Source organism: Ursus americanus, chromosome 6, assembly GCF_024610735.1.
Source record: "Ursus americanus isolate L20-20 chromosome 6, mUrsAme1.1.p, whole genome shotgun sequence".
NCBI classification, from domain to species: domain Eukaryota; kingdom Metazoa; phylum Chordata; class Mammalia; order Carnivora; family Ursidae; genus Ursus; species Ursus americanus.
This window is the reverse complement of record NC_142132.1, coordinates 7,711,536-7,782,548: the sequence shown is the minus strand read 5'-3', so window position 1 is coordinate 7,782,548 and position 71,013 is coordinate 7,711,536. Positions and strand designations below refer to the sequence as shown.

Genomic DNA, 71,013 nt, shown 5'->3' with positions numbered 1-71,013 from the left:
TATTCACTCTGACTGCTCTTACCTCTGCCACGGTGCCATGAGCCTCGTCTCTTCGCTCTACCCTCCCGTGAGCCTCACCTGCAAAAAGCTAGTGCTTCGCATGCCTTGAAGCGGCACCCAGGTGTGCTAGGCGTGCATCACCCCATGGGTTCATTTCTCCAGCAAACAGCTCTTGAGCGCCCCCTCTGGGCACTGGGCGGGCTGCTGCAGGCCCCATGAAGAGAGTCCCACAGGCCCCTTCCCGCCTCCGGGGGCTTCCAGCCCTGTACCAGGCGCCATGTATGTCACAGGCACCATGATACACTCCCAGGTTCGCCAGCACAAGGCTGGGGGGGAGCTCCCAGTGGGAGGATGGGCCCCAGGGTCCCCTCTCCACACACGTCACCTCTGATTGCCAGGGGACAGCCATCTCCTGACTGGTGTAAACAACGACAGTGGCCATACCATTCGGGGGCGCCCAGGGCTGACACCGTGTCCACACTTCACACGTAACCTCGCTTTTAGCCTTGGGCCGACCTATCCGGTTCAATTATCACCCCATTCTTCAGATCAGTCCACTGAGGCTCCAAGACAGGAGCGAACTTGTCCAGTGGCTAGACTGAGATCTGACCCCAGGTCTGAGTCTAGACCCTCAGGAGCTTCACCCGTGGCCTCTGAAGCTGTCCCAGTCCTGGGTCATGGGGACTGCATGAGACACAGGGCCTACAAATGTCGTTTCTCCTTTCCCATCGTGAATCTTGGTTCCTCCATGACCACATGCCAGGTGGCTTTTGTGGGAGCTCAGGGTTGAAGCTGGGTCTGCAGAGCCGTGTTTACATCTCGCCCTATCCTCGCGGAGCTCCCTAACAGACATTTTTGTGCCGTGACCTGCTATTTCCCCATGACTTGATCAAGGATGCTTTCCGCATCAGATTGTTTACTTTCAAAACATACGTGTTTCTCTAGGCACACTCATGCAAATACCTTCGAGAAGCTGATGGGCTTCCAGAGAGAAGCAGGCTGCAGGCCTCAGCTGCTCTCCGGAGCCTCCCACTCCTCGGGCCACAGCAGCCAGCCCAGGGTGGTGACGCTCTGGTGCTGCCCCCTGGCTGGCAGGGCCACCAGGTTGCTAAAAACCCTCCAGAAGGGGTCTGGGCAAGCCCTGCAGTGACCGTGCTGGGTGTGGTCCGAGGCCACCCTGGAATGACTCCTGCTTCCTTCCCCAGTGTGGACAGTCCAGCCCCCTGCTGAGGCCATCGTGGCCACATGGATGGCCCTGGACCCAGAGCAGAAGGAAGGAGAACCCCCGCCTGCAGCCCCTGCGGGCTCCGAGACTCAGGAAGGCTCCAGGCACAGCCAGGTCCAGGGGAGGGGCTGTCCCCATCTCCAACCACCCTGCCCCGAGTGACAGCCTTTCCCGAGCGGGCAGCCAGGAAAGGGGGCAGGGAGCACGTGCTGGGACACATCATGAGCTCTCTGACCCTCCAGGTCATCATCCATGAAGTCAGGACAATGATAACAACGCCCCTCGCCGCGCTGCCATGAGGATCAAACACGACGAGAGTGAAACACTTTGCGCGGTGCATGCGGTCAGTGCCCCAAAACACAGATCAGAATCCTGACGGTCCAGTAGGGCTCACCCGCCTGCTTCACCAAACCCTGGAAGTCACGTAGCTCAGTGTGACGCTGTTCATTCCGTGTGTGCGTGGAGCTGGGATCAAGTAAGAGTACCCCAGCTCTGTGCGACAGATGTTCCCAGAGGCCACACTCAGCAGCCACAGGGACGCCCACACTCTCTTGCCCTGGGTCCCTGGGGCTTCGAGCTGACCTCAGAAGACAGCACGTGATTAAGCACATTAGCGTAAACTCGGGGGCGAGGGCAAATGCCCTTCACCACACTAAGCTCTGTCTCATTTCACCTCCCAAGGGCCCTATTCTAAAGCCCAGGAGGCAGAGGAGGAAACTGAGGCAGCCTCTTTGGCCTCCCCTGGGGTAATCAGAGGCCCAGGGTGTGGCCCAGGGAAGGTGGGGAAGCTCACCCTGAACCAGAGACGATGAAGCAGCCAAAATGCTCTCCAGCGGCAAAGCCTGGACTAGAAAGTCAGGAGCCCGGAGCAGGGACCCCGCCTGCAGGAGCGCTGGAGACCCCTCCCGAGAGGGGCACGAAGGCACTAGAGTCAGCACCAAGGGGCTACACAGAATCCCCCTGCCACTCCGCACCCTCCTTTTTCCACCACACACCCCCATCCAGCCCCAATCCCCCCAAAGGGACAGCATCTCTGGGAAGTCAGAAGGCACGGGCGCAAGGAGCTCGTGAGCACAGCACCCCAGGCGATGCCATGAGCAGCGGCTAATGTCAGCAGGTGACTGCTCTGCCTCCCAGAGGCCACCTGGGAGAATCAGGAGCCCCTCCCTCAAAGCCTGGGGAGGACCAGGCACCACCTCCCACCTCCCCGCCGAGAACCAGAAGACAAGGGATGTGAGGGACCCACGGAGATAAGCTCTACCTGGCCAGGTGGGCAAACAACCAGTGGGGAATGAGACAAATAGCAGGACTGGCCAGCAAGAAGGATTTCCTTCCAGGTCAAACCCACAGGCCTGCCCACCCCTGCTGGTCTGACTCAGGGGAGTCACGCCTCTCAGGTCACAGTGTCCCAGTACCACAGCATCATGACATCACCACGTCGCACTGTGACCATGTCACAGAGTCAGCCCTGGTGCCTCTTGAGTTTTCTGGGTGCCGGGAATGGCTGCTGCGCAAATGTTTTCAGGAAAGCCATCCACGCCCAGCTACGCCCCAGAACCCCGGCTGCTACAGAGACAGACGTCTCTAGACCCTTGAGGGGAGCACGTGCTTTCACTACAGCTACAGAGCCCCTGCGGGCTTGTCAGCGTGAAAGGTTCATGGGCCTCCCTTTGGGGTTCAACCTTAAACGGTGCCGGAAATGATTATAGATCTATTTATAGATCTTCCTGAGAATCAGCTCGGGAAGAAATTCCTCACCAACAGAGAAGTAAGCACAGCCAGACCCAGAAGCATGGCGACCTGCAGGGCCTCCGGGCCCTCTGCCTTCCTCCGAGCAATTGTCTCCACACTCACAGACCTCCGCTCCCAGGGATCCCTTCCTGAAAAAGCAGTGAACCCCTGCACCCTGAGCCACAGCCCCGGCCACAAGACAGGGCCACTGCTCACTGCACAGACGCTTCTCTAATGACCCGTCAGGAGCCAGCCTCAGGCAGAGTACTGGTCAGGGGTCCTCTGCTCTGACTTCCCAGCCTCCCCCTCCAGGACTCTTATCCCCACACACCACTCACCTGCAACTACCAGAACAGGCTCATTTCATGAACAGAGAGTGCCCCTGTGAAAGTAGGTGGCCCAGGGTTGCAAGACCCCAGGCCGTGACAGCCAACAGATAGACCGAAACCAAAACCTCCAGCTGGGGACTCAGCTTGGAGGAGCAAGAGGACTATCTTTAAAACAACTGTCTTTGAGGGGAGAAAAAACTTAAGGTTCAGACACCTCTGGGGCCACTTCAGCTTGTTCCCCAATGTCTGGCTGGACCACGCTGCCTGCGTCACTGAGAGCGACCTGATCGCAGCAGCAGTCGGGCCGGCCAGGCAGCCCCACTAGCCACGCACAGCATGATACTAACATCTACCGAGCAGGTTCGGCAGGCAGAGTAACGGGCTCTGCACGGTGAGCGCGCCAGGCACCTGATTTTGTGGTAGGAACCTAACCTTGATCATGGCCTCACCCTGACCCCCAGGCTCCCCTCGGCTACTTCCCAGCACCTGCTGCCTCCCTTTTGATCATTGCTCCTCCTCTGTTCATCTGGAACCCACAAAAGATGTAGCCTGGCTACTGGAGTCTCCCCATCATCTCCGAACATGCTTCCTCGTCTGAACCGGGATGAAAGTACCCATAGGGCTGTTCTCCAGGTTGAACAGCCAGGGGGCACCTGGGTGACTCAGTCGGTTAAGCATCCGACTCTTGACCTCAGCTCAGGTCTTGATCTTAGGGTCGTGAGTTCAAGCCCCACGCTGGGCTCCATACTGGGCGTGGAGCCTATTAAAAAAAAAAAAAAGAATTTACCACAGTCAATTATATCTCAAAAAAACTGGGGACAAAAAAAGATGAAATACAATAAATAAATAAATAAATAAAAATTTAAGAACTTTCCAAGAACTAGACACTCTTCCGAGGTATTTGGTGAAGTATTTCATTTACTCCCTCCAACGGCTCTATGCAGAAGGTACTATTTTAGCTCCATTTTCCACGTGAGGAAACTAGGGTTCAGCTAAATTCTGTGACTTCCCGAAAGCATACGCTGGGTCAGTACAGAACCCTTACATGACCGCTGGCCCCAGAACCATGCAAGAGGGATGCTCTCAAGACTACTTAATTAATCCTTAGAACTTAAAAGAGAGCACATGCACAGAGTCGTACCTCCTGGTCATGGCCAAGTGTAATTGAAACTTCCCCCAGAGCCAGCAGGACAGGCACAGCTTCCCCAGCCCCTGCCCCAAGAACTCCGGCCATCAGCATCCATGGACCAACACCTGGGGTTGGACTCAAGAACCCTCCTTTGCTGACACTCAGGCCCCGAAGGACCGGAACTGCCAGACTGGTGGCCCCAGACAAGATTGCTCCAAATGCCTGGGACGGGCGGGTCCTGGCAGTACGTGCTCCTGGAGTGAAGCAGAACAGAGCAATGGCCCCACGTGTGGTCTTGGGTCTGTAAGAGTGGGGCCTCATGGGGCATCGATCTGCTCAGAAAACAGACTAAACCCCTGCACCCTCCCTGCCCTGTACCCGGAGCACAGCAGCTCCTGGGACAGTTGAGGAAGGTGAGTCCGGGGAGGGGGGCACGCATGCTACCAGGAGTAGAGGGAAAGGGGTGGCCCCACGGCTGCTGGCAGACCAGTGAGTCCAGACACTGGACTTTTCCGGGACTTAAGAATAGTCCTAACAGCAGCGTTGCTCCAGGGTCCAGGGCAAGGCCTCCCCAGACTTTCCAGACTCACTCGATCCATAAAGGGTCATTTTGTCCGGAAGCTGAGGACTCTGCTGTGAGAGACACCAACAAGGTCCCTATTCTCTGAGCTTCTCGATAGACCACGACCAGGTAAAATGACCCACAACAGTTACCAGCTGTGGTTAGTGCTCTCAAGGAAACAGAGAGGGTGTTCTGGGAGAGAAATAGCAGGGAAAGTCCTCAGGAAAGACCTCCCTGAAAAGGCGCTGTGCCGGGGGCTGCAGAGGGGGGCCACCTGGCTGAGGCAGGACCACAGCCACTCCAGCCCCCGTACTGGGGGTGCCCAGGATCAAGGTGGGAGGACAGCTGAGACGGAGTGTGTTCATACCTACCCCAGGCTCCAGTCCCAGCCCTTCAGATGTATTTCTTTCTCTCTGCAACGCTACGAGGGAGCTACAGGTGGGGAAACTGAGGCACAGCACTTTAGTGACTTGCCCAAGGTCATGCAACTAGAAATGGTGAAGCAAAGTTTTGAACCCCAGTGATCTGGCTCCTCAAGGGGTACCCAGGTCTGATCCCCACGCAGGGACACTCCGCCCAGGAATGGTCTGGCCAGCCATTTATCTCCACAATGAAGCCAAGCTGGGCCTCCCAGAGCCGAGTCCAAGCTCTGGAGTCTGAGGACGGAGTTCAAATACTCCTGAAGATTGCTCCTGAGATCCAGGCATCGACCGGGAACAACACCGGACATTGGACACTCACTGCAGTGAGGAGCAGCTGTCCGGCCTGGGATGGGCCAGATCCTTCCTGGGGATCCCAACCTCTCGGGTTCATGCTCCAGCTCAGACTCTACCTGGCTGTGCAACCCAGGGTAAGTTCCTTTACCTCTCTCTGCCTCAGTTCCCTCATCTGTAAAGTGGGGGTGATAAACGCAGATCAATCTAAAAAGAGCTGTACAACTACTCTGTGGGGCAAGTTCTTGCCAGGTATTGGCAATATGTGCTAGGAAATTGTTGCTCTGTGCTCCTTGTCGTTGGCAGGGAAAGGCAAAACCTGGCCTTTTCCAGGGGCCCTAAGGACATTTGTGTCCCATCAGTCCCTCCCGGGCCTGCGGTGCTGCCTGTCCCTACCTGGGACACACTCAATGCACGCCACGGAAACAGAGACGAGCTGGGGGCCGGTCAGGCTGGGGCTTACTGGAGTGACCCCAGAAACAGTCATCAGCTCTCCCACGTCCTGCTTCTGCAAGGGAGCCCCCAGCCCACCCTGATGGCCAGGCTGGGTTTACCTCTGCCTCCCACACAGGCCCATGCTCGCAGCCTCATGACTGGCGCAGGCAGAGCTGGGGGCCACTGGCAGCCACGTGTAACCAGGCCTTTGCAGGATGCCCTCCATGTCAAAGTTCCTAATAGCCAGGGCAGGCAGGAGGTCCTGGGTAATGACAGCAGTCGTCCTCGTGGAAACCGCCACCCCGGGCAACGAGAGGTCAGGCCTAAAGCACAGCGGCTCCGTGCTCTTGGCAGCCGGCGGCATCCTGACAGCCTCCCACCGGCCTCCCGCTCTGTCATCACTGCCCCCAGGTGGGTCACCGTCCCTGCCCCCGGCTTGGCCCCCCTCTGGGCCCTGAGGACAGCCACGCTCCTACCCTCCCTCTGGCCTCAAGTGTCCCCTCAAGAAATGCCTAGAGAGCCCGGCCGATCCCGGGCTCCCTACGGGTGACGCATGCGTGCCAGAATAATGCATCTCTACCACCCCATCGGTCCTGACTCCCCCTGACTCCTCAGGGGAAGCTTCTGACCAAGAAAGTAATGGGCCTTCGTGCCTCTCCGGGCTGGGCAGAAACAAGGGTCTGAGCCACTGCAAAGCCCCAGAAACGAAGAGCATGCTGGTTGGTCCCAAGCACCTCTGTAGAGTGATCAGAGCAACTTCAGGGAGGCCTGGGTGGCTCCGTCAGGGAAGCATCTGCCTTCAGCTCAGGTCATGATCCCAGGGTCCCGGGATCGATCGCCATGCCGTGCTCTCTGCTCAGCCGGAAGCCTGCTTCTCCGTCTCTGCTGCTCCCCCTGCTTATGCTGTGTGTGTGTGTGTGTGTGTGTGTGTGTGTGTGTGTGTGTGTGTGTGTGTGTGTGTGATAAATAAATAAATCTTTATAAGGCTTCGGGAAGCCCGCCGTCTCTAGCTCCACCTCTGGACCTGAAACCCCACGTGCCCCGCAGCTCGCAGGTCCACTCCGGCCCTGGCTCGTGCAGAGGCTCCAGGCCTCCTCTGAAGGACACCGGAACCAGGGGCCTCAGACTCTCAGTTCTGACACCCACAGAGACTGGTCCATCCGACTCCTTGACCTCAATCCCCGAAAGCAGGCCAGCAAGGGGGGCAGTGCCTTGCCCGAGCCTGAGGCTCCGCAGCGAAGGAAGGCCTGAGAGCCCCCACCCCTGGGGACCTTGATCTTGACCTCGCCTCAGACCTGCTGTCTGACCCAGGGTGGCCGCAGAACCTCCAATGGGTCCTCACCATGAACCATCGTTATGCAGCAGTAAGTTCCCAGATGGACACATTCTTGTCCAAACACCCACACGCACCCGTGCCTAGGCCACAGACAGGCTAAGCCACGGGATTTCTCACCGCCGGCTCCCGTTGTGACGAGGCCCAACGCTCTAGGGGCAGGTCCGGTCTGGGGCCTCGCTGTGGCCTCCCAGCCTCCTGATACAGATGGAGACGATCTCTACGCTCACATCTTTCCCTGTTCAGACGTCCTCTCCGGCCCTCCCAGCGCCTCCCAGGCACCCGGGCTGTGAGCACAGGACCACAGCTTCTACGTTTACCTCACGCAAATTCTTTCTAGAATCAACTGATGCCTGAAGAAATAGAAAAATGCAAATAGGGGCGCCGGGGTGGCACAGCGGTTAAGCATCTGCCTTCGGCTCAGGGCGTGATCCCGGCGTTCTGGGATCGAGCCCCACGTCAGGCTCCTCCGCTGGGAGCCTGCTTCTTCCTCTCCCACTCCCCCTGCTTGTGTTCCCTCTCTCACTGGCTGTCTCTATCTCTGTCAAATAAATAAAATCTTTAAAAAAAAAAAAAAAAGAAAAATGTAAATAAGATTATTCAGGCCACTGCCCTCACCTTCCTTATACACTAAGATTCTGTTTCAAATCTGCATCCACATGTTTTACAGAGAGATGTTTGTAGATATCTAGGTGGCAGCAGGCTGGCTGGATGGGTGCATAGATGATGACAGATAGACAGAGCTCACTTAGCCCCTACATGTGTTCTGGAAAAGTCATCAGATTTTCTTCTAAATCAAACCACATTTTAAATTCACCAGGAAAGAAGACTTCCGTAAAGCAAGCACACACACACGCACGTCAAGGTTTCCCGGGGCTGGGTGGCCGTGGAGTCGCCCTGCGAGCCTTCACGTTGCAGACTGGCCTCCTTGAACACCATCCTCTTTGCTGCCCTAACTGAGCTCAAGACAAAATCCAAAGACTATGTCTTCAAATGAAGTTAGTTTCCCAGTGGCCGCTTACACACACACACACACACACACACACACACACACACCAGCAGCTGCTCTGATGGGCAGCTCTGCCCCCACACCCAGCTGTCAGGATCTCACGCCATCCTCCACCTGAGACTGACGGCACCACCCTGGCATCTCAGAGCCCGTCTTCCCCTGGTGGGCAGAACCCCCTCCAAGTTCATTTTCAGTGCGGACTTCGTAAGCTTGAACTTGTCTGACTTTCTTACAACTCCGCCCGCGGCTGTGCCAGCGCCCTCTAACCACACACGTGGGTTTAGGGGTGCAGGAGGGAGGCCTTCCCAACACCAACCAACACTGGGATGGTTTTTCTGGGCTTCAAACCGTGTGCCCACCCCAGAGGCCAGCTGAGGCCGGGGCAGGGAGGGGCAGGGAGGGGCAGGGGGTGCAGAGGAGGCCGGCAGGCCTCACTCAGCAGGGACTGGGGATCAGGGGTATCCCCCAAGCAGCAGGGCCTCACCCCCCACTGCATCCCCAGCTGTTCCCTGCAGCCTGGAGAAAGCAGGCGGGTGGCCAACCCACCCAGCTCCCACCCGCTGCTGCCAGCCCCGGGAAGGAAAATGAGATCCTTTTCCCTATGCTCCTGAGCTCTGCTGAAATGGGCAAATTATCAAAGAGGAGCTGAAGACGGTGGAAGGAATCTAACCCACCAGCTGAGAGACGCACGGAGAGAGAGGGCCTTGGATTGCAGGGTCTCCTCCCACCTAGCTCCTGGGGGCCCCTGCTGCTGTTCCAGGCTCTCCCTTCGCTGCACTGCTACACCGAACACTCGAGCCAGCCCTGAGCCAGTCAAGGGAACACCGAGACCCCCGCTCCCCCAACACTGCAGCAAGGGCTGCTGAGAGGGCCTGGGGCCACTGAATGTGTTCTGCCACATGCTGTGAGCCCAGAGCACTGTAGGAATTGGGGGTCCCTGGGGGCAGTGCTCCACCAGTTTCGGGTGGGCCTCAGCCACCTCACCCCTCAGGGAACCTCCCTCCCTGGCTCAGGTCTCCACTCGCAAATACACAATCCCCCAATCCTGGTCTCTGCCGGAAGGCAAGGCAGGAAGGAAGGGGGCGGGGGAGGTCAAATCAAGAGGGGGGGGGGCCAGGCTCGGAGGAAGCTCTCACAGGTGAGACGGAAAGGAGGCGGGAAGGAATTAGGATCTCAGGGCACCAGCATGTCATCTCATGCTCGCTGTGGTCCTTAGGGCAGCTGTAATTATGCCCATTTCTCAGATGCAGGAACTGAGCCTCAGACATGCCCCAGGTCCCAGCCCCTGGACCATGAATGATGCTTCCAGACAAAGGGAGCAGAGCTAGGAGAAATAGCATGTTCCTTGGGAGTGGAGCATTTCATCCGTTTTATGAAGGTAGTATGGCCCCATGAGGTCCACGAGGTTGACGGGCAGGTGGTCAGAGGGCAGGACGTGTTGTGTCCCTCTGGCCCCTCCCTGACACAGGCCCCCGGGTGCCTCAGTGGCCCGGGAACACGGACAGCCCAGCCCGTTCCCCACACCGAACAGCCTTCAAAAAGCCCAGCGCTCAGCTTTCTTTTTAAAAGCTCAGCTAATTAGAAGCATATTTTATTTTCTCAGGGGAGGCAGCTGTGGGATAAAAATCGGAAGTGTAAACTCTGGTGGTAGATGAATCATCGTGTTGCTTTTTATTAATTTTTTTACGGTGAAGTTTTTACGGTTTTCTAAGATCGCGCGGAAGAAGAATAAGGCTCATCTCTCTCGTCACTGCTCACAATTGCTTACAGCAGAGGCGAAAGGCCAAGGCTTTGCTGAAACAGTCTCTGGGGGGCTCGAAGCCGCTGCTGATAAGCAAGCTCCGCGTGCATCTCGGGGCAGCGCGGGCACCTGCCCGGGGCCCGGGCGGACGGAGGCCAGCGGTCAGCACCGGGGACGTCAGTCCTCCCATCTGCACGTTGTAGGTGTCCGATGAGTGCATACGGGATGAATGAGTGAATTGACAGATTCTACTAAAACCTTCTGTTTGACCGAGGTAATTAAAATAATTGACCTATCGTGGCCCATTAATAAGATGGAATATGATCTAGCCATGAACTTAATGATTGGGATAATGGGAAAGTAGTCCCCTTCTATTACTAAGAAAAAGCAAACGATAAAATAGTCTGTAGAGTTGGATGCAAGTTTTATCTTCAAAATCTGGCCTCTGCACATATAAACATATGGAAATATAATGGAAGGCGGGGCGCAAAAGCTGATGGCAGCTCTCTCTGAATGGTGGGTAATGAACAGTCGGTCGTTCCTTCTTTATCTTTCTCGGTATTTGCCAGTTTTCGGTAATGAGCCTGTGTTACTTCAGAAATCCGGGAGAAAAAATGTTCTAGTAACAACAGGACAAAACACATAAAGTAATTGACAGCTTGATTTCCTGGCCTGGAAGGTGGGCGTGACTTGTGGGCACCCTGCTTGGTGCTCCTGGGTGTCAGTCCCTGAGATTCCCCGAGGACCCCTGGGAGGGAAGGGGACAGGGGGTGGACAGACAGCACCTCATCCCCACATCCTGCTTCTACTAGGCAGTGCCTGCTCATTCAGCATGGACTTTATTCCACGGATGGAGACACCAAGAAATGACACTTCATATTTTTCAAAAGCAAATTAAATCTGACCCCATGCTCCCATTCCTCTGGGCTAATGGCAAATTCACTATGTCATTATCAGGGATCCCTCTCTGACCAGGGTTGCTAGATTTAGCAAATAAAAATATCAGATGCCCAGATAAATAACAAATAATTTTTAGTATAAGTATATCCCATGAAATACTTGAGATATACTAAAATATTCATGGTTTATCTGAAATTCATATTTAATTGGGTGTCCTTCGTTTTCTCTGGCAACCCTATCTCAATCTCCTAAGTGTCCTGCAAAGGCCCCACGAGGTTACTCAGAGCAGAACAGGTGGGGAACAGGCCACCAGTACCCACTGCACCCCCTGTGAGTTCTGAGTCTACCGTGGTTCCCTCAGGGGCAGGGAGCTCACCTATCCCCATGCTCAGTGGGGTGTTGGGGGGCATCTTTGCCAAAGCCAGGCACCTGATGACCAGAGGTACAAGTTGGTCACTGCCCAAGGCCCTGCCACCTCTCGAGACACTGCAGACCTGGGGCCTAGGCGTCCACTGCTGTCGGGACCCCTGTGCCATCCCTGAATCAGTCAGGGACCTGACAGGAGACTGTGGCCCATCAAATTGGGTGATTTGGGTAAGGCCCATAAAGAGGCCATTTGAGTGTAGAAAAACCAGTAGAGGACTCAAGCCTACCGAAGGGGTGAGGGGAGGGTGTGCTTTCCAGAACCTGCCACAGAGATTGTGAAGGGGCCTGCCAAACAGAAGCTAAGACCCTCAGAGGCCCCAGAGGGAGAGATCCTGGGAATAACCACTCACCTCCAACTCCTTTCTCCCCCATCTCCTGCCAGTGCCTCTCTCCCACAGCCCAAACCAACCAGAAGCCAGGGGCCAGAAGAGCCCTGAGGCCATCCCCAAGGGTCCCCTTCCAGGGGCCCAGAGCCGGCGGGAGGGACAGAGAGGGCAAACAGAGGACACACAGCAGCAAGGCACCCGACGGTGGAGAGGACTCTCCTTCCCAGCCCCTCCTCCCACGGCCGCTGCCCAGTGTCCCTCCGGGAGAGCCCCGCACAGCCCCTCAGTGAGCAGAACAAAAGGCCAGGGACGGCATGGTCTTCAGGCAAGAAGGGGCCCGAGGCAAGAGAACACAGCTGCCTGAGACGTCTTAGAGCAGGGGATGGAAGAAAATGCGAGAGAACGAACACTAACCTCTGCCTCATCTATCTCCATCACATCTGCTTTGTGTTGGACTCCCACCTAAATCCTGGCTCCGAACGGTTTTGCAGCTTAAAGAACAAAGAAGCAAAAACAAGGGCTGTAAGCAAACCAAAGAGACAACCGCGCCAACTCAAAATTAAAACTCCTAGGCTTGGAAGTGCGCACATAAGGGCAAGCACGCTGGCTCTGCCTCAGCACGGGCATGGCTAGTCATTAATTAGACCGCTCCACGAGGATGCCTTCCTGGTCTTCTCCTGAGCCAGGGATGGGGCTTATTTTCACAAGACATCAGCAAATCCCATTTTCCCTGGACTCAATAATTGGTTCAGGAATGATGAGTACCTAGGCCAACCAAAATTGGTGAGACCAATTCTTTCATGAGAAAGCAACTTAGAGGGCCGTCTGGGTGGCTCAGTCGGTTAAGCATCTGCCTTGGGCTCACATCATGATCCCAGAGTCCTGAGATCGAGTCCTACGGCCGGCTCTCTGCTTGCTGGCCACAAATAAGGATGGATGTAGCCTCAGGCAGCCATTCTGTGCCCATGAAAAATCTGCTTAAAAATATGCCAACACCAAGGAAGCAGAGCCATGAAGGGAAGAGAGAGAAACTAGGCCCTGGTTATATCATTTGAGCCCTGAATCAAACCATTCCTGACACCGGTGAGCCCCTTTGCAAGCAGCAGGACAGCACGGTGGTCATGAGCAGGAACCCAGGGCCAATTGGCTCTGACCTCTGGGTGTGACCCGAGCCCCATTCCTTGCTGGCTGATCATCTCGGGCAACGTTATAACCTCTCTGGTCCTCAGCCTCTGCCCCTGAAGATAATAGCACCTACCTGATGACTACATGTGGTAATAACCCATAAACCGCTTAGAACCGGGGTCGGTGCAGAACTAGCCTCGTTAAGGGATTTTTGCTGCTGTTGTGCTTATTAATACATATATCCGGGGTGCCCGGGTGGCTCAATCAGTTGAGCGTCCAACTCTTGATTTCAGCTCGGGTCATGATCTCAGGGTCATGAGATGGAGCCTTGCGTCGGGCTCTGCGCTCAGCACAGAGTCTGCTTGAGATTCTCTCTCTCCCTCTGCCCCTCCCCAACTTGCTTTCTTAATTAATTAGTTAGCTAATTTAATTAATTAATTAAATCTTTAAAAAATAAAACCACGCATATGTCCTCCTCAGATGGCCTTCACTCTGGAGATGGTGCTTCAGCCACCTGCCCCCACACGGGGTTCTCCTCCCGCCTGACCTGCCTGGGCCCCAGGACACACCCGCAGAGTGTCCTCCATCACCAGTCTGACCCTGACCCAGACTGGTGGGCTGCCCTGGGCCCCCACTGATGGTCCAGGCACTTACAGACTCATGATCTGCAGCCTTCCCCCCACCCCAGACTGTGATATTTTTCTGCTGCAAGTAACAGAAACCCTCCACGCCCTGGATTAATAGGGGGAGGTGACTTTACTGTCAGGATTCCGGGGCTCCCGAGATGCTGTCACCACTCTGCCCTCTGCCAACTCCCCTGGCCATGCTTACCTCTGGGTTGGTTATGATGTAGAAATTTGGGGGCCCCAAGCTCATGGCCAAGAAAGAATTCTTGAGACGTCCTTGGTGCAAAAAGGTGGTTTTATTAAAGCACGGGGATAGAACCCATGGGCAGAAAGAGCTGCACTGGGGTCATGAGGAGTGACCCATTATATATTTTCAAGTCGGGAGGGTGTTAGGGATAGTGTAAGTCCCTAAGGAATTTAGAAATCAAGGTTTTCAGGACCTTGAGGAGGCTAGCTGTTGTTAGGGAAAGGTTACTTATTACCATCTAATAAAACCTGAGCGAGACCCTTCAGATGCATAACGACGGGCCACATGCTTAGAGGGTGATTGCTAACATGTGTCTTGGGGGGTAGCGATAAAGGAATTTTCCAACGGAATTTTTATATGTTAAAGTAGACTTACAGGATCCTGGGGGTCAAGCTAAGATTACCTTTTGCCCTTAGCAAAGTATTAACATCAAGGTAGCTGAGTTCCTGGAGGAAGGTCATTCTGCCTGTTTCAAGGACTTTTCAACGGGCTGTAATTACCAAGGAAATTCAATTCTTTCTTTTCCTTTTGTTTCCCACATCAGGTTATACCTCCCACAGGTTGTTTTCAAGTCAAAGATAACTTTTTTTGAAGTCTGAAAGTTTAAAAGACCATCACTTTAAAAATTAGAAGTAATGGGAATAGGTGAAATCATTTAGAATGCTGAATAGTCAAAAGTACCCCAAGAAAGCCAAATAATAATGAAAATACTACATGTAAAAATTCACAAGTCATGGCTAAAGCTGCTCTTCGAGGAAAATTCGAAGCCATTAATATATTAGTTAGAAAACAAATGAGTTTAGCTCAAGGGGCTAGGGGAAAAAAAAAAAACCAGCAACACACAAGGCACAAGAAAGACGTAAGAAAATAGATAGGACAGAGTTCAATAAAATTGAGACCAAACAGAGATAAAGAACACAATTGAAATGCAAATATATAAGACATAAAATGGAAACAGGAAAAAACTCAGATATAACAAACAGCTATAAATTAAACATTTGAAGGCTATTATCACAACCATAATCCGATACTTAAAAATGCATTAAGTGGATACATTTCTAGGGGAAAAAAAACGAAGTGCCAAAATTGGCTCAAGAGGAAATAGAAAAGTTGAATAGATCAATAGCCATAAAAGAAAGTAAAAACCCAAGAGAACCAACAGACAGCTATTAGAACTACGGGGAGCACTCACCATGGCTGCAGATACATAATCAACGCACCAAAAGCAACAGTGTTGCCCTGTTCCAGCAAAAACTCATCGAAAAAATGGAGCCAAAAATATAATAGCATTTTTCATAGCAACAAAAAATATAATGCATCTAGGAATTAGTCTATTAGAGAATACGCAAGATCTCTATGGAGAAAATTTTGTCTTTAGTAAAGGCAAAAAGAATGTGTGAGAAAATGGGGAGATGTACCCTATTCACGGACGGCACAGCTTAACATTGCCAAGGTCGATGATCCTCAAGCCCCTCTGTAAATTTAAAACAATCCGATCAAAGTCACAGCAACACATTTTCAGGGACTTTACAAATTGAGATGAAAAGTTGTATGAAAAATAAAGATTCACGAATGGCTAAAAGATCAAAGAAGTGGTTTGGCAAGGGAACGGATCAGATGATCAAAGAAACAGAATAGAAATTCCAAGATCATACCACAGTGATAACAGGGGCATCAGAATTAGGTAGGAAAACTGAATTATTTCAGAAATTAGACTGGGGATATTAGCTCGCTATGTGAAGCAGATGTGGGCTCCCACTAGGTACAGACTATACTCCAAATGGGGCCCAACGCTTCATCCACACCCTGACTCAATGACCTCATTTACCACCTAAAAATGATTTGCCCATGTGGCGTGTCTTATAATTTCGACATACATTCACAATATTTTTCAATGTTGAACGCGTATTAAGTCCTTATGTAATTCAACCTTTTCCTGCGTGGAAGAGCCGTTGAAAGAAGCAAGTTCAAAATGAAAGGCAGATTCTTGAAATCCTCACACCGAATTAAGCCAGCAAATAATCAGACGGCTTCAAAGGGAAGATAAGCTCGAGCAGCATTCGCTTCTCAAAAGGGGGAGGCAAACTACCCAAGATAAACAATTGTCCCCCAGTTCCAACAAATTAGCATCAGGAAAGCAGGAGACAAAGGAAGTATAAAGAAAAGTATTTGCCTTGGATGTTTTCTTCCTTTGGAAATAGAGACTATACTTCAGATTCTCGGTACAGGTTATGAAGAAAGGAAACAAAAAACACTAAAGCTCTTTTTATTTATTTTTTTAAAGATTTTATTTATTTATTCGACAGAGAGAGAGACAGCCAGCGAGAGAGGGAACACAAGCAGGGGGAGTGGGAGAGGAAGAAGCAGGCTCATAGCGGAGGAGCCCGATGTGGGGCTCGATGTGGGGCTCGATGTGGGGCTCGATCCCATAGCGCCGGGATCACGCCCTGAGCCGAAGGCAGACGCTTAACCGCTGTACCACCCAGGCGCCCCCTAAAGCTCTTTTTAGATGCAACTAGCAGTGGTATCTGGCAAGTCTTCATATTGTGACATGACAAGAGGAGCGCCTGCCTGGAGGGCTCAGGGGGTAGAGCAAGTGATTCTTGATCTCAGGCTCTGATTTCGAGCCCCACGTTGGGCACAGAACTTATTTAAAAAAAAGGAATGTCCACAGAGACAAGAACATAAAAATGCAAACGATTACACATGCGTATATAATATCACGTGGTAGTATAGTATAACCACACACATACACAGTTTAGGGACTAAAATACGTAAGTTAAACCATAACGCTAATCGGAGGAAAGAGAAAAAGCTTTACGGTCTCCAAGTCAGGAAGTGTCTTGAACAAGATGCTAAAAGACAAAGTATGAGGAGGTAAGTGACAGATTCGACTTCATCAAAGTTGAAGATTTCTATTGGATAAAGAACACCCCAAACTAACCCCCCCACACACACACACTGAACAGATGAGTGACAGATGGAGAGTTTTTTCCTCAGTGTCTACAACTGATGAGGAATTACCATGCAAATTACACAGGTCACTCCTGCAAGTCAGCACATGAAAGAGCCCGCCCCTCCAGCAGACGGGCGACGGTGTGAACGGAGATGAGCCGCAGGGAGAGCCTGATGTCGAACCACAGAAGGAGAGCTTCACCTCTCCAGTTACCAGATGGGGAACCTGCCTGACCTGCGGGCCCCCAGCGATTCACCGGAAATAGAAGGTCCGACAGCTGTGAGCTGCGGAAACAGGGTTCCCCGCCGGGGGTGGGAGGGTTGCACACAGCCAGGAAGGAGGACCCCCGTAAGTGTGTGCACCACCCGCAGACACCGAGATGTGCCTCCTGTAGATGCTCCCGTCCCCAAGACGTGCTTGCACGGCCACCAGAAGCACCGGGGAGGGGGCACGGCACGGCGTGATTTGAGGTACAAAGAGTATAAGGGCCCATCACTCAGGAATGGGTGTGTGTGTGTGTGTGTGTGTGTGTGTGTGTGTGTGTGAAGTTGTCTGTGTCCATTAGGGCCACTATAACCAAATACCATAGACTGGAAGGCTCTTAAACAACACGTATTTATTTCGCACAGTTCTGGAAGCTGGAAGTCCAAGATCAAGGTCCCTGCAGATTCAAGGTCCCATGAGGGCTGCTTCCCGGGTGGTAGATGGCCACCTTCTCACCGGGTCCTCACCGGGCAGAGGAAGCGAGGGGGCTCTCTGGGGCTTCTTCTGGAAGAGTACTAATCCCATTGGTGGGGGCTCTACACTCGTGACCCAGTCGCCCCCCGAAAGGCCTCCCAATACCGTCCCTGGGGGGTTAGGTGCAACATCTGAATTTTGTGGGACACACACCTACGTGTGTGCACATACGTGCACTCACACGGTGAAAATTCCACGCGGCCATCAGATATCCTGAACCCATTTACATAGAACAAGGACCCATCTCAAAAACTTACTGTCTGGTGAAAAAAGTAAGACAGAAAATGAAACTCTGGACCAATAGCCTCTATGAAGATTCTAAAACACACACAACAGGGCACTCTGTCATTTTCAGTCACGGATATTTTAAAGAATGTATGATGTATTGACAACGGATCGAAGGGTTAAACTCCAGTGAGTGAACTGCACGAAAGTGGGTATTACTGGGTGTTACTGGGAGAGGGGAGGGGGTGGGGAGGAGACTGATGAAGCAAACACAACCTAAGTGCAGCCGGGTGAAGGGAGTCGGGAGCTCAGCCTGGTGGTCGGTTTTGTTCCAGAATTTCCCAGGGGGGAGGCCGGCGCCAGGGCCCTTTCCGGCACAGAACCCGGGCCGGGGAAGCCAGGATTCGCCTGCAGGGCCTCCCCGGCCGCCTGCTCCCATCCTGCTTCCCTCCGCCAGCCTCAGCCCAGCACCCGCAGGCCGGCGTCACGGCCGGACCCCAACCCCTGTTCACCCAAGAGTGTCACGTTCCCGGATGATGCCACTGAGGCCTCTGCCCACCCAGCCCTCCACCGCTGGGCCAGAAGCACTGGGGGGGGGGGGGAGGCGCTGTCAGGGGTTGGCATTTGTTCACCTTCCCTGCTGTTACTAACTTTTTGAGGGTGACTATCCGAGCAGTGGGGGGTCTTAGGACAGGGTTGGTGGACCTTACCCACCTATGGAATTTGTGGAAGAAGGACGGGATGGTTAGACGAGTGGATGGAAGGAAGGAGGGAGGAGCAGTGACCACACGTAAGTACAAACACACCAATCGCACAGACACACTGACTGAGCAAAAGGAGGCAAAGCCCTTTGACAACAGGGGTTTCCGTGCACACGTCTGGGGTGGCATAAACCTGCTTCGTCAAAATCTGGAGAGACCTGAGCACATCTTGAAATCTTCAGGCAAATAAAACTTACCCTTTAAGCACCAGTCTGCTTTAACTATTCGATGTTGCAAAGTGCACGGTGCCCGCCTTTAATCACCCACAGGACACCAAGCACAATGTGGTATTTTCTCAAAAGGGTCGTCCTCTAGGGCATTTGTGGAACCACGAGGGACTCCAGGGCTGATGAGGCCTGTGACCCACCTGCCTACCCCACCTGCCCCCCAGCCCCTGCCTCTCTCCAAGCCTACTTCTTCCAGGCTGACCTCGGGGCCTCTCCCAGACTGCTCCCCGCGCCCGGACCACTCTCCCATGACTGTGGACCGTTGGCTCAGCGTCCGCTTCCACACACACTAGGCCATAGCTCTGAGCTCCCCCACATGCCCAGCTACGTGCCACTCAGGCAGAGGACGAGTTTAGACAATGGCAGGTGGTTCCCACCCGCTTTGGGGGCCTGGCAGCTCCTTCTCTCTCTGCGGGGTGGAGGGAGGCCCAGCGGTCCCAGAAGACCAAGCACTCTGCCCCGGCCTCCAGATGCAGAACTCTCAGCAAGCCCTGGGCTGAGATGGGGTGAGGCTGAGTGAGGCTTGCGAGGACCCCAACTCAGAGAAGAGGGGAACGCGGGGGTCCCAGCAGGACCGTCGGCTCGCCCCGCTGAACAAGTTTGTGTTCATGTGAGCAGCAAGGGGAGGGGTGGTAGAAGGCATGTCACCAGCAGAGTGGGAGAACGGCCTGGCCCCCCGCACACCCCGCTTGCCCCCTTGCCAGCCCCACCTCCCCTCCCTGGGGCTCAGGCCCTCGTCCTCTTCTCTCTCCACTGTTGACTTCGTTCATCTCATCCAGGCTCAGGACTTTAACGTCACCCATGCCTGAAATTGCCAAATCAACCTTTCCAGGTTCTCCTGAGCTTCGAGCTCATGCACCCAGCGGCCCACACGGCAAGTTTCTGCTTGGATGTCAGATGGAGATCTGTGTTCATCACCTATTGCTGCATAACAAACAGCCCAAAACTTAATGACCCAAAAGAACGATTGACTATTTCTCATGTTTCTGTTGGGCCAGACTCACTCACCCGAGTGGTTCTTCTGCTCCATGGGCTGTGGGCTGGGGCCACCCCGGGGCTGCATTCCTCAGAGAGCTCGACTGGCACAGGAACATGGAAGAAGGCCTGTCCCCTGTCTGGTAGGTTCTCACTGCCACCCACGGACTTCTCCAGTTGGCTCCCTTGGCTTCCGTTCTGCTTGGTAGCCGAGTTCCCAGAAAGCAAAAGCAGAAGCTGCCAGGACGTGTCAAGGTGAGGCCAGGAACTGACGTGGCATAATTTCCCCATGTTCCACTGATCCAAGCAGGTTACAAGACCAGCCCTGGTTCAAGGACGGAGAGGCAGGAGGAAATAATGGCCGAGTGGCATGGCAGGGGACGGAGGGAAGGAATTGTCAGCGGTTCTCTTTGGAGAGTTTTCTACCAGGACATCTCAGACCCAGCCTGCCGAAATCCTACTCCCACCCTTCCCCCCAGACCTGGCACCCATGGCCTTTCCCAGCCCAGTGGACGACACCTCCATCCTCCCAGCCTTCACACTGGAATCCCTGGATAACACCCGGTGCATCACAAGTCCCCTCGGCTCCGCCTGGAGAACATTCCTGAACCCTGCCCCTTCCCACCAGCACCACTGCAGCCAGGTGAGGGAGTCACGGTTCCTCACCACCCCTGGCTGCTCTCCCTGCTTCCACCCTGGGAGTTTCTTCCCAACACAGCCGCCAAGTTGATCTTTCTATACTTTAGGTCAGATAATGTCTCTCCTCTGTTCAAACCTTCCAGTGCCTTCCTGTTTCTCTGAGTAGAGCCAAAGCTCTGACAGTAACCCCCAGAGCCCTGTGTCGTCTGCATACCCCCCCACACACTAGGACATCACTGCTGAGACCTGGTTCCCAACCACTTGCTCTCGCTCCGGCTACCCTGGACTTCTGTCCAGAGCGCACCCTGCAGTCCCTAAAGCATTTTCTTAGCCAGGAGCAGCTACGTGATTTGCAGGGCCCAGCACAAAATGAAAATGCCAGCCCTTGTTCCAAATGACGAAGAATTCCAAAGTGGCAACGGGAGAGCGTGAACCCATGCACAAGGTCCTCTGAGCTTGGGGCCCCGAGGGCCTGCACAGGTCCAATGCCATGAAGCCAGAGCTGCCCGTCCCCCTCATCACATCTGGCCCTTAAACAGCCGTGTGAGGCAAGCAGCAGAGAGATGGTTGTCATCTTCTCCAATTCCAGATAAGGAAGTCGGCTCAGAGAGGGTAGGCACATGGCCAGGGTCACAGAGCCGGAAAGCGGAGGGCCACCTCTGGACCCTACAGCTCGGCAGCAGAGTCTGGACTCCTTCCTCCACACCAGCCACCCTCCCCTCCGTGTCTGGGTCCAACCCCGAGAGGAGAGAGACTCTGGGCGCCCCCTTCCCAGTCCCCCTGAGCAGCCCCCACGGTCATTCCCCTCCCACCCACCCGACATAATGGTCAAAGAGCCTCCTCGAGGGATTATGAGTTGGAGCTTGCATCTGGGAACAAGGGAGACAGAGAGGAGAGCAGTGCCTGGTAGGAGAACAGGACTTCCAGGGACTGGAATCAAGGAACAGGAGGAGAAAACGCACAGGAAAGGGGGTAGAAGGGCTCAAACAGCATATATCAGAGTCCTCTGGCTCCAAGCCCCTGGAGCCCAAGAGCCCTGCCAGGACGCAGGGCAGAGCCCCGCCAGGACGCAGGGCAGAGCCCCACAGGGCCGGGTCCGAGGGGACGCAGCACGGGGCCAGGAGCACAGGAGCCCTAATTAGGGGATTACACAAAGCGTGTGAGCGGGGTCACTGCAGGCCCCAGCCCTGCGTCGGGACAGACTTAATGGCCTGGGCTGGAGTCACCAGCAACATAAAGTAGTCTTGTTCCCCGCGATTTTTACAAGGCATTTATGGACCCGGGACAACTTCAGGACAGCACTCAGCTTATGGGGCCGGGTGCCCAGACGATGGGGGCCAAGAGGCAGGTCAGCACGAGGACCCCGTGATGAAGGCACAAAGGCAGGCAGAACTGAGGGGCATTCACCCCCTGTGCCGGGCTCAGAGCCTCCCCCTATGTGCAGCCACCGGGCTGAGCCCCACAAGGAACGTTCACCTCTGCAGACCAGGGGGTGAGGCCCACAACTTCGTCACCGGACTCCTGGCGCCTGGGAAGCCCACCACCACCAGCAGCGTTTAACCATAGCCCCAGGGGACACAAAAGCCATCAGGGCAGGGCCTCTGAGCTGTTGCCCCCAACAGCACCAAGGACCCTGGAAATACCGTCAGCTCCCACAGACCACCCCACTGTTATCAGCCCATGAGCTTCAAAGTCATTGATTTCTTGTTCCATTCTTGCTAAGCAAAGACGGCCGTAACTCGGGTCCAGTGGGCGTGAGCTAAGCCCTTGTGCTGCTGTGATTCCAGCCCAAAGCAGAGACCGTGTGTAGCTCGTCTGTCTCACGTGACGGTGAGAGCTCCATGATTTACTCATGTGTCGCTACCAGCTACCGAGAACTTCCCACGTGCAAGCCCCCGGAGGGGGCCTTCGCAGGAATTCAGGCCTCATGGCCCCTTGGGAAGCAAGCTGGGCATCCTCAACCCCATGTCTCAGGTAAGGAGTCAGGTTCACAACAGCCCAAGGACACATACGGTAGGTGATGGGCCCCGGACTCCCCCGCGGATGTGCAGCCAGTAATGCCGGGCTCCTTCCACCCCCACGTCCATGTCCTCCAAGCCTGAGAGGCAGGTGCCAACACTGGGAAGGAGAGGCCAGCTCCATCTGGCACAAAGAGGGTTTCCTAGAGGTGGCGATGTCCGAGTCAGGCCTAGAATGAGGTGTAAGATTGGCTAAGGGAGAGGAACAAAGAGAAAAGGAGAGCACGTGCCGGAGCCCAAGCATGGCAGGCAGGAACCAAGCCATCCTGAAGCCACAGCACACACCGTGGAGCCTCTGAGCTTGGGAGTTCCGCCCACCGTTAGCAGTAACACCAACAGCTACGCCATGGCCAACACTGGCCACTGTTCTTATAGAATTCTATTTTATCCTCATAAGCACGCTTGGAGAGAAGAACCGTGCCTCTCCCCCAGAAGACTGCGATGCGGGAAGGCTGAGGATCTTGCTGGCTGTGTGATCTCAGGCGGGTGGTGGAGCGGGTCCAGAAGGTGGGTGCCATCGCGGCCATTGTCCACACACTCAGCTGCCATGCAGAGAGGCCGTTGACGGGGCTGAGTGTGCGTGAGCAGGGAAGAAACAGTGTCGGACTTGGAGCGGTGAAACCCCGGTTCCACTCCCAGCCTCGTCCCCAGAACTGTGACTGTGCCACTTTACATGGTAAAAGGGACTTACAGATGCACTGTGTAAGGATCTAAAGACAGGAGTCTATCCGGGAGTATCTGGTGGGCCCGATGGAATCGCAAAGGCCCTTGGAAGAGGGAGACAGCAGGCCAGAGTCAGAGAAGTGATGATGGAAGCAGAAGTCAGTGCTGGGCTTTGCAAACAGGAAGGGGCCACAGTCCGGGGAACACCGGGACCTTGAGGACCTGGAAGAGGCAAAGAATGGGCTTCTCGTCTGGAGCCCCCAGCGGGAAACAGTGCTGCCCACACCTTGACCTTAGGCCCATGAGACTGATTCTGGACTTCTGACTTCCAGAACTGTAAAATAACGAACTCGTGTTGCATGACGTCACCCCATTTGTAGTGTTTTGTTACGGCAGCAAGAGGAAACTCATACGCTGGCTCTCCTACCCCTCTCGCGTGGCAACGATTCCAGCGAGGACGCCGCGCCCTAAGACTCGGACAGAAGTGTCTCTTTTGGTCAGAGCAGAATTATTCTGAATTCTGCTCCTGGTGTGTAGAAAAACAGGCTTCTGATGATCCCATGCGACTTCCTGTGAAAGGTTTAAAAAAAACAAAGGAGATGAAAACTACATAGTAACTTTAAACAGCAACAGACTCTTCCTGTTTCCCCTAAATACAACACATTTCCTTCTCCAGGGGTGGTTCTAAGTTGCTTTCGGACAAAACTGACTCTGTGTGGAGGCACCTGCCTCTGCCCGCGGACGCCGCGCCCCGCTCTGCGGAAGGAGCACTGATGGCCAAGCAGGGGCTTTGGCGGGGTCGGGGATTTGAGGGTTTGAGGCTTTGGGCAGGGAGTTTTCCAAGAGCTATAAATATAACAAGTCGACTTTACGGGCAGGGGGATGTGGCCGTATTTTATTAATAAGCCTAATGACTTACAGCGGGGAGGGGGAGGCAGAGCTAAGGAGAAGCTGCCCACACGGACCACACAGAAGACGGGGTCCGGTGGGTATGCCTGGACCAGCACAGGGCAGTGGTGCTTGGCCATGGGGTCTGCCCTCCTCCACCCTGCTCTGAGCACAGACAGCCAACAGATCTGACCTACATCCTGCTGGTCCCCAACCGGTCACGCCCCTGCCGGGAAAGCCTCTCACTGTGGGGGACCAGAGACGCAGAGGTGGAGATAATACTTATGTACACACACACACACACACACACACACACACGACCTCCTAGCGGTTCTGCTTCTCCGATCAATGTCACTTTTTGGCCACCCAGCATCCCTGCATGCTCCTTCCCTACTTCATGAAGCTTGGAGTAAAGCAGAGACCCCATCCCATTACAGAGACTGAAAATGCCAGAAACCGCTGCCTTCCCAGCTCCCTTGCAGCGAGGGGAACAGACATTTGATGGGTTCCGCCAGGGGCACCTGGGTGGCTCAGTCCGTTAAGCATCCGACTTTTGATTCCAGCTCAGGTCATGTTCTCAGGGTCCTGGGATCGAGCCCTGCAGCAGCTCTGCACTCAGCGGGCAGTCTGCTTCTCCGCCTCTCTCTCTCCCTCTGCCCCTCCTCTCTCTCTCTCTCTCAAATGACTAAATAAATCTTTAAAAAAAAAAAAAAGAATTCTGCCAATTAGGTGCCCATGAAGCCAGTGACACAGAGTCTGGACACCACGCTGGGGAGGTTGGGGACAGCAGAGATACCCACATGCCAGTTCTAGAGGCTTCCAGGGTTGGGTTCAAGCAGCAGTGGCCAGTTCATTCACCATCAGCGTCCCTAGCACACGTGGAGGTGCCCATTCCCTCTATCCCAGGTGTCGTCCCAGGCAGCTCTGCAGAGTGATTCTGAACATTGTGCCCGGCTGCACGGCCTCCCGACCTGGTCGTCTGGCCGTCCTGTGAGCTGCTCCCTAGCATTTAATGCATTTCTGGTTTGCTTTAATGAGCAAAATTAGCTTCAGCTGCTTGCAACGAAGCTCCCTGATTGACGCACAGTTTAGTGCGCACGGCTCTGCCGGCTTTTGCCTGCAGCCGCTCTGGCTCTAGGATTCTGGTGGGAGGGTTTGGGAGCGGGCCAGGGACTGAGCTGTGTGTGACCTCCTGCATTCAAGACTGGGTTTCTGGCTCGCTCCTCTTTCCAACGAGCGGTGCTACGGACTGAACTGTGCCCCACCCCCTGTCAAAAATTCAGATGATGAGTCCCTAACCCCCAATGTGACTATATTTGGAGATAGGGCCTTTATGAGGAACTTAAGGTTAGGTGGGGTCATTATGATGCCAGTTAATCTGGTAGGACCGGCAGCTTTGTAAGAAGAGGGGGACAGGCATCTCTCTCCCTTCCATGTGAGGACACAGGCAGAAAGCATGATCTGCAAGCCAGGAAGAGGGCTCTCCCTGGAAACCGCCTGTGCCAGGGCTTGTTCTGGAACTTTCCAGCCTCCAGAACTGTGAGAAATATTAATTTCTATTGACCGAGCCCCCCTCCCCGTCCCAGCCTATGACATTTTGTTCCCGGAGCCCAACCAGACTAATAGAAGTGGTAGACAAGGGGCGCCTGGGTGGCGCAGTCATTAAGCGTCTGCCTTCGGCTCAGGGCGCGATCCCGGCGTTATGGGATCGATCCCCACATCAGGCTCCTCCACTGGGAGCCTGCTTCTTCCTCTCCCACTCCCCCTGCTTGTGTTCCCTCTCTCTCTGGCTGTCTCTCTCTCTGTCAAATAAATAAATAAAATCTTAAAAAAAAAAAAAAAGAAGTGGTAGACAAGAGTGGTCTAAGCTTTGGCAGCAGTCAGCCTGGGTTAGGATCCTGGCTCCTCGGTGGCTTGGGTAAGTGTGTTTTGGGGTAAGTTACTTAGCCTCTCCGAACCTTGGCTTTATCTGTAAAATGAAGATAATAATACTGCAGATTTGTAGGAGACATCCAGGATTCACTGTCTGCCCAGCAGCCCTACTCCCGTCTCCTGGAGATGGAATCTGTCTTTCTACGGTAAATTCATTCATGACTTATTGAGGCTGGGCATGGGTCCCCAGGCTCATTAGGATTTTTCTGGTTAAAAAGGGCTATCTCGGGGACACCTGGGTGGCTCAGTCGGTTAAGCATCTATCTGCCTTCAGCTCAGGTCGTGATCTCTGGGTCCTGGGATCAAGCCCCACCTCAGTATCCCTGCTCAGCGGGGAGTCTGCTTCTCCCTCTTCCTCTGCCCCCCCACTTGTGCTTGCATTCTCTCTCCCTCTCAAATAAATAGAGAAAGAAAGAAAGAGAGAGAGAGAGAGAGGGAGGGAGGGAGGAAGGAAGGAAGGAAGGAAGGAAGGAAGGAAGGAAGGAAGGAAGAGACAACCATCTGAGGGCACCTGCATGGCTCACTCGGTGAAGCATCTGACTCTTGATTTTGACTAAGGTCATGATGTCAGGGTCGTGACATCGAGCCCTGTGTGGAGCTCTACGCTGGGCCTGGAGCCTGCTTAAAATTCTCCCGCCCTCTCCCTCTGCCTCTCTCACCACCACCAATCACACGTGCATGCTCTCTCTTTCTCTCTCTCTCAAAAAAAAAAAAAAAAGGACCATCTGTTTTTGCTGGGATTGCTATAAAGGCTGCAGGCAGCCATCTTGGCCACAATGTGGAGAGTGCCCTTTGGGAGACAGCAGAACTGGGACCCCGCCTCCAGATGACAGCCAGGGAGATGGGGCATGATGACACCTCCAGCCGCGCCATCTAGCTGGGCTTGAAGCTAATCATGTTACTGAACCTCTTAGTTCCATGCGCCAGTCATTTCTTTTTAGCTTGAGCTGGTCTGAGCTGGGCCTTTTCATCTCAATAGAGAGTTTTGGAAGATTAAATGAGAAAACACATGGAAAGTGTTGAGCGTGGAGCCCAGGACAGAGTCTGCCAGGTTTTCTTTCCCAGGATACTTGGCAATGTGGTTGGACTCCAGCCTGACCCAGGTCCCAGGCCCCCTGTCGCTCTCTCAGTACCCCAAGGGCAATTTCTGATCATGGCCCATGACCCCCTGCAAGCGGGATGCACTTCAGCCTGCCCTGCCCCCAGCCCCCGTGTTAGATGAAGCTTAGGTTTATTCTGGGGCCCTGGCTACGCATAATTTTGCATCCCTCCACAATGTGTTGTGGGCGTTATTAACCTTAAAAGGTAGAACAGCCAGGTATTTTACCAGCAAAAATGGTTTTATTCAGGAAAGCAGAGAATTACAATCCAGGACAAGCAAGCTACTGCAAAACCACAGGCAAGTCCAGAGAACAAAGGAGAGGAACACTCTTTAATAGAGGGAAGAAGGCGTTGGAAGGGCTGTTATAAACAAAATACCCATTGGAATACACTGGGACTTTGAAGCATGGTGACTTTTCATTGGCTGATTTGTGACCATGTCTCATTGGCTGGGCTGTTGCCGGGGGAGAAGGAAAGTCTTTCTTCCTCCTGCTGGGAGTGTGAAGTAGTCTCCACCCTGCCAGGTCCCTCTTTTCCTGTTGGATTTGCAGTTGACAAGGTGGGGTAGACCTGGGAGCTTCCTCTGCCAGCCTCCCGACTCCATTCCAAACCAGGTTCACTTGTATTAATTTTCACATTGTCCCACATCATTAATATTCTCTGAAAGCCTGACTTTTGGGTGCCTGGGTGGCTCATTCAGCTGGGCCTCTGCCTTCGGCTCAGGTTGTGATCCTGGGGTCCTGGGATTGAGCCCCACATTGGGCTCCCTGCTCAGCACGGATCCTGCTTCTCCCTCTCCCTCTGCTGCTCCCGCTGCTTGTGCTCTCTCTCCCTCTCTGTCAAATAAGTAAATAAATAAAATGCTGAAAGAAAGAAAGACTTTGAATGTCTAATCCCCCAAAATGAGTTTCCCATGGTTTTTGTTAGCCATCCTATTGTCTGACACGGGGGCTGTTGCCCGTCTCCACTCTGTAAGTTATGCTGTAAAAGCCCATTTGTACACAGGGTTTTGACTGCATCATGGTCTATTTTCCTGTGATGGATTTCTAGAAGAATGAGTAGGTGGTGGACATTTTTAGAGGTCTTGATAGCCATTGAGATATTGAAGCGGCATCCATACCCTTTTTTAACACCCCATTGCACTCCTAACCAATCAATCTTCATTATTCAAAATTCTTCCATTAGGGGCGCCTGGGTGGCACAGCGGTTAAGCGTCTGCCTTCGGCTCAGGGCGTGATCCCAGCGTAATGGGATCGAGCCCCACATCGGGCTCCTCTGCTATGAGCCTGCTTATTCCTCTCCCACTCCCCCTGCTTGTGTTCCCTCTCTCACTGGCTGTCTCTATCTCTGTCGAATAAATAAATAAAATCTTTAAAAAAAACAAAAAAACAAAAAACAAAAAACAAAATTCTTCCATTAATTTCGTGCTGTGTGCTGGGTGATAGAGTAAGGATTCTGCACGCCTTTTCTTATTTATAACAACTCTATTGCATAGATAAGATTACTGCCCAGTATTAGGGGTACCTGGGTGGCACAGTCCTTTAAGTGTCTGACTCTTTGTTTTCAGTCCAGGTTGTGAAATCAGGGTCCTGAGATCAAGCCCCGCATCAGGCTCCACACTCACCATGGAGTCTGCTTGAGATTCTCTCTCCCCCTCTCCTTATTCCTCTCACTCATGATCCCACTCTCTCTCTCTCAAATAAATAAATCTTTAAAAAATAATAAAATAAAATAAAATTTAAAAAGTTTATTGCCCAGTTTTAGAGAAGAGGAAACTGGGATGCAAAGAAGGTTCAAAATGTGCCAAAGGCAACACAGCTAGAAAAGATGGAGGCAGGATGGGTTCTAGGTTTGTCTGACTCTAAATCGAATGCTGCTCTCCCACCATGAAACTCTCTTGGGAGGGAGGGGTCCCTTCCTGCTGAGAGTCCTACCTGAAAATCATTCCCCCTGCTGATGCCTGGATGCTACCTGTGTAACAACGTGAAATATCTCACTAGAACCACATCCTAAATTATTTTGGGTCCTCTGTCATACAGATCACACCTTAAGATAATCGAGATTGTTGCATTGAGGACTCATTCTATTTTTTTTATTTTATTTAAATTCAATTAGTTAACATATAATGTATTATTGGTTTCACAGGTTGAGGTCAGTGATTCATCAGTCTTATATAATACCCAATGCTCATTATATCACATGCCCTCCTTAATGCCCATCACCCAGTTACCCCAACCCCCCACCCCCTTACCCTCCAGCAACCCTCAGTTTGTTTCCTATGGTTAAGAGTCTCTTATGGTTTGTCTCTCTCTTTGATTTTGTCTTGTTTTATTTTTTCCTCTCTTCCCCTATGAGCCTCTGGGTTTTTTTTCTTAAATTCCACATAGGAGCGAGATCATATGATCGTCGTCTTTCTCTGATTGACTTATTTCGCTTAGCGTAATACCCTCTAGTTCCATCCACGTCATTGCAAATGGCAAGATTTCACTCTTTTTGATGGCTGAGTAATATCCCATTGTGTGTGTGTGTGTCTGTGTGTGTGTGTGTGTACACACACCACATCTTCTTTATCCATTCATCTTTCAATGGACATCTGGGCTCTTTCCACAGTTTAGCTATTGTGGACAATGCTGCTATAAACATTGGGGTGCAGGTGCCCCATCGAATCCCTACATTTGTATCTTTGGGGCAAATACCTAGTAGTGCAATTGCTAGATCGTAGGGTAGCTCTATTTTTAACTTTTTGAGGAACCGCCATACTGTTTTCCAGAGTGGCTGCTCCAGCTTGCCTTCCCACCAGCAGTGTAAGAGGGCTCCCCTTTCTCCACACTGAGGACCCACCCTAAAGCACAGTTGCACATGCCATGAAGAAAGGTCCTCTGTGGAACTACAAACCCCATGAATGGAACACCTACTAGTCCAGGGTCTTTGAGGTGCAAATAACCCCCTTGGTCAGCAGAACAGCAGCCTGGGCAGTAGTTCGCTGTTCCCTCCAATGGCATGGTTGGGTCCCTTCCTGGGGCAAGGTCAGGATGACAAAGTTCCCTTTTCCTTTCAGTCCCCTCAAAGCCCCTCCGCTAGGGTTCTAGAGGCAATGTCAGTTTGTTCTAGTCCCCTCACGTCACCTCCTGCTTCCTCCCCAAGGCACTATTAATGAAGACATCACATTGTATGATTTCTCCCTAATTGCAGTGTGCAAGCCTGACAGAGAGGTAAAGGACTGGGGGAGAAATGCCATCATTTCCCCATAATCATTGTTGTGGGTTTCCAGACAGAAGGACTCGTTATGGAAGGGCTGTGTTTAAAAACAAAAACAAAACAATAGGCCCCAAATGGAATCACTTATGCTAAGCCCCAGGTCACCAAACCCAGACTTAATGAGTTTCAGCTCTCCCAGAAATGGAATCTTAAACCAGTCAATCAGGGGGCGCCTGGGTTGCTCAGTCAGTTAAGCTTCTGCCTTCAGCTCGAGTCATGATCTCAGGGTCCTGGGTTCAAGCCCCACATCGGGCTCCCTCTCCCTCGTCTGCTCGCCCTGTGTGTGCTTTCTCTCTCTGTCAAATAAATAAATAAAATCTTTTTTTAAAAAAAGTCAGGAATCCCCTGATCAGCACTAGTGAGGTCATCTGCCTGATAGAGCCCTGCCATCCTCTAACGGGAAGTGACTTTGCAATAGCCAACCCTCTTTTTTGCCGGTTTAACCTGCTTCTTCCCACTCCCTTCTGCCTGCAAGTCTTGTATTTTGAGCAGCTCCTCAGAGCTCCTTCCTATCTGCTAGAGTGCATGCTGCCTGATTCTAACTGATTTTTGCTCAAACCCTTAAAATGTTGACTATGCCTCAGTTTATCTTTCAACAGCTGTCAGGTGACTTCTGCAAGAAGGTGGGCAGAGCCAAGATGCAGTCCATGTCCCCAACCCCTGAGACCACCAAACCCTCTCCAGAGTGCCTGCCAGTGCATGGCAAAGTCCCACTGGGGTTCAGAGGCTGGGACTCCCCTTCTCCCTCCACACCGATGTCCCATGTGATGTTACGGACTTGTGAATCTAGGTATGAAGGAATTATGTTTTATGATTCCACTTCAAAGAGCTGATGTGTATTCCAGCCCTCACTTCTGGGCACCCTTTCTAAAGGGATGGGAGGTGGTATCTTTCCCAGCCCTCCAAGTCCTTGAAAGGGTTGTTCACAGAAGTTATGCCTGAGTTTTCTCTCCAGCATGAAAAACCCTACAGAACAGCCTTGGGAGTCTATGGTTCTGCCTCTCTGTCTGGGCTGGTGCCCAGGGTCCCCAGGGGCCAGGGGAGGGGGTTCCCTGCCAGACTGCTGTGCTAATTTTAGAGGGCCGGCCATTGCACCAAGTAGCACCCCAATGCTGTGCCCTCTTTTGTGAGTGAAAATCACATGGGGGCCCTTTCCTTTCTGAGATCTTCTTTCCTCCTTTTCCATCCTGGCACCCATCCCCCTCCCTTCTCCTGAATGAGCTGAGTGTCCATGGCGATTGGCACAAGGCCCAGCGCTTGCTCTGGGCACCGACAGCTTGGAGGAAATGGAGAAGGAGGAGTAGGGTATGAAGACGGTGATGGGGCGTACCCTCCCTACCCTGCTTCTTCCCTAAAGGGGCTGGAGACCCCCAGCCAGTGGAGAAGAAGGTCCTCAGTGGACCGTGGGTCCCTAGTGGCCAGTCTGGTGCTGAGCCGGCATCTGGGGCAGCACTGTGGCCTGTAGTTTCCTGACTTCCACTTCCACATGTGTAAAGTAGGTACAACAATAAATATATAAGAATATATAAAATGTACAGATTATATCATAAATACATATGTGTAATGATAGGGGCTTGGTGTCACCCAGCTGTGGGGGCTGGTTAAATCGTCTCTGGGAGGCTGGCCCTGCTGTAGCTGGTGACACAGCTGAAATCAGCAGTGGAGAAGGGAAGGTGGGTGCGATGTGGAGGAAGTCAGGGAAAACCAGGGTGAGCAGAGCCCAGAGGATAGACCAGAGTTAACGTGCATGAGGGGAATGGCCTGGTTCTGGCGCCCTTCGTCACAGAGCCAACAGAGCCCGGCCAGGAGCAGCAGAGGCTGAAGGAGGTGCTGAGGCCACGCCAGCCGGGTAAGCCCGCGTGTGAGCGATGGTGTGTGTGAGCTGCCTGCGCCCGCGGCCCTGCTCCAGTCTCCCCAGCGGAAGGAAACATGGCTGCCACCTGACTTCTTCAAAATCGCAGGCGGGGGCCCCTGTGGCTCAGTCGGTGAAGCGTCCGACGGTTGGTTTCAGCTCAGGTCATGATCTCAGGGTTGTGAGATGGAGCCCCACATCCGGCTCCACACTCAGCCCAGAGTCGGCTTGGGATTGTTTCTCTCTGCCCCTCCCCCCTCTGCCCCTCCCCCTGCTCACGCACATTCTCTCCCTCTCTCTCTCTCTTTCTCTCTCTCTCTCTCAAATGAATGAATAAATCTTTCAAATAAAACAAAACTCAGGCCAAACCTCTCTCATGGCCCCAGCCAACCTGGAATTACAGAAGGAAGGGAGTTCTGGGGAACGCATCCCCCCCACACACACGTGTCCCCTACCCTCGGTCACTTGGGCCGCTGGACACGGCGGCTTTGCTCTGGTGGACAAGAATGACCAAAGGCATCATGAGCGACTCCAACCCTACAACCAGACTGGGGCCACACTGGGTCACCCCAACCAATAGATCTCCCTAACTCGCAATGTAGGGCAGCTGGGAATGGGGACTTGGTGCCCAGCCGCCTCCCGAAAGGCTCTGGTTCCCTACGCGTCTCCTCTCTAAGAACTTCAAGACGCACCCTCGCGCGCCCAGACCTGGGTGCCTGCCGGCTCTGCGTAGCTGAGCGTGACCACAGATGGTTCTCTTCAGGTAAACACATGGTAAATTAGCTTCCGCCCTCTCAGGCAGTATGTTACCCATGCTGTTCCGGTTTTGGAGGAATCGCTATGTGAGTATAGACAGAAAGCCCAGAAGGAAAGATGCTAGCATATCACCAGCAGTTCTCTCAAGAGATGGGGTAATGATGATTTTTCCGCTCTCCTGTATATTTTTTCTATATCATTTTTTTCAATGAGCATATATTACTTTTAAAATAAAAAAGTGTATTTATAATACAGTCAGGCTTCCTCTTACCCTCTAGTCCACTCGGAGCAGATCAACGTACTTAAGGCTCAAAGGCCCAGCCAGGGGCAGGGTGAAGGCGCACACTATGGGGCCTGCCCAGCACCGTGGAAACACACAGTAGCCAAGCAACGAGGCCACGGCTTGGCCTTTCAGACACTGAGGGCATATCTGGGGCATGAAGCTCCCAGCAGGTATAGTCATCCATCTCTGGCCTGACAGTTTGCCGATTGTTGGCAGAGATCTCAAGGTAGGGAGCTGGGACCAGCATCCTAATGCAGGTGAGACGAGCAGGGGTGAGGGAGAGTGGCAAGCATCGCAGGTGCTGGGGGTACAGCCAGGGCCTTTCCCAGGGTGGTGGAGTTCTAGCCCAGTGCACACTGTTTCGAAGGAATGAAAGCTGGGGAGAAAGCCTTATAGAGAGACAGCTTGCCCAAGGAACAGGATAACCAGCCAAGGGAGCCGGGGGTCTGATCCAGCTTCTCGAAGGCTGTTCCATTCCAAACCACCTCCTCAGAGAGCAGTGCTCCAGCCGCTCACTGCATGGATGAGAAGCAAACAGCAGGACGTATGTCGGGGCCTCCAGGCCCTCAGCTGCGAGGCCCAAACGCAGGTGGCCCTTAGCTCAGGGCAAGTGCCCCACTGTACAGGCCAGAGAAGCAGCAGGGACCCCAGACGCCTGATAATTGGGTACCTTCCAACTGACATACTTGATACACATTTCTCTGCTGAGAGCGGGTAAGAGACCAACGCCTCCCACCCACTCTGCGTGAGAAGCAGACCTCACTGCAGGTGACTCCCAGCCCAGGCCCTGCCTGAGAGGCTGCTCGTTTCTCTCCACCTCCCAAACCCAGCTCACAAGCTGCCAGTTAGACTTAGTTTCTGTGATGCTGTTGGCCCTTCAGACAGGCGGCCTGGGCCGTTGCGTGGCCGCCCCCCACCCCCCGCATCAGCTCTGCCCACTCTGAGGCCAGGAAAAAGCACCTACATTCCACCGCCAGGGCTCTGGGCCTGATGCCCCTTTCCTTTGCTGATCACACTCCTGCCAGGCTGCGGGGCCCCACTCACATGTGTCCGGGTGGCTCAGTAGGTTAAGCGTCTGCCTTGGGCTGGAGTTGTGATCTCAGGGTCCTGGGATTAACTCCCTGCTCAGCATGGGGCTCCCTGCTCAGTGGGGAGTCTGCTTCTCCCTCTCCCTCTGCCCCTCCCCCACCTGCTCATGCATGCTCTCTCTCTGTCTCTCAAATAAATAAAATCTTTATAAAAATAAAATAAAATGAATGCCACGTCTTCCAGCACCTGTCCCAACGCCCAGCTTCCCCGTGCTCACACCCAGCTCTGCCCGGCACATCCGTGCACCTCCCTTAACTAGCCTGAGGTTCACTGTTTTGGTCTCTCCATCCCTGCGACCTTGAGGTGCCATCTGTCTTCTCTTCGCTCTCCCCCTCTGGCCCCTGGCACTGTTCCTGGCCCTGGAAGCACCCTACAAACCCTGGCTGAAGTTGAAACTGCTGGTTAATCTCCGAAATTAATCCATCTCAAGATTTCCTCGGCAGTTTTCCGGAAATTGATTCAAGATGCCCAGCTGGGGACGGGCAGGCACGCTGAGGGAACCAGAAACCAGCCTCTCCCACCTCCTCGGAAAGCCTTCCAGACTCTCGATTCCCGTTTTCCTTCACGTGTGCATCTAGGGGAGCAAATTCCTGTGCTGGAATAAATATGCAGTTCCTTGTGAACACCGCCGCTGTAGGCACAGTAAATCACCAGAAACAAGAGGCCCCTCCCGCCGTGGAGGCCGGGCCCTGCTTTCCAAGCACTATCGGAAAGGCAGCGACATCAATAAGCCACCGTCAGAGCTGAGGGAGGAAATCAAAGCCTGTCCTGTCGAGGGTCCTCTGTCATTGATGGGCCGAATTTATGGGATGTATCCTGGGGAGACGTGGGGACACTTCGAGTGTGAAGGTCAGGTGGTCACAGAGCCAGTGATGTCCGAGCCAGGACAGGCACCCAAGGGTCACCCCCTGAGGACAAAACTGCAGGAACATGGGGCGCCTGGGTGGCACAGTTGGTAGAGCATCCGACTCTTGGTTTTGGCTCGGGTGGTGATCTCAGGGTCGTGGAATCGAGCCCTGAGTCGGGCTCCATGCTCAGTGGGGAGTCTGCTTCTCCCTCTCCTCTTTTTTTTTTTTTAAGATTTTATTTATTTATTAGACACAGAGAGAGACAGCCAGTGAGAGAACGAACACAAGCAGGGGGAGCGGGAGAGGAAGAAGCAGGCTCCCAGCGGAGGAGCCTGATGTGGGGCTCGATCCCATAACGCCAGGATCACGCCCTGAGCCGAAGGCAGACGCTTAACCGCTGTGCCACCCAGGCGCCCCTGCTTCTCCCTCTCCTCTGCCCATCCCCCTGCTCATGTTCTGAATAGATAGATAAAATCTTTAAAAAAAATCCTGCAGGAGCAGCACACATCCCACTGCACAAACCCAAACCTGTCGCTCACTCAGTATCCCTCAGAGAACCAGAAGCCTCTTCTGCTTTGTGCCCCTGACCTACGCCTCTTAGCAGGACAGACAGACAATGAACAGCTGCAGGCAGCTTCCTGGCCTCTGGGGGCGCTCTCTGTAGACTCCCAACTCCTCATCCCCCACCTCCGCGGTAGGTCCTCAATAAAGTTGGCTGATTTCTGGATTCCAAACTCCCGACAGCCGGCACGTGATCATAACGAACACGTGGTCTGACTCAGTCCCAGGAAAACAAATCCGTCAACAGTTGCCCAAGATGAAGTCATTCCACACTCAGGGAGTGGACACTTCATCGCATCACTGACCAAGCTTTCTAGATTTGATCATCACATGTTTGATCGGAGGGTTCTCAATCAAGCACCTGGGAAGTCTGTTATAAAGCTGCATGTGGGAGACCCCTCCCCCCGCCCCGTGCTGGAGTGCTCCAGAGACTGAGGACCCCTGGATCACAGAGGGACCGGGGCGCGGGGGCGGGGGGGGGGGGGACACTGTCCCATCTCTGCCTCTGATGTCCTGTGGGCTTGGTGTCAGTCACTTTACTGGTCCGAGTATCAGCTTTCTCGTCTGTAAAACAGACGTCGTAAAATCCTGCATCCCTCAGACCACATAGGGCTGCCCGAGACCCAGGAACCCACTCTGCAGACCTCGTAAAGCAGCTGTCAGCCACAAATACTGTTTAATTTATGAAACAAGGCTGCCTTTGCTCCATGACACCCAGATTCAAGAAACATATCACTTGATAGTTTTTCTAAATCACCTACTTCCTCATGTTGAGTGACTATGTCATTCGCACACGAGGGGTTGGGTCTAAAAGAAAGCAGACACAAACCAGACTCCTTCACTCCGATTTCCGACTGCAGAGAGAGCACTGGGTTGGAAGTCCCGTGACCGGGGTTCAAGTTCAGCTCCTGCTACTCACCTCCTTTGTGTCTTTGATTAAGTCTCTCCTGCCCAGGGCTCTTTAGGGTCTTCTGGCTCCGAAATTCAAAGCCTCTAGTTTCAAGAGCAAGACCTTACAGAGTCGAGGAAGTCCCAGATTTGTTTCTAGAGTCTCTCATCTTCGACGCCATCTGCCCACTGATGCTTCATTCAAACCCCTAGGCAGATGTCAGATTCTCCAGAGACTCGGACACCCTGGGGGCTTCCTGGGTGCCGTCCAGCCTCCCAGAGCCCCAGCCTCACTCCGTCTCCTGCTTCAAGCCAGAACGAAAAACCTACCCGGCCTTGAGGGACGGCTTGAGAAACAGCAACCCACTTTTCAATCCAAACTGTGAATCGCTTTGGGAACAATCTGCTAGCTAAGCAAACCTTTCCCACTTTTTACCTGTCCAAGCACATTCTTCTGCGCCCTTGAGAGGGAACAATGGGAATGAGCTCTCCCCTCACTTGGGTCATGGACTAATTCACACGGGAATTCACCGTGTGTGTGGCCTCTGTCCAGGAGGGTGAGGTGCTTTTCGTAGGGACATCCCCAAGCCTCCCTGACTGACCTGATCGCCAACACAGCAGGATGTGGCTGTGCAGACCCGGGGGCGCCGTAGACCAAGTGCTGCCCTGGGGCAGCCCCAGGCCTGTGTTTGTGGTCAGCCCATCACCGCCAGGCACCTGTCCCCACGACGCTGTGTATTGCAGGGAGCTGCCTAGGACCCCCGTGGCGCAGGACCCCTCAGCCCCGTTGGAGCCCACTCACCCTCTCTCTGCTTCTGGTGGGACCACCCCGGCCGGCCCAGCCCCTGGCAGTAATTCCCCAGCAGGCAGCTAGCTGCTCCGCGTGGTACCTGCCCTGGGATCCATTCACTGCACTCCAAACTAGCCTTCTGTGAGTGTCTACTGGGAGCCAGCCTCCGTGCCAGGCACAGAGGGTAGGCCCAAAGTCAGGCGACCCTGAATGAGCCCACCAGATGCCCACCAAGGTTCATGAGGCCATTTTTAAGCAAACAAGCTCGTGCTGTTGTAAAAGTAGCCACATCTCCAGAAGGGTCTAGAAATGACTCTCAGCTGCCACCACTGGGCATGGGTGGGCGTCCCTGCACGGAAGTGGGTCCCTTTCCCAGGAAGCCCCAGGGCCCCCCTGGGGCCTGTCTTCCTGCTATCAATCAGCACATCTACGGGAATCTCCCTCACCTCCCCTGCCTAGAGCCCTACGTGGCCCTGACACTTGTCTTGTGTGCAGTGAGGCCACATGGAGTTATGTGGACCGTGGCTCCCGACAGGGTTGCACACTCCAATCGCCATGGCGTTTTCCACAACATCACATTCCTGGGCCCCATCCACCCCCAGAAGGCAGATTCATGGAGAAGGTCCCAGCCCCCGCACAGTGTGACCTTGGACCAATCAGTTAACCTCGTGGAGCCTCAGCTTTCTCACCTGTGCAATGGGGACAACATCCCACCATGAGATGAAATTCAAGCACCTGGTGCTTCACGACGTTCTCATGACCAGGCACACAGAGAACGAGAAATATGTGCACAGCGCACTGAGCAAAGGAACACACTGCTCGTGAGCTTCCCCCCACCCAGCCCCGCCCAGCCTCCCCAGACCCCCGCTACCCAGGATGCTGAGGGGAGCAATGTGCGTGGTCTGAACCTCCTGAAGCACCAGGCAGGGATCTGGACTATATTAAGCCCGCCACCTAGGGCTGGGTTTTGTCATTTCATCGGGGAGGACTGGGACAGCATTGCCATTTTTTTAAAAAGTTATTTATTTATGCATTGAGAGAGAGAGCATGAGCAGGGGGAGGGGCAGAGAGAGAGGGAGAGAGAACCTCAAGCAGACTCCGTGCCAAGCATGGAGCCCCATGCAGGACTCGATCCCACAACCCCAAGATCATGACCCAAGCTGAAATCAAGAGTCCCATGTTTCATCAGCGGAGCCACCCGGCAGCCCAGGATTGCCAGCGTTAAACAAGCTCCCTGCGTGGTTCTGGAGCAGCTGGTCTGCAGGGCCGGCTTTGGACTTCTGGTTCTAGCCGGTCAGAGGCAGCAGGCTCTTCGGCTGTAGGGCCAAGGGCTCCCCCACCCATCCCACCCTTTCCTGCAGCCCGCCTACCGCTAGGGTCCTCCCCACCTAATTAGTAGGCAAATCCCATTCTGGGCGAACTGAATGGGTCCCTTCTGCTCCGAGGGCATTCCTCACAGTGTCCCTTTGTAGCCAGCTGACATCCCAACCAGGCCAACCTGGGTCCTCAGCTGTTTACCCTCCATGCAGTTTTGACTTCACCTCCTGGCTCCCACGTTCCAAGCGGCACCCAGGGCCGTGCTGGGGCTCCTGGGGCTGCGTTTTCCTCTGGAGAAGTGGCTGGCCACGGGCAGGGCTGGGGCTGGCTGCCACAGAGGTGCTGGGGCTGGCTGTTTGCAGGGGGTGTGTCTACCCAAACACACGTACTCTGGGGGTGAGAAGCACAAACAGCCAAGGCCAGGCAGGAGGGGAGACTGAGTTCTGGCACCTGGGGCCAGGCGCCACTCCTGCACCCAAAGACGCAGAGCTCCCCCAACTTGAGGCAGAACAGCCTAAGGCAGGCTCCATGGAGACAGACATTCCTCCGAATGGGGGGCCAGACCCTCCTCACTGCAGGACAGCGCCCTGGCTACACCCAAGGGCAAACTGGCAGAACCGCTCCAGAGAGGGCCATGCTCCAGACAGGGTCCCGCGGGGTCACAACTCTGCCTGGGGACTGGGGCTCAGCCCCACGCAGCAGAAACAGGTGAGGGGCACAGAAGCCACAGGTGGAAGCCACCTCCCCCACCCCTGGCCTCTAGACCAGGCTGGACCCTGCCCCACCCTGGGCCCTGCTTACCAAACCAGCCCCAACCACTCTTGGGTTGGAGAACATGGGGTCACTGTTGTCATGAGCATGGGGTTTGGAGTTTCAGTTAACTCCACTGCACGTACCCAGCTATGTGGGCACCACACTCCATGGGGGTCAAGCCTCAACTCCTAAGAGCTGTCTGACCTCCCTGGGACTGGGTTTGGGAACTACCATCTTTGCTGGGCTCTTGTAGGGATTAATGAATCTAAAGCATGAACTGGCCATGACAACCAGGAAGGAAGGACTGGATTATTATTCACTCATCAGGTTGAGACCCATGGGGACAGGGACAGGCACTGGGCAAGTGAACCTAGGATTAGGACCCCCCAGGCCACCAAAGCCCTGGGTGTCCTCACTTCCCAGGACCAATGAGCCCTCCTAAGTGAAACACTGACTCAGGTCCTGCCCAAAGGTACCCACCCAAACCACTAAAATCCCTCACTCTTGACAGGGCCTTGTAGGTTAATGGGCTTGGAGTGGGTACCTCCCTCACACCCCATGACCCTAGCACCTCCCTGCCCAGTGCTGAGGCCCACGGGGTCCACAACCCCAGGAGGGTTGTTCGCAGCAGGATTCCTGGGGCCATCCAGACCTACAGAACCCACCTGCAGAGCAGGGCCCAGGACACCTACGTGTTTATCAAGTCTCAGACCATCCCAGTGCCCTCCAGAGCTTGAGAATTCTCAGAGAGGTCAGGAGCAGAGGAGGAGACAGGCAGGACCAAGAACTCAACACTGTCCCTGACCCAGCACCTTGCTCCCACTTCCTAAATAAGGAAACTGGTCCAAGGCCATGGAGCTGGTCACTAGACTCAAAGGACTCAGAAGCAAGCTTGCCCCCCCAAGCCCCCCCCCCCAGCACCTGGCTTCTCCCTGAAGTGAGAGGGATATCACCCCTCCGAGCTCCCCCTTCCTCTCCCTCCCATCCAGGGGCACAGAGGCAAGCCCAAGTCTGGGCCCCAGGCACTGGCCTTGCCCTTGGCCCCACACACCCAGGGCCTGCCAGACCTCCCTGGCACAGGACTGTCACGATCTCCGTGACCCACGGCAAGATTAGTCAGCCACAGCCAGGCCAGCACCAGGTGCGGCAACCTGCCACTCACTGTACAACTCCCTCCCCCAACCACCGGGACAAAAACGGAGGCCCAGAGAAGCCAGAGGACCACCCCTCCACCCCCCACCCCATCCCACCCCTCCAGCCCTGCACAGTCCCTGCAGGACCTCAAACTGCAAATCCCTCCCGTCACAGCAGGCTCTAGGAGTCGCCGGGAGTCGGGCAAGAGGCCCGTCCCGCAGTGTCAGAGCGCCCCCTGCCCCCTGCCCGGTGGAGGCACAGGCGGCCCGCGCTTGTCAAGTTGGCCGCGGGTCCCTGTAAGTCACCGACCCGGCGCGGTGGGGGATTCTCCCGCGGCTCGGGAGCCCGCACCTCTGCACAGTGATCGAAAGGGGTCCAGAGGGGCGCAGCGGGCGGCGTCTGGGCTCTAAGCGCGTGGAAGCGATCCACAGACCCCGGCAAGCCAGAAAGCCGAGCCCTAGAGCCACGTGTAGGCGCCCAGGGCACCCGCAGCAACAGCTGGTCTTCGCGGGGAGCGGCCGTGGGAGCTTGTTTCCACCTTTTCCAACTTCCTACAAGGAGCATATTTAAGAGTAATAAACCAACGTTCACGAAAGCACGCTGCATTCCGTGCACGGTCGCGAGGACGGGGCGCAGGGGGGTCGCCGCCGCCCCTGGATCTCCGGCACCGCCTGGCTCTGCAGCGCAGGGACCCAGAGCGCCGGCGACCCCCGGGCCGCCCCAGCCACCATCCCCCGGGGCGGCAAGCCGAGCCCCCGGCCCCCAGTGCACGAGGTCGGGCCCGGGGAGCAAAACTTTGCGGACAGCGCCCTCTGCCGTCCCGAGGAGCCTGCAAGAGGCCGGGGCCCCGAGCCTGCAAGCGGCTCATCTTGGGGATGAGGGGCGACTGGTCACAGCCTGTCCTCGGCCCACTGCCCAAAGCCCCTTCTCCGCAGTAATGGGCCTTCCTACTTCCAAGGAGCTGACTTAAAGGAATAACGGTCACAAGAGGATCTAAAAACCTGAGCGGGGAATGGGAACCTCACAAATTGGGGGGGGGGGGGGGCTGCTTTCTGGCTGGTCCGGATCTGAAACCGTCTGCGGGGGGGTCTCAGACCCCGGCTCCTCAGCGGGCGCGGAAGGCGTGCCCAGTGGTTGGGGGCTCAGGCTCACCCAAGTCGCTCCTGGGCCTCACCTCCAGAGACCGACTCAGCCAGAACGACGCTTTAAGAAATCCTGGCTTCATTCAACCCTTCATTTCATAACGGAGGGACAGGCAGTGACTTGCCGAAGGCCACAGAGGGAAGAGCCACGCTGAAGCTGACAGCTCACCTGTCACCTCTTCCCTCATCCCACAGACTGGGAAACCCGGAGGCTGCCACCGGCTTCGTCCCGGGTCCACACGTTGGCTGTGCAGCCCGGCCAGTCCTTTCCCGTCCCCCCAGTGTGGGTTCTAACATGAAACCATCGGCAGTAGAACCCTCCATGGCTCTAGAATTCCTCACCCAGGTTCAAGCAACCAGGTCCTCCTGGTGAAGTCCTTCAGCTCTGCATGCTGTTTGCATATTTATTTTGAAATCACTCCCAGGGGTAATGACTTCCAGGTCATTCTTAATAACATGGCTTGGCACTCAGCAGTCACTAAGTTAAAGTGCTTTGTGATAAAAGGGAAGGTAGAAGACATTGGGGGCTGGTGAATCTTACTAGCATCTTTCACTTTCCATCCCCAAGAGGAAGATCCACCCGAGGGGCCTGGCACCTGGGCCCTCCACGGCCCCATTCATACGGCAGCCGGAGCCAGAGTCCTGCTGAACGGACTGCTTTGAGCCCCATTCTGCTCTACCCCCGCTTATCTCTAGCCACCATCTGCTCCGCGCTTAGGTTTTGTGATGCAAATTATAAAAGCCGTATTAGCTCAGATATTTCATTAATGATTTGTGGGACTGGACTAGTGCATAGGGGGAAAAAATCTCATTTGCACGTTAATCAAAATAAAGGCTGGGAGCTAATGAAACCCCTCTGAACCATTATACATGCACGAAACAGTAGAGTAGGTTCTGAAATATATTTTAAAGAGTTTTTCCTAAGTAGACTAAGCTGCTTTTTTTATATATTACTCATTTGAATGGCTCCTGCTGGTATTTTCCAGAATCCATTCCCCAAGTTAGAAATAAATTGAAATGCTTTTACACACACTGGGGGCCACTGAACCACTCATTAGACAAATGGAGGCATGGTCTGTCCCCCACCCCCTAGTCCCCAGGGCACCTGGGACTACCCCTGCCTCCCCACAGAAGCCTAACCCAGACCACGCAGGACTGCAGGCCTCCACCACCTATTATTTTAATAAGTTAAGGCAAGTTTCTTTGCCCTAAGACTTTGTTTTCTCATCTGTGAAATGGGAATGATTGTACCTGTGTTAAAACAACATATTTGGAATCGTGCTTGGCACATACTGGTTAATAAATGTGATTTCTTTGAACCACTGCCTCTCCTCCAGGGCTAGCCAAGTGGTGCTAAGTACTTTTCAAATAAATGTACTGACGAGGGGTGCCTGGGTGGCTCAGTCGGTTAAGCATCTGACTTCGGCTCAGGTCATGATCTCAGGGTCCAGAGAGTCTGCTTCTCCCTCTCCGTCTACCCCTCCCCCTCCCCCCCCACTCCCGCACACGTTTTCTCTCTCTCTCTCTTAAATAAATAAAATCTTGAAGAAAATAAAAAAACATATACTAAAAAACCCCATGAAGTCCTTCTCTTTCACCAGGGGACCCCCAGTGCAAGCCCAGTGCCTGGCATGGTGAGCCGAGTGAAAGACACGTGCATTCACACTCATCCCTTCATACATCTACCTTCCACGGCCATTTTGCAGAGGCTGCGCACTGGAATCCCCGGGGGGGGCCACTCAGTATACAGACACCCCGGCCGTATCCCCAGAGATGCAATTGATGTGAGGCGGAGCCTGGACATTGATATTAATTTTTAAAGCCTATCAAGAGACCCTCGTCTGCAGCCAGCAGTAAGCACGGATCTAACCCCACAAGGGGCCGCCACAGGGTGTGTCCCCCGCTGGTAGGGAAGAGGCTGGGAACTTTAAATTCCTAGAGCCTCAGAGGCACTGTAATTTTTTTTAATGTATTTTTTTTAAGATTTTACCTTATTTATTTGAGAAAGAGAGAACAAGCAGTGGGGAGGGGCAGAGGGGGAGAGAGAGAAAGAACCAGATTCTCCGCTGAGCAGGAAGCCCCGGACCATGACCTGAGTTGAAAGCAGGCGCCCGGGGTGTCTGGGTGGCACAGCGGTTAAGCGTCTGCCTTCGGCTCAGGGCGTGATCCCTGCGTTCTGGGATCGAGCCCCACATCAGGCTCCTCCGCTATGAGCCTGCTTCTTCCTCTCCCACTCCCCCTGCTTGTGTTCCCTCTCTCGCTGGCTGTCTATCTCTGTCAAATAACTAAATAAAATCTTTAAAGAAAGAAAGAAAGACAGCAGGCGCCTCTCAAATGCTCTGAAATTTTGCCTCAACGTGCTAGTCCAGGTAAATCAGATGTCTTAGCCCAACCTCAGTTTTCTTAAGTGCGCAATGATAAATTTAGATCAGGTGTCCCAGGAAGTCAAAATGCAAAGAGCAACTCATCGCTGGGGTTTCGTAGGGGCTGAATTGTGCCCCTCCCCCCAGATGAAGAGGTTGAAGTCCTAACCCCAGTACTTCAGAATGTGACTGGATTGGGAGATCAGGTCTTTAAAGTGGTAATGAAGTTAGAATGAGGTCATTAGAGTGGGCCCTGACCAGTGTGACTGGTGTCCTTATAAGAACACACGCAGAGGAAAGACCATGTGAGAGACGCCCCAGAAGAAACCAACCTTGCGGACACCTTGACATCAGACTTCCAGACTCCAGAACTGTGAAATGAATTTCTGCCATTTCTGACGCTCCGCCTGTGGTACTTCGTGACAGCGGCCCCAGCCCGTCAACACATGGTGTGGGACCACTGTAAGTGCGAAATAACGCCTGATTATCTTTCTTTGGGCGAGTCAACCGGGGGACTGTATCTGGGCATCCCACACTCTCTACGGTTTCTGCTTTAGGCCACTCCTCCCCTTCAGGGCACAGTCAGCCCCGTCAGCTCTCCCCCTTCTCTCCCCTCTGGCTAGCACCCTTATCTAGAGGTTCCCTCTTCCTCTAATTGAGGGTGGAGGGGACCCCCAACTGTGATCACAGGCCCTAGGCAGCATCTGCACCTCTCAGGTTAGCAACTCACTTATTAATCTACGACTCTGCCAGGCAGTGTCGGGACTTTACTCCCCCATCGCGTTCAGTGCTCGGACCTCTCCAGAAAGGTGGGTATCATCCCACTTCCTCTGATAGGGTAAGGGAGGCTCTAAAGACAAGTACACAGCTCGGACATTCCCAAGCCTCTACCTCCCCCCTGCCTCCCCCCTCCCCGGGCTCCCCGTCACCAAGCTCCCCACTCACTCCACAACATATAAAGGGAAGCAAGCACGTGGGTCTTCTGGCCTCATTCTCGGCATTCCACACACCCACCCCGCAGACATGGCTAGCAAGCCAGTAAGCATGCACTGGGTGAACAGGTCTGCAACGTTCCCCCTGCGGGCTTTTCTAACATATGCGGCGTCATCCTACTTCCCTGCTTCCTGCCTTTCCCCCACTGAGGCCAAAGGAATTCCAGACTCCCCAACATCCCACCTTCTTGCACGCAGGGCTCTAACTGCTCCCCACAGCACGCTGTGCTTCCCTACAGGGTCCTTTCTCAAACTATTAGGCCCACAAAGGATTTATCGAGAAGCTTGTTGATGTGTTAAGTTCACCTCCCCTTCTCTGATGGGTGAGGGTTGCTGAACGCACATCAAACCGACCCCTGGCTGATGATCACACGGGGAAGGCGGCATCAGCACCTGTCTCTGCATGGACTGGGGCCCGCGGGTGCTCACGGGAAATGCGCAATCTCAGGTCCGGCTCACACTGAATCAGGATCCGCATTTTAGGAAGACCCGAGCCAGGTTTTTCAACCCCGACTGCACACAGAAGCTTTAAACTTACTGACGCTTTGGTGCCACCCCAGAGACTCCGGCAGCCTCGGTGACGCTAACGTGTAGCCAAGGCCATCTGGAGGTTCTAATCAGGGGCCTCCGGGAGGTTTGGAGGTAAGGCTGAGAGACTGGTAACCGGTCCTAGAGTGCAAACCAGGGGTGGAGAACTGGCAGCCTCTGAACGTTTCAGGAGGAACATCACACTCCAGTGTGCCATGTGTCATACAGACAGACCTGTCGAGCCCCTGCCAACACGTCAATCAGAAACCCCCATCCAGACCAATAAGCACTGCCACTGGGAAGGGTCCTGGCATCGAGTCCCACATCGGGCCCCCGGCTCAGCAGGGAGTGTGATTCTCTCTCTCCCTGCCACTACCCCTGCTTGTGCTGTTTCTCTGTCTCTGTCAAATAAATAAACTCTTTAAAAATAAAAAATAAATAAAAGTTCATTCCCTTTGACACAGCAGTCCACCTCTAGAGACCTCCGCCACAAACACAGACTGTATAAACATAAAGCAGACACAAGCTTTGTTTAAGAAAACACTGGAAACCACCCAAGTGTCCCCCAATAGGAAATTACAATGTATCTACATGATAGTCCGCACAGACTGAGATGAACTTGTAATTACTGACATAGAAAAGCCTCCGAAATACTATGTTCAGATAAAAAAAAAGAAGAAAAAAGTTGCACAATACCATGCATAATAAGGATACTTTAATAAAAATGGTAAAAACCAGTATAAGCACAGGAAAAAAGCAATTATTGTCAAAGGGGAGAAGGGAGTATAATAAGAGACTTTCTTTTTATAATTTCTATTTTTCTAGATACCACCGAAGATGCTGAAATGCTCTTAGAAAACACACGAAATAAAGCAAGAACATTCTCAAAGCGCTTAAAACTGTTAGGTAATCAGTGACACTGCCATCATAACAGACACTTTAAATAGAGACTTTACTTTAAATTCAAAGAAAAACTGAAAATAAAGCTTTCTTATAAATGATATCATTTAAAACATAATTTGGAAATGTTAAACACTAATTCCTAATTAAAAATGACATTCATGGGACACACCCTGGTGTTGGCCAGTATGAAGTTTCCTTGACTCCCAGTATTTTATATAAGCTTAACCACGAATCCTTCCTAAAATTCAATGATTGTAATTTAACTTTATAAGGTTAAGCAAGTCTTCCACGTACTACCCCATATAACTTTTTCAAATACAAAACATTTGTATCAGTAAGGAAATTATAAAAACATATAAATTACACTGAAGGGCTCGATTAAAAGGCTCTCTATATACAGGAAGGTACATTTCACCTCAGAAAGAACGCGTGCACACAGAAACTTAATCGAACAGAGATGCCGTTCCATTCTCTTACAGTCACGTCACACAGCAAACTGCATGTTTATAAATGCCATTCTATTATGCCTGAACTAAAAAAGCGTATTTAAAAAAAAGTCCTTGAAGACACCGGGGAGTGGCGCGCGCCTACGTGAGGCCCAGGAATGCACAGCGCTCGCACGAACGGCCGTCTCCAGCTGGCTCGGGCGCCACGGAAAACAGACCCTCGCCTCAGAAAGACAAGATGGTCTTGTTAATGATTTCCACCGACTCCTGAATCTCGTCTTCCTTGATCACAAGCGGAGGGGCGAACCTGATGATGTCGCCGTGGGTCGGCTTGGCCAGAAGCCCGTTATCCCGAAGCCGCAGACACACCTTCCAAGCATCATAATCTAAAGAAAAATGGCCAAACACGCATGCTGATCACAGACAAACGTTTGAGCATCCCCCTGCAGGAGAGGTGGGCAAGAGCCGCCTGGCAGAAGAAAACCCCCAGGGCCTACTACAGAAGGACGGCTTGGAGTTCCAAGCGCACTTTGTTCTTATTCTTAAAAACGAGGTTGTTTTCCAGCAAGTGCATAACTAGGTTTGGATGGTATGATTAGACATACGGATGTATTCGTTTTTCAAAAATGAAAAACACCAGGCAAAAAAATTATGTGCGAAGGCTGTCATATTAATTATGAGGAACCAGTGCAAAAAGAATTTGGGCAGGACACAGAGAAGTTAACTGGCAGAGAAGGAACAATACTCAAGCCCAGTGAACACCACACATTCCTAAAATGGATCTGCTTCCTGAGCTTAGGGAAGGAGACACTCCTCATTTTACAGTCTCAACCTAGTTGTGCGTCAGAATCCCCGAAAGGGCACGGCCAATGCCTGGGTCACTTCCAGACCCAACAGATCAGAATCTCCGGGGGGAGGCTAGGTTTGGATTAAGTTTTTAAAAGTGCAGGGGGCGCCCGGGTGGCTCAGTCTGTTAGGTGTCTGACTGCTGCTCCTGCCACTTTCACTGATGTGCAAAGTCCTGGAGGAAGGTGGGGAAGACAGCAAAGAGGAAGATTCCCCAGGAAAGTGCTGTGTGCAGGCTGGAACAGCAAGTAATAGGACACCTCCGAGTGCTCCGTCACTAACCCAAGGCAGAAAAATAAGTGACGTCAGGGAACAAAAACCGGTCAAAGGAGTTAAATCCTTCCTGGAGGAAAGGGCTCTATTTCCAAAGACCATTAACGGAAGTCAGAGGAGAATCTGCCTAACAGACCTGGTCAACAGTTTCAAACAGGGGAACCCAACAACCAGATAAGACACCCCGTGTTTTAGGTCTTCCTATAGAAATAACGTCTGGAGTAAAATGTGCGTGCCCGTACCTTTGGTTTCTCGAATAACAATAGCATTTAGCAATCCTTTCCCCCTGACGGCAGTGACAATGTCAGACGGCAGCTTCATGAGCTCATTCCTCAGGATATTACCCATTTTTTCTGCATTTTCGCCAAGGTTTTCTTCTTCCAAAACCTGTGTTAAAAGAGAAATTACACAAATGCTAAGATTGCCCTGTTTTAGGTTGTTCTTTGGAAGGGAATGTGGACGATAAGCAACAGAAGAACGTGATCAGATAAAGACCAGAGTCACTGAACTTTCATGTCTGTTTTCCAAAGCCTATACCAGTTTCATTTTTCTAAGTACGCTCCGCACCCAGTGTGGAGCCCAACGTGGGGCTTGAACTCATGACCCTGAGATCAAGACCTGAGCTGAGACCAAGAGTCAGACGCTTTACTAACTGAGCCACCCAGGCGCCCCAACCAGTTTAGTTTCTAATTAAACATCTACAAGCTCAGATAGAATCTTGCTTTAGTCACAAACCCATCATCAATCTGATTTCACGGCAAAATAAGAATTAAAATTTGTTTAATGCAACTGGTATCTTATTAGTTGAATAAATCAATGGACTGAATATACTTTAATTTTTAAACTACAATAGTTTCCTTTACTTTTTTCCCTAAAATGTCCATCCTTAGAGATCACATAATTTTATGCCTTGTAGTACATACCTAAGGATTAAGTCTAAAAGTGTTCAGGGGCGCCTGGGTGGCTCAATGGGGCACCTGGGTGGCTCAGTCGTTAAGCGTCTGCCTTCAGCTCAGGGCGTGATCCCGGAGTCCTGGGATCGAGCCCCACATCGGGCTCTTCCGATGGCAGCCTGCTTCTTCCTCTCCCACTCCCCCTGCCTGTGTTCCCTCTCTCGCTGGCTGTCTCTCTCTCGGTCAAATAAATAAAATCTTTAAAAAATAAACAAACAAATAAAATAAAAGTGTTCAAATCTACACTTAAAAAAAAAAAAAGGAGGGGAGGCGCCTGGGTGGCTCAGTTGGTTAAGTGTCTGACTTCGGCTCAGACAGTGATCTCAGGGTCCTGGGACAAAGTCCTGCGTTGGCCTCCCTGCTCAGCGGGGAGTCACTTCTCCCTCTGCCTCTGTGCGCTCTCTCTCGCTTTCTCTCAAAACAAAATGAACAAAATCTTATTTAAAAAAAAAAAAAAAAAGCCTCACAGTCTAGGTCTAGTCACAGAGGGAAAGCTCTGAGAGCCACCCAGGGCCTCCAGGCCCAAAACCCCAGGTGACTGCCACTCAGAAGCGCTCGGAAGATTCCCATCTATTAGACCAAGGTTTTACTTTTCGAGAATGCCTTGACCCTAAAGTTCTTCCTCTGGACTTCATGTTCTATGATCCTTGGCACTCTTATTATGTTTCCCATTACACCCATGGGCTCAAACTTAAAAGTCACATCGACACCACCCAGACAAACGGACACCAGGCCAATGGTCTGAATCGGCCATTACCTCCAGGGCCGCTATGGCCACTCGGCAGCCCAGCGGGTTACCTCCGTACGTGGACCCGTGCTCCCCCGGCTTAATGGTCAGCATTACTTCATCGTCACACAACACCGCCGACACCTGCAAGACAGAGAATTCAGGACCAACCAGAGCATTTCGCACTCTCAGCACGCCGAGAACACAAACATTTACGAAGCTGGTATTCAATGGGACATGAAGCTGTCACAAACAAGGGCTACACATCTTTCATCATGACTGCCAGTGACAAACTGGAGATACCCTGGGCGCAGTGCGAGCACGTCAGGCACACTCCCATGGCTCTGAACAAGAGCATTTCAGAATGAAGAGGAAAGCGGTTTCTGCAACGATAGAATTTAGAAATCTTTCCACTTTCAAAGTGAAATGCCTGGTTTCATTGCCTAGAAAACAATGCCTTGCGCTACATTCAGAGCCCTTTACCTGTCATCCGGCACCGATGCCTGGCTCCTAAGAGTAAACCCAAGGACGAAACTACAACAAAACATTAATTTTTTCAACCTCTACATGAATCAGTCACGGTTTTACAGAATTAGTAATGCTAGGCTTCTGAACAATGGGGGAAAGCACAGGCTTCCACAGGAGTACTTCTGGGGTAAAATGTTTCCATCCAAAACAAATGCCCTAGCAAATTCCAAGGTACACGCAGTCTCCGGTTAAAGTTAACTAAGCGGATCGACCCCCGGAACGCTGAGATGTTTCTACTTCACGTTCCGGGTGCCCTGCGGCACACTCCATATAACCAAGCATTGGGAAAGGCACATCGTCACCATCTACTGATGTAAAAATACCTTAAGGACAGACTTCACAAGAGCAGGGACTCCAGAGAGAGGCTGAACCTTCAACTTACAGGGTATAAGCCACCGGAAAGCGCCTTTCCCAGAAGAACCACGTCAGGTCTGACCCCTTCGTGATCCACAGCCAGCCACCTTCCGGTTCTGGCCAATCCTGTCTGTATCTCATCAGCAATAAACAGAACCTATTGGAAAACAACACAACACGTTACTTATTGATTTTGTTTCCACAGGGCAAACAGTGAGCTCTTCCCTACACAAATCTGGATTTCTGACATTCCCTCAGATTTAGGAGAATCTTTTAATTAACTGACATAATTTCAACAGCTTCCTATGAAAATCCTGCATCCACACGATTATCTGCTGTGTCAGGCCCCTCCCTCCCCGAGGCCCATTTGGCTCTATTCTGCAGGGTAGACAGCAGGCACTTTGTGGCGGGGTTTGGATAGAACTACTCTCCGGAAACAAATTAATTCACTTGCTTATCCCAAACATTTATTAAACGGTTACTTCTTAAATATGTACTAGCTTGGTGGGAAGAGGAAGAGAGCAGAGGGATACAATGAGGGGCCTGGGGAAGATCACAGCACAGGCTGCTGGAGTAGAGAGGAAGGAACCACAGCTGGGCCCGGGAAGTCTGCAGCTCTGCCTGGGCCCAGGCTTGGCCAGTTTCCACAGCTAGTAAAAAGTCAGCTTCTGTGCAGGCCGCTGATAGAGCGTACTAAAGAATTCTGAAGCTCTCAGAAGGAGGTCTCCCCCTAGTGGAAAGGTGATGTCATCTTTGCTTCCACCCTACCAGCCCAGCCCTAAGCGAGGTCAGCAGGTGCAAGGTGGGTGACCTGGTGACGGGTGCAGAGCTCCCGTACGCCCATCAGGTAGCCGGGATCCGGAACAACGACGCCCGCCTCACCCTGAATCGGTTCTACCATGAACGCGGCAACATTTGGATCCTGAAGAACACGCTACAAAAAATATGAATACGTTTTAGTAACTTCCTTTTTAACCTATTTGGCTAAACAGGCTAAAAATAGGTTAAATCTGAAATCACACACTGAGTATATTTTTATGTTAAGTAGAAAAATTAAGTTTTTGTATTAACTCATATGTGATGTCAAAGTATAACATTTCTGGGTGGCGCAGGCGGCTGGGCATCTGACTCTCGGTTTTGGCTCAGGTCACGGTTGGGGTCGTGGGACTGAGCCCACGCATCAGGCTCTGCACTCCAGGCAGAGTCCGCTTGGGATTCTCTTTCCCTCTCCCCCTGCCCCTGCCAACGTGCTCTTGCTCGCTCTCTCTCTTAGAATGGGTGAATAAACCTTTAAAAACAACACAAAGTTTAACATCTCTGATACTCAATTACCAAAGCTCCAAATACTTCAAGCTACTCCATTCTATATTTTCTTTTTAAGATTTTATTTATTTATTTGACAGAGAGAGAGAGCACGCGCGTGCATAAGCAAGCAGAGCGGCAGGCAGAGGCAGAGGGAGAAGCAGGCTCCCCACTGAGCAGGGAGCCCAACACGGGGCTTGATCCCAGGACCCTGGGATCAACCTGAGCAGAAGACAGACACTCAATCGACTGAGCCACCCAGGCGCCCCTCTATTCTATATTTTCTAATACATAGTTAAATGTACTATAAAAACTTTTTTTAAAAAACATAGCATTTTACTTTTTTCTTAAGATTCTACTTATTCATCTGACAGAGAGAGAGCACAAGCAGGGGGAACAGCAGAGGGAGCGGGAGCAGCAGACTCCCCACTGAGCAGGGAGCCCAACATGGGACCCAATCCCAGGGCTCAATCCCAGAACCCCAGGATCATGACCTGAGCCGAAGGCAGACGCTTATCCAACTGAGCCACCTAGGTACCCCAAAACATAGCTCTTTAAAAAGACACTTTCAGGGGCGCCTGGGTGGCACAGTTGTTAAACGTCTGCCTTCGGCTCAGGGCGTGATCCCAGCGTTCCGGAATCAAGTCCCACATCAGGCTCCTCCGCTAGGAGCCTGCTTCTTCCTCTCCCACTCCCCCTGCTTGTGTTCCCTCTCTCACTGGCTGTCTCTCTGTGTCACGTAAATAAATAAAATCTTTTAAATAAATAAATAAAGACATTTTCAGTGAATCTTTTTTATTTTACAAGTCCTCCACTAATAATTTTAAAAGGCTAGCTGAAAACTGAGTAATTTTATCTAATAAAATAGTAATTAAATGTACACTATCCAAATTACTTATGCAGGATACAAAGAGAAAGTAGCTGGTTCTCAGGATTAGACCACGGCACCTGACTTCTCCGTGCTGGAAACTAATTGACCACCACAGAGACCAGTCTGAAATCTTGGCCCAACTTACGTTAGACAGACAGTTCATTACAGTCCCATATCTACTTCCAATTCATACATTCAACAAATTTAATTTCTCTTTACTCGCGCTGAAGCTGTGTGACGCTAACGGCAGTACCTCGAGGGCAGGCAGGTCGTTATACGGGATGATGTCAAAACCTGGCATAAACGGCCCAAAGCCGTCATAACTGCTTGGGTCTGTGGAACTGGAGATAGCCGACAATGTTCTCCCCCAGAAGTTTTCAGCTGAAAAGGAAAAATAAACAGAGATTATTTCAAACAAACCCCCAAGTTTAATAAGCACTGTCCCCAAAAAATACCTTAAGAAGTTTGATTTTTTTTAATGAGGGTTTGCTTTATAGAGCTTCCAGTGAGATTTCATTTGTTAAAATAAAACCTGATATTAGGAAAAACAAAAAACAAAACAACAGCCCTGATATTAAACACCATGGCTGCTCACACAACCACCAAGGCCTGGCCTTGCAACTGCTGTTTTAGGCGCTCCTCCATCGCGTCTCCAGCCTGCAGTACACAGCCCCACAGGACGAACACTCGTCTTCCCTTTCGGTAATCCCCAACCCTAACGACGGACGCATTCAGTACATGTTTTTCTGGACACGGTGCCTTTATAATAGTAATAAGAGAAAAAGAATATCCTTGATGGAGAATTAGTATTTTCCTTTTAAACACCCAATACCACAGAATGAACTTTAAACTACATTTGCAGAAAACATCCTCGGGCAATCTAAACACTTTCAATTTTGCCTTCCTTGGCATTATAATCTTTTATGTGCTAAATGACTGACATTGTTCTTTGCTCAGGAACGTCTTTTTACCCATTAATTTATTTCATTAATAAACGTGAGGCCCTGCTATGTAGGTCAGGCAGCGTTCTAGGTGTTGGGGAACGGTCATCATGGAGCTTACTTAAATGCTAGAGGGAAGAAACTCCATAACCTGACTCAGTAAAGCAAATGCCTAAGATCATTTTAACTGGGTTACATGCAAGCAAGGAAAGAAACAATGTAAAATAACCGAGAGGCTTGGGGGTTCCCCTACCTTTCTTTTTTTTTTTTTTTTTTTTGAAATAGCTTTCTACCACCTTTACCAATTAACTCAATTAACCCAGGACTGAATTACTGTATTTTGGCTTAAAGCATCTCTAAACACTACTCTTGCAAAAGATCTCTCACCCTCGAGTGATCCCCACTCTCCTTGTCCACCAGTCACAGCACACTGATTTTCACCAGGCTTAAGAGAAAATGCACCAGGGGCGCCTGGGTGGCTCAGTCAGTTAAGTGTCCAACTTTTGATTTTGGCTCAGGTCATGATCTCAGGATTGTGGGAATGAGCCCCACAACAGGCTCTATACTGGGCATGGAGCCTGCTTAAGATTTTCTCTCTCCCCCTCCCTCTGCCCCTCCCCCTGCCTTGCAAGTACATTCTCTCTTTAAAAAAACAGAAGAAAATGCACGAGTTAGACCAGGAGCCTATCTGCTCTCCTCCACGCAGCCTTAGGAGTCTCCTCTGTGGCTTACTCTGCGAGTGGAAGGGAATTTCAGTTGGGAGCAGTCTTCTCTGTCTCTACCCCCACTGACTCACCAGCTGCTTTCAGTACTCAAGGGAAAACACCTCTGCACCTTTCGCTAATATGTAAGAGACTAATACAGCCTGTAAGAATGAAAATCACCAGAAATGCCATTTTTGCTTACAAGGAACAGTTATGTTATGCTGTCCTACAACTAAGGCGTGAGATTCCAAAATGGCAAGTCACAGAGCTGAGCAAAGATTTCTTCTTTGGGAATAGAAATTTGTCACCCCCAAATACCAACTATCCCTGGCCATCAGAATATTTAACAATTTCAACTATCAAAAAAATGAATTTTGACCATGTGCAATGACAAATTTATCTGTACTTTATGTTTTTAAAAATTAAAATCAGGGGCGCCTGGGTGGCACAGCGGTTAAGCGTCTGCCTTCGGCTCAGGGCGTGATCCCAGCGTTATGGGATCGAGCCCCACATCAGGCTCCTCCGCTATGAGCCTGCTTCTTCCTCTCCCACTCCCCTGCTTGTGTTCCCTCTCTCGCTGGCTGTCTCCATCTCTGTCGAATAAATAAATAAAATCTTTAAAAAAAAAAATTAAAATCAAAACTTTACAAAAAAGTCAGAACCTATCAATTGAACATCATTATAAAGATTCCAAGAGTCAGATTATACCATAGAGAGGACAAACTGGTGGTTACCAGAGATGAGGCGGGTGGGGGCATGGGTGAAATAAAGGGCATTGAGAGCACACTTATCACGATGCACACTGAGGAAAGTACAGAATTGCTGAACCACGACATTGTATAGCTGCAACTAACAGGACACTGTATGGTTATTACACTTCAATTTAAAAAATGAGTAAAAAGTACAACTAGTAATAATAAGTAAGAGGGCAAAAGGAAACTTTTGGGGGTGGTGGAAAGGGTAGCGGCATCGATGGTGATGGTGGTTTCGTGGGTGAACACCTATCCCTGAGCCCAGCAAGTTGTCTACATTAATTACATACACGCTTTGGTATGTCAAAAAATAAAAGCAAAATTTAAATGAACAAAGAAGATGCCAATACGGGGTGGGGTGGGGAAGAGGAAGGTCAGATTCCATCATCTGAAGTAACTGTTCATCTCCCGAATCAGTATCCAAGTCCTTCCTCTCAATCATTCCCAGAAATCTATCCAGGGCAACTCCAGCCCTCCTCTTCCAACAGCTCTGAGAACATAATACAATACATCAAATACTAAGATTCAAACTCCGTATCACACCTAGGACGTGGCCCCACTCTAACACAACACAACCTCAACAACCTGACAAAAATGCTCTACCAGTAAGACCATCCAATTAATGAAACCTGCTATGAAAAAAATCTGATAAACAGATGATAAATCATACATTCATTTTAGGGAGTGAGGAGTAGGGAGTTACTCAGCAGAGAAAAATCCCACTTATGTAGAAATACTTGGAAATAACCCCAAAAGAGGCAATCTCTCAATTTTTATGAAACATTTAGCAAATAATACATCACAGATGAGGCAAATACGCTGGCAATATTCCATCAGTAAACTGAAACAGTAAGACATCTATGTTGACATCACAAAGGTTAATGCTGAATTTCACATACCTGCAAAGACAATCTTTGCTTTGTACTTTGGAATACCCTTAACGGTATATCCCCACCTACGAGCAAGTTTGCAAGCAGTCTCTCCAGCCTCCACTCCTATCAAGAAAGAAAATTTTTCAGTTCAAAAAAAATATTTTAAATTATCAAAAAGTAATAAGATTGTTTTCTTGGTTATTTAATGTAAAAAGGAAGTATTTTACCTGTATTCATAGGAAGAACTTTGTGGTAGCTGAAAAGTTTAGTAACATACTCTTCGTATTCACCAAGCACGTTGTTATAGAAAGCCCTGGATGTTAAGGTCAGTTTGTCTGCCTGACTTTTCAGAGCATCCACAATCTTCGGATGGCAATGCCCTTGGTTGACAGCACTGTAAGCACTCAGGAAGTCAAAGTATTTTCTGCCTTCTACATCCCACACGTAAACACCTAAATATACAGGAGTCATTGCAGAAAATCACTGAGTTACATAAAGTTCAAAGATTAAGACTATTGGCAAGCCTTCTGAACACCTACACGTGAACCTTTACTTAATACAGAATTGTGGTTAAGGCATGCTTTAGCTCAAGCATAGTCAGGTTGGTTATAAATAATCTGGTTTATAAGGAACTATATTTTATCTGTCCAGCTTGAAATTACACATTTAACAAGAACACCATAACATGAAAAGTTTTATAAACTCTGAAGTGAAACACTCACTCCCAGAAAACTGGGGTTTGGAATTAATTTAAAAGCAGAAGTTATACATAACATAAAAATCATGATTAGCTGACTGTAACTACCAACAGAAGGAGAAAATATATTTCCAAATCACACACCCGTCTGCTAAGGATCTAGTATCCAGAACACTTAACAACTCAACAACAACCCACCCAATTCAGGGGTGCCTGGGTGGCTCAGCTGGTTAAGTGGCTGCCTCCAGCTGAGATCATGATCCTGGAGTTCCAAGATGGAGCCCAGCATTGGGCTCCCTGCTCAGCAGGGAGTCTGCTTCTCCCTCTCCCTCTGCCCCCCCACTCATGTTCCCTCTCTCTCTCTCTCTTGCTCTCTCTCAAATAAATAAATAAAATCTTAAAAATAATAATAATAATCCAAACATGGGCAAAGAACATGAATGGACATTTCTCCAAAGAAGATACAAAAATGGGGCTCCTGGGTGGCTCAGTCATTAAGCATCTGCCTTTGGCTCAGGGCGTGATCCCAGAGTCCTAGGATCGAGCCCCACATCAGGCTCCTCTGCTGGGACCCTGTGTTTCCTCTCTCACTGGCTGTCTCTCTGTGTGTGTCAAATAAATAAATAAAAATCTTAAAAAAAAAAAAAGAAGATACACAAATGACCAAAAAGCACATGAAAAGATGCTCAATATCTCCATCGCTACGGACACGCAAATCAAAACCTCAGTGATAGCATTCCACACTCACAGGATGGTTATAAGAAAGAGAAAGAAAGGAAGAAAGAAAGAAAACAAGTGTTGGTGAGGACAAGGAGAAACTGGAGCTCGTGTATTGCTAGAAACCGCAACTTACATATGTTGTAAAATGGTGCTGCCGCTGTAGAAAACAGTCGGGCACGTCCTCAGCAAGTCACACATAAAGTCGCTACCCAACCGAGCAATTACACACCCAGGTATGCACCCCAAAAAAGTGGAAGCCAGGTGTTCAGACAAAAATCTGTACACAAATGCTCACAGCAGCACTATTTACAACAGCCGAAAGGTGGAAACCACCCAAATGTCCATCCACTGATGAATGGATCAACAAAATGCAGTGTATCCATATGAGGAAGTATTATTCAACCATAAAAAGCAGTGGAGTACTAACACATGCTACAACACGGATGAGCCTTGGAAACACGACACTAAGTCAGAGAAGCCGGACTAAGACCATGTGCTGTGGCCATTCTATTACATGAAATATCCAGAATAGGCAAAACCACAGACACAGAATGCAGGGTAGTGCCTGCCAGGTTCTAGGGAGAGGGGAGAATGCAGAGTGACTGCTTAATGGGTATAGGGGGGTCCTTTGGGGGAAATAAAGTCCCAGAACTAGCTAGAGGTGATAGCTCTACAATACTATATATATACACTTAGTGGTACTGAGTTGAACGATTAAAATGGTAAATTTTAAGTTATGTATGCTTTAAAAAAATATTTTTATGTTCACTATAGATATTAAAATGTATTGGGTAGCTTACCAGCTAACTTTTACCATGTACTTAACATACTGTATTAGGTGCTTCTGTACCTTATCTCATCAAAAAAACCCCGTTTAAAAAAACACTGGGGTGGGGCACCTGGGTGGCGCAGTCGTTGAGCGTCTGCCTTCGGCTCAGGGCGTGATCCCAGAGTCGTGGGACCGAGCCCCACATCAGGCTCCTCCGCTATGAGCCCGCTTCTTCCTCTCCCACTCCCCCTGCTTGTGTTCCCTCTCTCGCTGGCTGTCTCTCTCTGGCAAATAAATAAATAAAATCTTTAAAAAAACAAAAAAACAAAAACAAAAAAAACACCCCTGAAAGTGTTACCATCCTACAGTACAAAGATATGGAAAGAGATGCTTGGGTTTAGAATTAGCCCAAGCTGGCACGTACAGAACCAGGACTTGACCCCAGGCACTCAGATTCCAGAATCCACACTCTGCTACTACAAGAATATGTTTACAAATAGTTTCCAAATTCGGAATATAGAAGCCTAGGTTTTCAGTTGTTCAAAATCTAGATTACCATGCTGGTCCTAAATAAAATACAGCAAATGATAAAGATGTTTAATACTCTTATACACCATCTTCTAGCCCAAAGCTAAGTAATAAACTTTGGTTTTATTAGGTTAAGTCTGCTCTTTCAAAATGTGCATTAAATCACCACTTGGCAAATATCAGTAATCATTTATTGAGGTAGAGAATAATTAATGGATGCTAAAAGTGTGAGTAAAAGTTTGCAGAGTCTCAAATCATGTCCCCACAAGATATTCAAAAGGGCAAAATAGTATCTTTGCGGTGAAGAAGGCTGGCAGTCACTACCTTACCAGCCAACTCCAAACTGAGGTTCATTCTACAAAATTACTGACCTGTACTCTTCAAAAACATCGAGATCAAGAAGACAAAGAAAGACTGAGGAACTGTTCTGGATTAAAGAAAACTAAACAGACCTGAAAACTGAATGTAACCCATGATCCGAGATTTTCCTTATACAATAGGACAACAAATGAAATCTGGATCAGGTCTGTAGATTAGGTAATGGTGCTGTCTCAGCATTAATTTCCCTATCTAGACAATTACACTATTGTTACAGAAGAGAAAAGTCCTGTATTTCAGGAAAGACACAGTTAAGTATGTAGGTGTAAAGAGGTATCACATGTCTGTAACTTCCTCTCAAAACAGTTCAGGGAAAAAATGTAGACGTGAGTGTGTGTGTGTGTGTGTGTGTGTGTGTGTGTGTGTAGAGAAAATGATAAAACAAATGTGGTAAAATGGTAGCACTCAAGAAATTTGAGTGAAGAGGGGCACCTGGGTGGCTCAGTCAGTTAGATGGCTGACTCTTGATTTTGGCTCAGGTCATGATCTCAGGGTCCTGGGATGAAGCCCCGCCTCGGGCTCCATGCTCAGCAGGGAGTCTACCTAAGGATTCTTTCCCTCTCTCTCTCTCTTCTCTCTCTCTCCCTGCCCCACCCCACACTCTCTCTCAAATCAATCAATCTTTTAAAAAAAAAAAGAAAGAGGGGCGCCTGGGTGGCACAGCGGTTAAGCGTCTGCCATCGGCTCAGGGCGTGATCCCAGCGTTATGGGATCGAGCCCCACATCAGGCTCCTCCGCTGTGAGCCTGCTTCTTCCTCTCCCACTCCCCCTGCCTGTGTTCCCTCTCTCGCTGGCTGTCTCTATCTCTGTCGAATAATAAATAAAATCTTTTTAAAAAAAATTTTAAAAAATTAAAAAATAAATAGAAAGAAATCAAGCAATCAATCAATCAATCTGGGTGAAGAATAAAAGAAAATTCTTTGGGTGCCTGGGTGGCTCAGTCAGTTGAGCATCTGCCTTCAGCTCAGGTCATGATCCTGGGGTCCTGGGATCGAGTCCCCCCATTGGGCTCCCTGCTCAACAGGGAGTCTGCTTCTCCCTCTCCTTCTGCCCCTCCCCCGGCTTGTCCTCTCTCTGGCTCTCTTTCTCTAACAAATAAATAAATCTTTAAAAAAAAAGAAAAAATGTGTGCTATTATTGCAACTTTTCTTTAAGCCTAAAATTATGCTAAAATAAACGTTAAAGGAAAGAAAGGACAGCACTATTATCGTATTTCCTTATGTAGCTTACATTTCCCCTGGCAAGGTCCATCATGGCAAAGACTGAATGAGTTCATCTTTGTATTCCCCCCAGTACCTAAGACAGCAAGCACTAGACAACAAACGTTGAATTAACTATATCCACAATACAGAAATTAAATACATCTGGGAAAATGTATACTGAGAACATTTAAAAGCAATTTTTATGAAAGGTTTCAAGCAAAAGGGAGAAGGGGCCCTGGATTAATTCGAACTGTACCTTTTCCTCTCTCCAGGGCTACAGGTAAAGGGTGGTAGTTGTGGGCACCATACTTCGATTCTCGCTCGAAAATGTAATCAGAAGATGGGGGGCCTTGGATTGTCTTTTTAGTCGCAACAGACGTAGCAGAAGCCACAGAGGAATGAACCCCACGACGAACCACAGCGATGGTCTGCAGATGAGCTAGTCTGGAAAACATCGTGTCCTTCGAGTAGGAATACCACCCACCTGCTGAAAAGGAAGAGAAGGCGGTAAGGGTAAGTCAGAGTCTTCCCAGGGCCCGTGTATGTCGACGCATCCTGTGCGCAGCATTTACCCAAGTCCGCCAAAAAATCAAGAGAATGAGGGAGAACAAAGATCCAGTCCTTGCCGCGGGCCGCTTACGGGAAAGCAGAGAGTGCATGTTTGGAGTCAGACCTGACGAGGACGACCGCAGGATGCGTGCAAGGAGGCCAAGAGAATACACAAGAAATTTGAGAAAAAGTATGGATGGGAGGTCAGGGGCTTTGACTTTATCTTACACTCTTCTGTGCCACTCGAGAGTTCTTTATTAAGCACACATACTGTTTTGAAGTGATCCATGCTGAGAGCCCATCAAGGATGAGCACTCACTCTGGGGGAGTCAGGCAAGGCTGCGCAGCAGAGGGGGCTAGAGAGGCCCTACGGATCTTGCGCGCTGAGCACCTGTTATAAAGGGACTGCTGTGGGGAGGGATCCTTTCAGATGGGGAGACCCCCCCAGTATGCAGACCAAATCAGAGAAGGAGGTGGGATGAGCCCCACATTGGGCTCCCTGCTCGGTGGGAAGCCTGCTTCTCCCCCTCCCTCTAACCCCCCAATGCCCCGCTCATGCGTTCACGCACTCGCTCTCGCTCTCTCTCTCTCTGTACTCTGTCTCTCAAATTAAAAAATCTTAAAAGTTACCGGGGGCGCCTGGGCAGCTCAGTTGGTTAAGCTTTGGACTCTCGGTCTTGGCTCAGGTCAGGATCTCAGGAGTGGGGCTCTGAGCTCAGCAGGGAGTCTGCTAGTCCTTCTCCTTCCCTCTTGCTCCTCTCCCTCCCTCTCTGCTCGTCCCCCCTCACTCAAAGCACTCACAAGCGCACTCTCTCCCTCTCTCAAATTAATAAACAAAATATTTTTTAAAAAGCTGCCAAACACTAAACATACTATGTCTATATTTTTTTCTATACTTATTTTTTTTAAAGACTACTTAAGTCATGTTTAGACACAGTTCTATGAATGACAAGTCAAATCACACAACCTCCTAGCACTCAATTTGAGCTTGCCAAATTAGCAAAAACTTAATACTTGGAGCTTGGCTTACTTCCCTTTCAGCTTGGCACGACCTGGTAAATGCAGCATGCTCAGGAATTCACAGTTACTAAACTAAATCCAGCACTCCGTTTGCCCAGACTCACCAACTATCCTTTCTTCCCACGGTTCAGATGAGAATACAGTTTTTTTTAAAGATTTTATTTATTTATTTATTTGACAGAGAGACAGCCAGTGAGAGAGGGAACACAAGCAGGGGGAGTGGGAGAGGAAGAAGCAGGCTCCCAGTGGAGGAGCCTGATGTGGGGCTCGATCCCAGAATGCTGGGATCACGCCCTGAGCTGAAGGCAGAAGCTTAACGACTGCGCCACCCAGGCGCCCCTGAGAATACAGATTTTTAATCTGAGATCCAGGGATGGTGTTCAGAGGGTCCAATAACTCCTGAAACAAAATGCAGAATCATACACATATGTATATTTTCCTAAGGAGAAGGTCCCTAGCTCTCTCCAGGTTTTATCTGGGAGAGGCACGTTATAGAGGAACTAGCAGACCGGACGGCGGCTAGGAAAATGCGAGGTCTGGCTATACAAATGAGACAGAACTCCCCCAAAATACTACTGTGAAGTCTAAAACATGGATTTTAACTTTATTTCTTGGACTTTTATGCTCTATGCAGTACGAATTAATGCTCTATTCGACCAACTAAAAAATTAACACAATTTCTGCCTTGATCAAATTAGCAATAAAACATAGCATTCCATGATGGTACTCTGAACTAAAACCCCTTTTGAATAGAACTATAGCGGCACCTGGGTGGTTGTGTCGGTTAAGCGTCTGCCTTCAGCTCAGGTCATGATCTGAGGATCCTGGGATAGAGTCCCGCATGGGGCTCCCTGCTTGGTGGGGAGCCTACTTCTCCCTACCTGCTGCTGCTCCCCCTGCTTGTGCTTGCTCTCTCTCTAATAAATAAAATCTGAAAAGAAAAGAAAAGAAAAGAAAAGAAAAGAAAAGAAAAGAAAAGAAAAAAGGAAAGAAAGAAAAGAAAAGAACTATAGCCATTATCATAGCGTTAGAAGGGTTTGTACTCTTAGACCAGTACTTTCACTCCTAAGATCCTATCATAAATAGTCAGGAACGTGGAGAAACATTCATACACTACAGATGTTCAACAATAGAAGAATGGATCAACATAATCACATATGTAACAACATGTTGTCATTTAAAGTAATTATAGTGTAACAACACGGAGAGGTGTTTTAGGATGTGTTTAAGTGAAAAAAAACATATATACAATACATTCAAGATTATAAATACGGAAGTAATATAAGGAAAAACTACCTGGAAAGGCACAAGAATGCTCACTGTGATTATCATTCTACTATTCTGTACATCCCACATTTATCATCAGAAAAAGAGTTGTTACAAATGAAGCTGAATGTCTGCCTAGACACACTGGACAGAGAAAAAGCTAAGGCAACATCTAAAACAAAAGGGGGAAAGAAGTATTTGAGAAGCTCTGAGAAAACAGTTTGTGGTTAAAAGAAAGGCAGAGCTCATTTCCCCTAGGAAGTGCAGCACGGATTACAACAATTAGGTCTAGAAGTTCATTTGTATGAGACAGGGTCAAATTCTAAAATAAAAACTACTCTCGGTAATGATTTTGCTATCAAGGTCTGCAGCTCTGGGACTAGAACCATGCAAAGAGGCACTACGAAATGAACTGAGGTAGTAAAAAAAATACTAAAAACTCTTAACTAGCTTTTTTTTTTTAAGTAAGCTCTACTACAAACGTGGGGCTTAAACTCAAAACCCCAAGATCAAGCATCCCATGCTCTGCCAACTGAGCCAGCCAGGTGCCCCCTAACTAGCATGTTTTAAGTTCATTAACAGGTTGATATAGTATTGCCAGTGACAGGAATTTTTGAAGTCATCTAAATCCAACAGTCTTCATCTTATACAAGAAGTTATTTGCTCAGCTAATTTGCAACAGAACTGGGACAGAATATCCATTTATCTGTGGCGTTCAGGCAGTCTTATTAAAAAATAACAACTTACTGACAAAACAATAACATTCAAACATTACTAACACTCATTCTTAAGGCTTTTAAAGATGAACTCTGGATATTCAACTGGGAAAAGTTCTGCAGTTGGGTACGCGATGATGTAACCAGGATCTGTACTCATATTTCTATTAAAGAACCTTCTGGGGCGCCTGGGTGGTTCAGGTAGTTGGGCATCTTTGTCCAGCTCAGGTCAGCCCGGCTTAGGCTCCCTGCTCCGCGGGGAGCTTGCTTCTCTCTCTCCCTCTGCCTCTGCTGCTCCTCCTTCTTAGGCTCTCTCTCTCTCTCAAACAAATAAATAAAACCTTTTTAAAAAATTTAAAAACTACACTGTATGTTAACTGCAATTTAAATAAAAACTTTAATTAAAAAAAAAAAAGGAGTTCACTTCATTAAATTTAATGGCCTTCAGGAGTCAAAATAGTGTGTGTAAGCCTGACCAGTCCAGGCTGTTGTCATGCATTTAATCAAGGCCCACACTCAGGAGCAGGAGACAACAAATTGCTACTGACAGGAAAAATTTTAACATTGTTTTTAGTAATCTACACAATTCACAAAGCCCTTCTTCAAGCTATTATTACTCCCACCTATCTAATCCATCCTGTCTACATGAAAACATACCTAAAACAGAATTTCCATAAAAGGCTGCATTTTGAAGAGTTAATTTAATTTAGCATGCAATATGAAATGCTAGTTTTTTTTAAGTAACTCTAAAACAAAAACTAACAGAAGTTCATCAAAAAGCCACTTAAAGTATTCCACTTGTGGAGTAAATTTGGCTTTCCTATATCGATCAAATATTTACTTTTCTTGAGGTAACCATTCACAAATACAGTCTTTTTTTTTTAAGTTCTGCCAACAAAAACTTGTTGGGTTTTGTTTCTTTCTTTCTTTCTTTTTTTTTTTTTTTTTTTTGTACTAATCTGGCTAAAATTCAACTCAAGTGCGTCATCGGCAGAAACACCTGAACCATTACTATTGAAAAAGGACTGGCTCTGCCAAACCACACCCTCCACACTCCTCCAAAATTTGGTCCATTCCTACTTTACTTATTACTTTTTTAAGCAGGCTCCACGCTCAGCGCAGAGCACAACCGGGGGCTTAAATTCATGACCCTGAGATCAAGACCTGCCTGAGCCATGAAGATGCCCCAATTCCTCTCTATTTTAAAATATATGAGATTCGGGGGTGCCTGGGTGGCTCAGATGGTTCAGCAGCTGTCTTCAGCTGGGGTCATGATCTCAGGATCCTGGGATGGAACCCCACAGCTGGCTCCCTGCTCAGCGGGGAGTCTCCTCCCCCTCTCCCTCTGCCCCTTCCCACCCCCACCCCCACTCCCCTCTGTGTGCTCGCTCTCTCGCGCACGCTCTCTCTCTCAAATAAATAAAATCTTTTTTTGAAAAAAGTACATTTATTGGGGCGCCTGGGTGGCTCAGTCGGTTGGGCATCTGCCTTTGGCTCAGGTCATGATCCCAGAGTCCCAGGATGGAGCCCTGCATCAGGCTCCCTGCTGGGGAAGGAGTGTGCTTCTCCCTCCGACCCTCTCCCCACCCCATCAAATAAATAAATTCTTAAAAAAAAAAAAGTACATTTATCTTGATGAGCGCTAATATATGCAACTGTTGAATCACCACATTGTACACCTGAAGTTAACATAACACTATTTTAACTACACTGGAATTAACATTTTTTAAAATGTTTCGTTAAAAAAAAAAAAGACTCTACTTTCATACTTGGATCTTTTTCATAGTCCGGAACTAGATTCTCTGAAGATGAAACCAAGATATTCTAATGAAAGAAGTCTATTGTTTATTTCAAATAGGTAAGATAAAGAAATTGGATTACATGAAGAACACTTCCAGGTTCAAACTGAGAGAACCAGTTTACCTACAGAAACTCTTACAAACCCAAAGAGATTTAGAATTGAGAAAATTAAAGATTAGTAATTTATTAAAGCCAATTCATTTCAAACTCACTCCTTTTCTCCCTTAATTTATCACCTTTTCAAAGAAGTAAAACTGAACCAAGAAGGTAACAGTTACAAAAGGCGGAGACCATAGGTTCCTGAGAACAAGTGCCCCACTGATTTCAGCCAGAATTTACTGATGCTCAGCACTGTTGGCAAGGAACTCTACGGATGAAGTCCTCATGCTGAAAGCCCCGTTGGCCCCAATCCCTTGACACTATCCAATTAGTCTGCACGTTACTGTAGATAAGGCTCTACTTCTGTAATTTTTTATTTAGACAAAGACTGGAGGGAAAAATGACGTTGGGAGAGGGGAGAGATAACCAGGTTGGGGGCCGGGCGGAGGCGCTACCCGGAAGGATTCGAACCCTTTTCAACGGTCTCTACCGGCGCCCTCCGCCCCATTACAAAAGCCACCGTTTACTGAGCAGTTCCCCCACATCCAGAATGCACCCTTCTGGAAGACCTCAGGAACCCAGGGTGCCCGCGGTGCCCGGAGCCTGCTCCCCACGCGCCGGTGCCCCAACACCTTCTTCCCGAAAACCCGAAGGCGCTCAGCCAAGGCGCAGAGATCCCGGAGCACTGTGGGGACGCGGGCGGGGAGGGCGGAGGGCCGAGGGCCAACCCGGCTCCGCCTGCTCTGGCAGGCGGAGGTGCCACATCCTCAGCCTCTGTCTGTCTCCTGCCTCCCTCGCCCGCCTCCCGCTCCCGGCCGGGATGCGCCGCGTCCCCGCCCGCCGAGGCTGCTCGCCCGCCCGCTGCCCCCGGCCGAGCGGTGCCAGCCGCCCGCCGCGTAAAACGGCCTCAGGGGCGGAGCCTGCCCCCCGGCGGAGGCCCAGCACGCCCCCTCAGCCGGTTCCCCCCCGGACCCCTGACCCGGGACCGGAGCCTCCGGCGTCGGCCGCCTCGCGGGCCGCCATCTGGGACGCCCCAGTCCCGGCCCGAGCTGCGGCCCCCCCGCGCTAGCGCGGATACCTGCCGGGGCCTCCGAAGCCGGCCTGGGACACGCGTCGTCGACAGCACAGCAGAGCGACCGTGGCGCGTCACAGAGCCTAAGACGCGGCTTCCGCCCCGCCCCCGGGACGCCCTCGCCACCCATTGGCTGGCGGCGGAGGGCTGGGCACCAATCGCCGTAGGCCCGCCCTCCGCCCCACCCGCCCCGCCCGCCACGCTGCGGCGCGGACCCAACCTCCGACCGAGGCTTCCAGCGGTTCTCGCATCTCCTGGGCGGGGCTGCTCTGGGCAGTAGCCCGGTCCCTGCGCTCCGGCGCTAGCCTGGCCGGTGCCTTTTGGTCGGTAGCTCAGTGTCCGCCCTTTGCTGGAGGGAAGACGAGGCCCGAAAGGATGGAACGTCTGTTGGGCCTCCTCGGGCTCGCGGAGTTTCCAGGGTCCCAGCCGCGAAGGTCGGGACGACCGGCTCGACCTCCAGCCCTGCGCTGCCGGGCGTGTTCCCTGTCCCTTGCCACGCAGAGCCTTCTGCGGGGCGCCCACCCAGCTACACCCCAACACAGCTGCCGGACCCCTCAAACCCTGTTGCGCTTCTGAACCCACCCCCAGAAGTCATCACGGCAGCTGGAAAACACACTACCGACCTCCTCGTGCTGCGGGTAGACGCTTAAAGGACCGAGACACATCCCGTCTAAGTTTGTCTTTGGCGCCCTGCACAAGCCATAATTAAAACTCAGAACTCAAAATGGACAATCCAGGACAATCTCGTATGAGGATAGGAAGGGACTGGGACATAATTTTGCCTCCACCATTTTTGTTATATATTAGAAACCGGAGATTGGGAGAGGGAAAGCGACTTGCCCAGGATTACTCCGCTGGCGAGAGGCAGCCCAGCCCCATGTGCCCCTGCGCTTCTCAGGGCCCAGTCCAAGACAGCTGCAGGAACAAAGGACTGCTCCATGTTTCCTTAGACCATCGTGGTCAGGGGAGCCTCGGTGGTTCAGTGGGGTAAGCCACCGACTCTGGATTCCGCTGAGGTCACGATCTCTGGGTGGTGAGACTGAGCCTGGGTGCTCAGCGGGAGTCTGCTTGAGATAGTCTCCCTCTGCCCCTCCCCCCACTCGGGGAGGTGCGCTCTCCCTCTAAAATAAATAAATAAATCTAAAAAAGGAAGGAAGGAAGAGAGGGAGGGAGGAAGGGAGGAAGGAATGACGAAAGAAAGAAAAAAAGAAAAAGAAAGGAAGAAAGAAAACATCGTGATCCATTGGGATCCCAGCTGGAAACAAATGGCACACTCCAAATTGGAAATCTGAGGTGCATTTGTTAAAGGAATTGTTTAGGCAAGGACTGGTAAACCACAAGAGTGGAGAAGTAACCCGGAGTCAGTGCACCATTGCCAGCCTAGACTGGTACCCAAAACCCAGAGAGAGGAAGAAAGGAGAGGCTACCTGCCTGAGCTGTGGTCATCAGTGACCCCACTGGGAGGGTGCCGAGGTGATAAGCATCCTGACCTGCCACCTCCTACCAGAGTTCTCCATGGGCTGAACACATTAGGAAGCCAGAGACCTAGGCAGCCCCTTTAAGGAAGTCTCTACAGTTTACTCTCCCGGGTCACAGACTCGGTGGGAAAGGGTGGAGAGTAGATGGCGTTAGAAAGACAAATGGAAGACATTCAACACACATAAGCAACTAAGATTAGTCTTAGCTGAGTAGAAAGTCAAAGCTACGAGGTCAGGGCTGGAAAATGGGGTGGGCACAGAGGCAGAGCTATAAACAGCAGAGCCCATGTCTGCAGATGCCTAGAGCAAGACACCAAAAGGGATTCAGTCCTCCTTGGCACCCCCTGCCCTAGACCAAGGTCAATACTCCAGTTGTTACGGTCACGCGCTCTCTGGAGCTCACTGAGAGCAGGACTTTGCCTTTTACTTGTTTGATGTGCCGCCACATCCCTGAACACGGCGTGATTTCTTGGAAGTTAGGTCATTCTGCCCAACAGGTCAGAGAGGAATCATTTCTCTAAGATCCTGTTCTACAAACCTGGGCAGGTATATAGAGCCAAGCCGAGCTCTTGGATTTCTTACAGAGCTCAGGAATCCTCTCTGATGCCTTGGCAAGTAGGGGCAGGTGTTTCTGAGTTCATGAAGGAGAGCGTGACACCCAAGATCTGAGTGTAACATCAAAATATGTTGCATTGCCTTTAGACTTACAGACAAGACGCTCTTTAACAAAACAAGTTTTCATATGTAAGAAACTCCTGAGAATGTCTGGGTTTTATCTCTTCTCACTTATCAGAAAAATGCAATAGGTACAAAGAACATGATAATATTTTATGGTTTCTCTACTACCAGGTTATTTTGCAGCATGATGTGACCTTGGAGCCCTGGACTGGAAAGCAGCTTGTTTTCAACCAAGAAACAGCTGTTCTATTTGTATGCTTTTTACTTGTACAATCTAGAAACTTGTAAAACAGAACATACTTTACAAAGATTTTTGAGACTCTAAAACTATTCATAGATTCAAGTAATTAACTATTCAGGTGCCATAAATCTGGGAGATATAAAGACTGACCCTATAGGGGTGCCCAGGTAGCTCAGTGGTGTTAGTTGTCTGCCATCAGCTCAGGTCATGATCCTAGGGTCCTGGGATCGAGCCCTTTGTGGGTCTCCCTGCTCAGCTGGGAGCCTGCTTCTCCCTCTCCCTCTGCCTCTGCCTCTCCCCACTGCTTATGCTCTCTCTCTCTTTCTCAAATAAATAAATAAAATCTTTATTAATAAAAAAAAAGATTGACCCTATAGCAGAGACCCAACATCTGAATTAATTTCATTAGTTCACTCAACAAAGTCCTTTGAGTGCCTCCATGCCTGATTCTGCAATGAGTTTTGAATCACGCAAGAGCACGTGGGTCACTTTAGTGAGAAAGGAGAAGTTCAGAGAGTGCTCTTTCAACAGGAATGAACTGATACTGGCAACACTGACCATCTAAAAAAGTTAAAACTATACAAAAAGAGGAAGGAAGTCTTCATTTTCTCCTACAGGCAACTCTCAGGTATTCAGTGACCAGAAAAACAATTTATGGATTCTGCAGGCCTCTGACTCTTCACTACTTCCTTCATTGCCCAACTTGTTATTACTTGTTATTAGTACAGCTTACATATACTTGACCTTGGATTGATTAAAAAGGAAAAATCCAAGCTGACAGCCAAAGAGAAAGCCTGGTAAAGAGACTCAGAAAATAAGTATTTGGTGATTTTTACCCAGCAGGAGAAATTTTCGTTCCCCCAGATTATATTCACCCTAAAAAGATATCTTCCCACAAAAAACTCAGCAACATACATGACTTGTCCCTCCTGCTGCTACTGCACGGAACTGGGGCAGAGATTTGTATCTGGAGGGGAGTAAACCTCTTCAAGACCAGAAGGGATCTGGCAGGAGCAAGTTAAGCAAAGTAGTTAAGAGAGCTGGAGATAGCTGGTAAAAGTTCTGAACTTAGTTCTGAACTGGGGACAATAAGCAGAGATTCAAAAATTTTGCACCATACTGGTTCCTGATAGGAGAGTCTGTCTGCCAGGAGTACTTACTTTCCCTCCCCAGCAACTGAACTCCACTTAAGAAATCAAGCTGCATGGGGTACCCGGGTGGCTCAGTCAGTTGGGCAGCTGCCTCTTGGCTTTTGGCTCAGGCCATGACCTTGGGGTGGTGGGATCAAGCCCTGAATCGGGCTACACACTCAGTGGGGTGCCTGCTTGAGATTCTCTCTCTCTCTCTCCTTCTGCCCCTGCCCCTGCTTGCGTGCACACTCTCTCTTTCTCTCTAAAATAAATAAATAAATATTAAAAAAAAAAAACAACAACAACTAGCTGCAGCTCTTGCCCTTCTCCACATGATACACTCCCTGGTGATAAAGGCCACAGGGGTCACCCACCTGCGGTCCTTGTTTCACTACTGCATACCTCTGGCTCTATCTCTATCTTATCATTCCACCGAGACTCTAAAGTTCTTGAAGGTTGAGCCTGTTTTGCAGGATTTTTACAGCCTCCCAGAAACCATCTTCATGGTGCTCTTAGTAGGAATGATTATTCTTTTTTTTTTTTTTAAGATTTTATTTATTTATTTGACAGAGATGGAGACAGCCAGCGAGAGAGGGAACACAAGCAGGGGGAGTGGGAGAGGAAGAAGCAGGCTCATAGCAGAGGAGCCTGATGTGGGGCTTGA

At 50.8% G+C, this 71,013-nt stretch overlaps 1 protein-coding gene across 4 annotated transcripts; it reads right to left on the bottom strand.

Annotated features, from left to right (window-relative positions):
* Positions 1-46,232: 46,232 nt before the first annotated feature.
* Positions 46,233-66,938, bottom strand: OAT (ornithine aminotransferase). 4 transcript variants are annotated; one of them, XM_045772619.2, is made up of 10 exons: positions 66,829-66,938; positions 60,557-60,787; positions 56,234-56,458; positions 56,034-56,129; positions 52,991-53,118; positions 51,376-51,498; positions 50,593-50,721; positions 49,713-49,826; positions 48,245-48,389; positions 46,233-47,269 (listed from the first exon to the last, which is right to left on the bottom strand). In XM_045772619.2, the coding sequence occupies exons 2-10, from the start codon at positions 60,753-60,755 to the stop codon at positions 47,109-47,111; spliced, it is 1,320 nt and encodes a 439-aa protein (XP_045628575.1). In that variant the 5' UTR covers positions 60,756-60,787; positions 66,829-66,938; the 3' UTR covers positions 46,233-47,108. The 4 variants fall into 4 exon arrangements, with proteins under 4 accessions (XP_045628575.1, XP_045628574.1, XP_045628576.1 ...); XM_045772618.2 differs by having other exon boundaries at positions 60,557-60,784; positions 66,829-66,912; XM_045772620.2 differs by having other exon boundaries at positions 66,833-66,905.
* Between the last annotated feature and the right edge of the window lie 4,075 nt (positions 66,939-71,013).

What these genes read in the sequence shown, in the direction of transcription:
- OAT (XM_045772619.2), bottom strand. Translation starts at nt 60,755, where the DNA reads ATGTTTTCCAGACTAGCTCATCTGCAGACCATCGCTGTGGTTCGTCGT. An exon ending in TGGCCATAGCGGCCCTGGAG is followed by an intron (nt 48,390 to 49,712) that starts GTAATGGCCGAT and finishes CTTTTAACACAG; the next exon opens with GTTTTGGAAGAAGAAAACCT. An exon ending in TGTTATTCGAGAAACCAAAG is followed by an intron (nt 47,270 to 48,244) that starts GTACGGGCACGC and finishes ATTTTTCTTTAG; the next exon opens with ATTATGATGCTTGGAAGGTG.